Consider the following 72,089-nt stretch of genomic DNA (forward strand, 5'->3'; position numbering starts at 1 on the left):
CGTTTCTACAGTGCTGCTAGTCGGTAGAAGTTGGCTAGCTAGCAGTGATGACTAGCTAGCTAGCTAGCAGCTAGCAGTGTTGACTACGTTAGGAGGACTACGTTAGGAGGACGAAGATAGCTAGCCTCGATATTTACTCTAATTACTCTAAACTACACAATTACCTTTGATACAAAGACGGCTATGTAGCTAGCTAAGAAGAATTGCTCAGATCAAACAAATCAAGCCGTTGTAATGTAGTGAAGTGTAATATTACCTGTGGAGTGAAGCGTGAGTGCGACTGCCTTCAGTTTATGACACCTAAATGATATGCCCAGTTCATTATCATCTCAGTAACTCCATATATTAATGTTTTTATTTATGTCATGTTTTATGCACACTCACAGGACCCTACACACTCACACACACTTACACCAACACACACACACAAACACCCACTGCATCATTTGCTCACACACACATAATATGCACATACAGTGCCTTTGGAAAGTGTTCAGACCCCTTGACTTCTTCCACATTTTGTTTGGTTACAGCCTTATTCTAAAATTGATTAAATTGTTTTTTCCTCATCAGTCTACACACAATATCCCATAATGACAAAGCAAAAACATGTTTTTATAAATTGTTGCTAATTTATTCCCCAAAAAACCCGGAAATATCACATTTACATAAGTATTCAGACCCTTTACTCAGTACTGTTGAAGCACCTTTGCCTTCGATTTACAGCATCGAGTCTTCTTATGTATGTCACTACAGGCGTGGCACACCTGTATTTGAGGAATTTATCCCATTCTTCTCTGCAGATGCGTTCAAGCTCTGTCAGGTTGGATGGGGAGCATTGCTGCACAGCTATTTTCAGGTCTCTCCAGAGATGTTAGATCAGGTTCAAGTCCGGGCTCTGGCTGGGCCACTCAAGGACATTCAGAGACTTGTCCCGAGGCCACTCCTGCGTTGCCTTGGCTGTGTGCTTAGGGTTGTTGTCCCGTTGGAAGGTGAACCTTCACCCCAGTCTGAGGTCCTGAGCACTCTGGAGCAGGTCTTCATCAAGGATCTCTCTGTACTTTGCTCTTTCCCTCGATCCTGACTAGTCTCCCAGTCCCTGCCGCTGAAAATATTCTCACAGCATGATGCTGCCACCACCATACTTCACCGTAGGGATGGTGCCAGGTTTCCTCCAGACGTGACGCTTGGCATTCATGCCAAAGAGTTCAATCTTGGTTTCATCAGACTAGAGAATCTTGAGTCTTTAGGTTTCTTTTGGCAAACTCCAAGTGGGCTGTCATGGGACTTTTACTGAGGAGTGTCATCCGTCTGGCCACTCTACCATAAAGGCCTGATTGGTGGAGTGCTGTAGATAGAGTTGCCCCTCTGGAAGGTTCTCCCATCTCTAGAGCTCTGTCAGAGTGACCATCAGGTTCTTGGTCACCTCCCTGACCAAGGCCCTTCTCCCCCGATTGCTCAGTTTGGACGGTCGGCCAGCTCTAGGAAGAGTCTTGGTGGTTCCAAACATCTTCCATTTAAGAATGATGGAGGCAATTGTGTTCTTTGGGACTTTCAATTCAGCAGAAATGTTTTGGTACCCTTCCCCAGATCTGTGCCTCAACCCAATCCTGTCTTGGAGCTCTACGAACAATTCCTTCGACCTCATGGCTTGGTTTTTGCTCTGACATGCACTGTCAACTGTGGGAGCTCAGACAGGTGTGTGCCTTTCCAAATCATGTCCAATCAATTGAATTTACCACAGGTGGACTCCAATCAAATTGTAGAAACAAGTCAAGGATGATCAATGGTAACAGGATGCACCTGAGCTCAATTTCAAGTCTCAATGCAAAGGGTCTGAATACTTATGTAAATAAGGTATTTATGTTTTTTTGCAAACATTTCTAAAAACCTGTTTTTGCTTTGTCATTATGGGGTATTGTGTGTAGATTGCTGAGGAAAATGTTTTATCTAACCCATTTTAGAATAGGGCTGTAGTGTAACAAAATGTGGAAGAAGTCAAGGGGTCAGATTACTTTCAGAAGGCACAGTACATTTATACTCAACACACACACACACACACACACACACACACCACACACACAATCATTATATACGCTGCTGCAACTCTGTTTATCATATATCCTGATGCCTAGTCACCTTACTCCTACATATATATATCTACCTCTATCACTCCAGTATCCCTGCACATTGTATGTATGGTATTACATGAACCCAGCCTGCCACAAGGATTCTCTAGAGCACGGACAAGGACATCCTGGATGATGCTGGGCCAATTGTGCCCAGCGTTATGCGTCTCCCGGACGCGGCCAGGTGGGACACAGCCTGGGATCAAACCAGGGTCTGTAGTGACACCTCTAGCTCTGCGATGCAGTGCCTTAGACCACTGCGCCACTCGGGAGGCCCCCCTATATAGCATGCTTACTTACTTTCTTGTGTTCTTCTTATTTCTTATTTTTATTTATTGTGTGTTTTTGTTCTACCTTATGTTATTTTTAGTATTACATTGTTACTGATTACTGCATTGTTAGGTTTTGAGTTTGCAAGAAAGGCTTTTATTTCACGTGACATTAAAACTTGAAACTTGTTCAACTTCAAGCTGGTACGGCTGTAGGTGTGGTGATTTTGGAGCAGATGAGATGGGGTCAGTGGTATACACCTCTTGGGTTACAGGTACTTAATTCCCTATTTTACAATCAGAACACAATAGCTTTCACAGCAGACAATTTTCCCTCCCTATTCCTGTGGAAGACCTGCTAGACTCGAGTCAGTCTACGTTACCCCTCCTTCTACATCGCTCCCCCTCTCTCTCTTTCTCATTCCCATTCTCTCCCACTGCTCACACACTCTCTTTCTCTCGCTCTCCTATTCTCTCTCACCCATTCTCTCACCCCCTCACTCTCTTTTTCTCACCCTTTCTCTCTGCCTTTCTCTTTCCCATCGCCTCTGTGTTTCTGTTGAGGTTGTCTCTTCCCCCTCTTCTCACCATGTGCCCCCCAAACACACACACACACACACACACACACACACACACACACACACACACACACACACACACACACACACACACACACACACACACACACACACACACACACACACACACACACATACAGCACACAACACACACAGCGCCTCATTCTTGCAGAAGAAAAGGTTTGAATTGTTTCATTAACCTCCTGCTACTCTTTGCCGACCCAATCTGGGATTCTCGAAACAGTCCAGCGTGCTCTTGATCTGTGTGTGTGACAGCTTCCAATCACAACAAACAGCAGGACTCACACGGTCGACTCGGGGGGGGGAGCTAAGCAAACAGAATCAGCATTCTTTCATCTGGAGGCCTATATGATGAGGCCCATGTGAATTCACATTCATTATCCACATTAGATGGTTAACACTTTCAATTGACTTAGCATAGCTGCATATTTAAATGCCAACGCTCCGGGGAAACTTGTTAGCTTATTTAGACAATTAGTCATCTCCATTAACCAACTGTTTCTAATGCGTAATGTGTCCCAGAATATTCTTGACAAATTACACAGGGCAGCAGAATATGCGTAAAGCATAAGGGAAGTCGTTGGGGAAAATGGGGTGTAATTTAGATGCCATTTTCATTGAGTCAATGTTATCCATGTCTGTCTGTGTTTGTCTAGTCAATCATAACAAGCCATGGGCTTGAAACATAAAAGGACATGCCATACCTCTCCCTCATTATAATGCACAAGGTGTACACCATTATAGAAAACAGTTCTCTGATAACTACTGAAAACTGGGATTTCATAAAAGTCTGCCGATGGGTGAAGTCTGTGTATTACAGTGAAATAGCACAACAACAAGGAAGTGATTCATGATCACTTCTCACTGAAAGCCATGGTGATGTTCCATACATGTGTTTCAGTGAATGCACTAGGTGATGCCCTTCAGTCTACTTACCCTAACCCTGGGAGAGCTGATCTGATGGTATCTACCTCTCTCCTCTCCCCCTGGCTTGTACCATGTCTGAGTGGAGGGGGGTACCCAGGTCTTCCTCTGTCCTTCATCAGGGATTATACCCTGATGAAGACAGCTTGGCGGTCAAAACGTTGGATATAAAAAATGTTTTGGCATCTGAGCTCCTAGAGTGTGCGGCTCTCCTTTATTTTCAAGCTTCCTCTGTCCTTCACCACGGCTCCTCTCTCAGCTCAGTCTAGTGTTGTGAAGGCCTGACCCTTGTCACAAGCTGATGAATGGAAGCCTGCGCTGTCTGATTCTCCTCTGGGGGGCAGTTCCATTGTTACAGGGTCACCTCATTTCATTTTAAGCCAGGAAAAAAAAGGAGGTTGATGAAATGAAGATTGCGCTTTTCATCCGTTCGAGGCCAAAAGTGTCAAAGTTTGCTCTCTCGCTCTCCTCTCTCCGCAGTTCCCATTCGGAGAGTAAATGGGAGCAGAGACTAACCCAGCCCACCCCACAGTGTCCCTGTTGACATTTGGTAGAGGCTGGAATCTCCCTGGTTTGGACTGTATTCTCACTATGGGAGATTTTCTAGAGGTTTCCAGAAAATACCCTAGGCTAGACCTTTTACTGTAATGTGAACATGTGAACTGGTCACGTCTCTCACGACACCTCCTTGAAGATATCATCTTCAAACAAGTATTCCTTCCTATTGAGCTCTCATTCCAAACCTACCATCCTGATTCCCCACACAATTGTGTTACCATTTCATTTAGGTAGATACTGAAGTCTTTCTGGTTAACCTCTGCATAATGTTCGCTCCAAACCTCTGAATTAGAAATGTCAAGATGACTCTGGGCTTAGCCTCTGTAATAATTCATGGCAGAGATTGATATGACAGAGAAACCCTAACAATGTTGTATTAAAATAGTCACAATATGTCTTCATGGCATTTGAATGTGTCTTTAACAAATGTCTCAACATACTTGAAGTTTATGTTTCTGAGGACGTAGCTACAGGTCACTTATAATCATTCCAACTTGTTTTGCTCAAATCCATCACTTACCAGAAGGATTGTTTTATGTTGTTAGTTTGCCTCAAACTTGATATGGGCTTGTTTAGACTGTTGCTATGGAAATTACATGTTCACTTCTGTTGTGTTGACAGTGCAGCAAGTGTTTTCCCACTAAAGCCTGCACTCACAGTGCTACTCAGAAACAAACACTTAAAGACCAGATACATTAGAGATGACGAAAATGCAAAAACAGAATCTCACAGAATCAGTTTTAATGAACAACATTGTCAAGATCTAATTTATTACTTTTGTATCACAGCTTCAGCATATAGCCCTCACTATAGATACAATTCATACATCAAGATAATGACTGACACGGTTAAATTGTGGTTTTCACAATTGAACAAATAGTGCAATCAATGGCCATGGCTGCATAGAAACATGAGGTAATCAAGCAGCTATTAAAGCAGCTATAACATAGCTCAGTTAGTTCAGCCTCAGTTACTAAAATTAGCTCCAGGTAAAACATGCTTGCTATAGACTAACCATTTCGTCATAAAATATATCTAATTAAAAGTGCAACATTCACTATGTTTATTGAGCTCTGGTACGGTTGCCAGTACTTAGTTAGTTACTAAGGAGAAACGTTTCAGATGGCTCTACCCAAACATGACAACCGGATAGAGGCGGGCGACTGGGGCCGCAGTAGAACTCAAAGGGCACCTCTAAGCAGTGCTCTGCCATGCCAGGCAACGCTTGGGCATCATTCTGGCACCTGGCAACATTTGCAGATAGATTAGGCATGATAGTAGTCTGCTTTAAAGCTCATCATCAGTATCTGCTAATCAGGGGCTCGCTTAATGCGCTGCATTCATTACAGTCAGACAGACATAGTAAATTAATGATCTGTCTCTGTCTCACCCGCCCGCTAATTAATGTGACTCTCTCCGGCTGGCACTGTTAAAGTCGAGTGCTTTTCGCAACACAGACTTCACAGAACACACTGTGAAGTCTGAGCCCCCATCATGCCTGTGGTCTCTCTCCATGTCTCTAATAGACGCATAGTAAACAATGGCGTTAATTTTTCTAATCCTGATGTGCCTGAGAAATGATGATCTGCTGCATTTACTAGCTAAGCCTCTCTGAGACAATGGTGGGTGCACAAACCAACCTCAACATGACTGCCACCTCATTTAAGACAAGAGAAATCACGGAGATAAAGATTCCGCCCCTAACTGAACCACGCTGTTACCTTCTCTTTCTGGTGAATCCTGCTGCAAATTAGCATGTCTTGTCAGTAATGTTCAGCAACATTGTTTAGTTAAAGCAATGGATGGAGCTATGTTGTAGCAGCAGTGATCCTAATAAACCCTCCTCTCAGTCTCTCTCTAGATGGTTCTTGTGGAGGTGGTGTTCATGGGGATGTCCTTGCTGCTCTTCCCTTGGCGCTGTGTCAGCTTAACTACATCAACATTAACATTCTCTTGGTTCTTGCGGAAGCAGTAAACCCCGTAGAGGCGGAACTTCAAGTCGGGGAAGCCCAGGTGGCGGACCCCCGGTTGGGGCCCTCCGCAGCGGGTGCGTGGGTTGACGATGGGGTAGCGGATACTAGCGTCCTCCAGCCAGCCGGCCTCACAGCGATCCAGCAGCTGGATCTTCCAGGCAGCATAGAGCTGACCCACCTTGGCCACCATTGAGCTGTCACGCAGGCACGCTTTCACTGCCTCAGCATAGTTAACCTTCTTAAAACGCTTCAGGAAATACACCTTACCTGGAGGAGAGAGGAGAGGGGATGGGAGAGAGGAGAGAGAGAGAGAGAGAGACAGAGGAAAGTGTGTGTGTGAGAGAGTGAGTGAGAAAGAGACAAAGATAAAGAGAGAAACAGACAGAGGGAGCCAGAACAGACAAGGAGAGAAATTGCCAGGGGTGTGAGACAGAGAAAGAAAGACAGAGAACCACATGAGACAGCAGCAGATTCCCGAGGGGAGAGATCCTGAGTTCTTATGGTCGAGACCAGTCTGATACCTCGCCTGCAGAATGTGTTCCCAATCTCTAATCAACCAAACATCCGTCTGGGCAGCTGCTCAAAATCGAAAAGCAATACAGCATCGGTGGACAGTAAATACTTCAATTTCTACTTTCATCTTGCACTCGGAAGACTTCTCACCTACCAGAATTTACAGAATTGGAATCATGATTGCAGAAAGTATTTGAGCTAAAATGAAGCTGAGTTAAGTTTTTACAGAGAAATAAAAATGCAACCCTAGAAAACACAGGGTAGTTTTCTTCCACAGAATGTCTGCCAGCAGCCTTATGGCTGCCAGCAGCTGCCAGCAGCTATCGATTTTGCGTTTGTTTATGTGGCTGATGCCTGTTAGGGAGGAATATTGTCTCATATTTCCCCAAAGGCTACTGTGTTAATATCTTCCAGCTGGTCAGTGCAACAGTATCCCCTACCATTACTCCTGAAGATAGCCCACATCTCAGGCCAGACTGTCTGTTGACTGTAATTAACTCAATGCAATGAAGAGACTGCTAGGTCTCCACTATGAAGTACCAGGTTAATGTTCCACTATGGCTACTGTGTACTTTATCTTCTCTAGTTCAGATTTGTTTTAATTTGATTTATTTAACCTTTATTTAACTAGGCAGATGCTCAGATATTGTTGACATAATGACTTACTTTAATGTTCACAGGAAGAAAATCATTACTTTTATTCAGTCTCAGGAGAAGTAAAAAAATTGAAAATCTATTTTGTTTCGGAATGCATCCAATGCTGTTATTTCTTTGCCGACTGAGTCACAATCTTACCGTAGCACTCAACGGCTGTACCCATAAATCAAGATTCTCCAAATTGAATGTTTCAATTCCCTGGCAGCAGATGGATAATTCTGTCATGACGAGTTCTTGTACAGTAGAGCATCAGTGTAGCAGCAGTGCTCCCAAATTTGTTTTGAGCCCTAGAACCAGGCTTCTCCCCCTGCCACGGCTGTGTGGAAGTGTTGATGGAAATCAAAGGAGAGGAGATAAAAACACAGCTAGAAGACCCTGTGGCCCTTTTAAGAGGGCGGAATCAACACAAGGTTAGGGGATCACAGGCAGAGATCAGAGACAGGCTCCTATCGCTGCTGTGGACTCCGGCTGCATCTCAATACACCTTGCCTCATCTCCTTCCCTTCGTCTGCACAGATCTGAAAACACTGTATAGTCAGAGCAGAGGCAATACGGTGGAAAGATATCTGGGGAATCTACCCGTCACCAATCAATGTTCATATATCTCATCTGCTCAAGAAAGGTAAGCATGGAAAGGACCCCACACACACCACACACTCACCATTGAGGTTGGAGGTGAAACAGAAGGCATCGTAGCGCTCATCCTCTTTGTGTCTGTAGCCGTAGTTGCGTACCCCTGCAGGGGTGTCCTTGCGGCCACACTGGTCCCGGGGGTGGGAGATGGGGTACTGGACAGAGCCGTCCTCCAGCCAGCCTGCGTTGCACCAGTCCAGGCCCTCTAGCCAGGCCTTGTGGAGCTGGGCATGGGAGGCCAGGATGGCATCCTGCTCCTTACACACATCCTCAGCCTGGTGGTAGTTGAGCTTGTAGCGCCCCACCCGTGGGTAGTAGGGGAACACCACACCTGGAGGAAAGAGCGAGAGAGAGAGATACTGAACTATGAGGACACGTTACTAATGTTGTGAAAGCTGAGAAACACTAACTCCATTCTGCCTGTTACATTTTCAAATACTTCATTTCTGTCCTCATTTGACTGAGGTCTTACACCACACATAACCCATCTAACCGCTACAGAGGGCAGTGAGTACAGCCCAATACATCACTGGGGCCGAGCTCCCTGTCATCCAGGACATCTATACCAGGCAGTGTCAGAGGAAGGCCCTGCAAAATTGTGAAAGACTGTGGCTACCCAAGGCATAGACTGTTATCTCTGCTACCACATGGCAAGCGGTATCGATGCACCAAGTCTGGAACCAACAGGACCCTGAACAAATAAAATAAAATACATTTTTATTTGTCACATGCGCTGAATACAACAGGTACAACCTTACAGTGAAATGCTTACATACAAGCCCTTAACCAACAATGCTTTAAGAAGTTATGAAAAAAAAAATGTAAGTAAAAAATAGAAAATTTAATTAACAAATAATTAAAGAGCAGCAGTAAAATAACAAGCAAGGCTATATACAGGGGGTAACGGTACTGAGTCGATGTGTGGGGGCACCAGTTAGTTGAGGTAATTGAGGTAATATGTACATGTAGGTAGAGTTAAAGTGACTATGCATAGATTATAAACAGAGAGTAGCAGCAGCGTAAAAGGGGATCTGGGTAGCCCTTTGATTAGCTGTTCATGGGGTCTTATGGCTTGGGGGTAGAAGCTGTTTAGAAGCCTCTTGCACCTAGACCTGGCACACCGGTACCGCTTACCGTGCAGTAGTAGAGAGAACAGTCTATGACTAGGGTGGCTGGAGTCTTTGACAATTTGTAGGGCCTTCCTCTGACATCGCCTGATATAGAGGTCCTGGATGGCAGGAAGCTTGGCCCCAGTGATGTACTGGGCCGTAGGCACTACCCTCTGTAGTGCCTTGCGGTCAGAGGCCGAGCAGTTGCCATACCAGGCAGTGATGCAACCAGTCAGGATGCTCTCGATGGTGCAGCTGTAGAACCTTTTGAAGATCTGAGGACCCATGCCAAATCCTTTCAGTCTCCTGAGGGGGAATAGGCTTTGTCGTGCCCTCTTTACGACCCTCTTGGTGTGTTTGGACCATGATCATTTGTTGGTGATGTGGACACCAAGGAACTTGAAGCTCTCAACCTGTTCCACTACAGCCCTGTCGAAGAGAATGGGGGCGTGTTCTCCTGTAGTCCACAATCATCTCCTTTGTCTTGATCACGGTGAGGGAGAGGTTGTTGTCCTGGCACTACCCGGCCAGGTCTCTGACCTCCTCCCTATAGGCTGACTCATCGTTGTCATCGGCAAACTTGATGATGATGTTGGAGTCGTGCCTGGCCGTGCAGTCATGAGTGAACAGGGAGAACAGGAGGGGACTGAGCACTCACCACTGAGGGGCCCCCGTGTTGAGTATCAGCGTGGCGGCTGTGTTGTTCCCTACCATTACCACCTGGGGGTGGCCGGTCAGGAAGTCCAGGATCCAGTTGCAGAGGGAGGTGTTTAGTCCCAGGGTCCTTAGCTTAGTGATGAGCTTTGAGGGCACTATGGTGTTGAACGCTGAACTGGTCAATGAATGGCATTCTCACATAGGTGTTCCTTTTGTCCAGGTGGGAAAGGGCAGTGTTGAGTGCAATAGAGATTGCATCATCTGTGGATCTGTTTGGACATTATTCAAGGGTTTCCGGGATAATGGTGATGATGTGAGCCATGACCAGCCTTTCAAAGCATTTCATGGCTACAGACGTGAGTGCTACGGGTCGGTAGTCATTTAGGCAGGTTACCTTAGTGTTCTTGGGCACATGGACTATGGTGGTCTGCTTGAAACATGTTGGTATTACAGACTCAGTCAGGGACAGGTTGTCAGTGAAGAGACTTGCCAGTTGGTCAGCGCCTGCTCGGAGTACACGTCCTGGTTATCCGTCTGGCCCTGCGGCCTTGTGAATGTTAACCTGTTTAAAGGTCTTACTCACATCGGCTATGGAGAGCGTGATCACACAGTCGTCCGGAGCGGCTGGTGCTCTCATGCATGTTTCTGTTTTACTTGCCTCGAAGCGAGCATAGAAGTAATTTAGCTCATCTGGTAGGTTCGTGTCACTGGGCAGGCGTTGGCTGTGCTTCCCTTTGTAGTCTGTAATAGTTTGCAAGCCCTGCCACATCCGACGAGCGTCAGAGCCGGTGTAGTACGATTCAATCTTAGTCTTGTATTGATGCTTTGCCTGTTTGATGGTTCGTCGGAGGGCATAGCGGGATTTCCTATAGACTTCCGGGTTAGAGTCCCGCTCCTTGAAAGCGGCAACTCTACCCTTTAGCTCAGTGCGGATGTTGCCTGTCATCCATGGCTTCTGGTTTGGGTATGTACGTACGGTCACTGTGGGGACGGCGTCATCGATGCACTTATTGATGAAGTCAGTGACTGATGTGGTGTACTCCTCAATGTCATCAGAAGAATCCCAGAACATATTCCAGTCTGTGCTAGCAAAACAGTCCTGTAGCTTAGCATCTGCTTCATCTGACCACTTTCTTATTGACCGAGTCACTGGTGCTTCCTGCTTTAGTTTTTGCTTGTAATCAGGAATCAGGAGGATAGAATTATGGTCAGATTTGCCAAATAGAGGGCGAGGGAGAGCTTTGTATGCGTCTCTGTGTGTGGAGTAAAGGTGGTCAATCCCTCTGATTGCATATTTAACATGCTGATAGAAATGAGGTAAAACTGATTTGAGTTTCCCTGCATTAAAGTCCCCGGCCACTAGAAGCTCCACCTCTGGATGAGCATTTTCCTGTTTGCTTATGGCTGTATACAGCTTATTGAGTGCGGTCTTAGTGCCAGCCTCGGTCTGCAGGGGTAAACAGACAGCTGTGACGTTCGTCGTTAAAGGTAGACCAAGGCGCAGCATGAGTTGGGTTCATCAAATTTTATTTTAAAGGTGAACCAGCAAAAAACAATAAACAACACAACGAACGAAAAGCTTTGTAGTGCAAAAATACATGCAACCAAACAAAGACAAGATCCCACAACTGACTGTGGGAAAAAGGGCTGCCTAAGTATGATTCCCAATCAGAGACAACGATAGACAGCTGCCTCTGATTGGAAACCATACTAGGCCAATCAAAGGAAAAACCAACATAGAATTACAATACATAGAATGCCCACCCCATGTCACACCCTGAACTAACCAAACAGAGAAAAATGGCTCTCTCAGGTCAGGGCGTGACAACAGCTATGAAAAATATAGATGTAAACTCTCTTGGTAAATTGTGTGGTCTACAGCTTATCATTAGATACTCTACCTCAGGCGAGCAAAACCTCGAGACTTCCTTAGATTTCGTGCACCAGCTGTTGTTTACAAATATGCATAGGCCGCCTCCCATTGTCTTACCAGAGGCCGCTGTTCTATCCTGCCGAAAAAGCTTAAAACTCACACACGCTGCTGCTACCGTTTATTATTTATCCTGTTGCCTAGTCCCTTTATCCCTACCTATATGTACATGTCAACCTCAATTACCTCGTACCCCTGCACATCGCCTCGGTACTGGTACCCCGTGTATATAGCCAAATGATCATTACTCGTTGTGTATGTATTCCTTATGTTATAATTTTTTTCTCTGCATTGTTGGGAAGGGCCCATATGTAAGCATTTCACTGTTAGTCTACACCTGTTGTTTACGAAGCATATGACAAATAAAATGTGATTTGACATGAACCCTTCAACCTTAACCCCTGACCTTCAAGATCCAGGTTGACAAATCCCGTATCGTCCTCCATGTCGTTGGTGACCTCGCACTCGTAGCGTCCATAGTCCTCCAAAGTGACGTTGTGGATGATGACAGATGCGTCCCCCGGTCCGTTCTGCTCTAGGGACACACGACCCCGGTACAACCCGAACACCCTCTGCTGGAGGCCCAACGCCACAAACACGTCCTCAAACACCAGTGCATCCGTCACCTTGGTCCACTTGATGCGGATGCGGTTGGGGTCGGAGCTCTCGGGTTCGTGGTGGTAGCGGCAGGGCAGGGTGATGGAGCCTCCCCGATGGGTGATCACTTTACCAGGGGCGGTCTGAACGATCACTGCCCCAGTGTCATCCTCTGGACACAGAGAGGGACAGTAAAGGAAGAAGAATGGTCAGGAGAGGTAAGGTTGGGAGGACTTATGTTTATCAATGATCTGATCCCGCAAGGGGGTCCAGTCCGGCCTGCAGGTGGTTTGAGTAAAACATAATCATAATAATTATTAAATGTTTTGTATTTTTTGGCAGGGAAAAAAACTCAATATACTTTAAAATGACTAAAACCAAATTGAAACTCTGTAGAAATTATAATGGACCTACATTCACACAGTTTTTTGACTGTGTCCAGCTCGCTAATAATCACATAAATGAAAGCTAGGCAGTCAGGGAGCACTGACAATTCCCTAAAAGATGGATAGAGGACATTTTTTGCACATTTTAACGGCAAGGAAAAATAAAATTCAGTGCCTCATTGAAGACCGAATATGACACCCTTGAGCTGACCTGTACCTGTACTTTACCTACAGTGCATTCGGAAAGTATTCAGACCCCTTGACTTTTTCCACATTTTGTTATGTTACAGCCTTATTCTAAAATGGATTAAATACCTTTTCCCCCTCATCAATCTACACACAATACTCCATAATGACAAAACCAAAACAGATTTTTTCAAAATTGTGCAAATTTATAAAAAAAAAAATGAAATACCTTATTTACAAAAGTATTCCGACCCTTTGCTATGACTCGAAATTGAGCTCAGCTGCATCCTGTTTCCATTGATCATCCTTGAGATGTTCCTACAACTTGATTGGAGTCCATCTGTGAAAAATTCAATTGATTGGACATGATTTAGAAAGGCACACAACTGTCTATATAAGTGCATGTCAGAGCAAAAACCAAGCCATGAGGTCGAAGGAATTGTCCGTAGAGCTCCACGACAGGATTGTGCTGATGCACAGATCTGGGGTAGGGTGCCAAAAATGTCTGCAGTATTGAAGGTCCGCAAGAACAAAGTGGCCTCCATCATTCTTAAATGGAAGAAGTTTGGAACCACCAAGACTCTTCCTAGAGCTGGCCGCCCAGCCAAACTAAGCAATCGGGGAAGAAGGGCCTTGGTCAGGGAGGTGACCAAGAATCCGATGGTCACTCTATCAGAGCTCCAGAGTTCCTCTGCAGCACTCCACCAATCATGCCTATATGGTAGAGTGGCCAGACGGAAGCTACTCCTCAGTAAAAGACACATGATAGCCCACTTGGAGATTGCCAAAAGACACCTAAAGAACTCTCAGACCATGAGAAACAAGATTCTCTGGTCTGATGAAACAAAAATTGAACTCTTTGGCCTGAATGCCAAGTGTCACGTCTGGAGTAAACCTGGCACCATTCCTACAGTGAATGATGCTGTGGGGATGTTTTTCAGTGGCAGGGACTGGGAGACTAGTCAGGATCAAGGGAAATATGAACGGAGCAAAGTACAGAGAGATCCTTGATGAAGACCTGCTCCAGAGCGCTCAAGACTTCAGACTGGGGTGAAGGTTCACCTTCCAACAGGACAAAGATCCTAGGCACACAGCCAAGACAACACAGGAGTGGCTTCGGGACAAGTCTCTGAATGTCCTTAAGTGTCCCAGCCAGAGCCCAGACTTGAACCCGATCAAACATCTCTGGAGAGGCCTGAAAATAGCTGTGCAGCGACGTTCCCCGTCCAACCTGACAGAGCTTGAGAGGATCTGCAGAGAAGAATGGGAGAAGCTCCCCAAAAACACGTGTGCCAAGCTTGTAGCATCATACCAAAGAAGACTCGAGGCTGTAATCGTTGCCAAAGGTACTTCAACAAATTACTGAGTAAAGGGTCTGAATACTTCCATTTTTTTATTTGTAATACATTTGCAAACATTTCTAAAAACCTGTTTTTGCTTTGTCATTATGGGGTATTGTGTGTAGAGTGATAAAGGTGGATAAAATGATTTCATCCATTTTAGAATAAGGCTGTAACGTAACAAAATCTGGAAAAAGTAAAATGGTCGGAATACTTTCCAAATGCACTGTATATAGGGACTACTGCTACAGTTATGGGAACCACCCAAACTTTAGTTAAAATATCAGGATAGTGAAAGTGTATATAATTAGATAGTATGTGAGCAAGGAAGATCCACAAAGCCTATCTTCTTCTCTCTACAAAGCCTATTGTTTCCCCTGTGGGGGCCAATGGGCTGAGGAGATGTGTCACCTGAGAGACGTGTGTTTCATCATCAAGACCAGACCCCAGCAAGCCTTGTTCTGTGTCACTGGCACTGCCTACTACATCATCGAAGAAAGAACTTCTGAGCTGTGTTCGAATACCCGTACTAACATACTGTATACTACATAATTAATGAGTGTATACGACATACTATATACTATTAGTTCATTTTATTATACTGTAACCGAACTGTATCCTTTCAGTTGAATATACTAGCTCTTTGCCTGTCTACCAGAGGTTGATGCTGTTGCTATGCAACCTCTTGCTAACTAGTTAGCCTAAAACATTACTAGTTAGACATTTTACGACTTCGGTTGTGTTCTTAAATTCAATCTGGAGTGCGCTCATAAATTCAGAGCATTGTCAGATTGTCCGTTTATAAACTCCTCGGGCCGAGGAGTAGGGTTGATTTGAGCGTTCTGGCCTGGCAGTCAAGTACTCAAGCTGACGTTGGCTAGCTTGCTATCTACTTCCAGACACAAATGAAATCACTCGGACCATTTTACTCGCCCTAGCAGAGCTGGTTAGGCAGTTTTCATGTTATCCAGAGCATTGGTGACTGTAACTGTGCTGCTGGAAACAATTTAATTATGCTTTTTTGAAGACGTTTACTGACACCGGCCATATTCAACCGGTGTTGAGCGCTCGTAAATTCATTCTGCGCTCTGGTACACTCAGACGAGAGTGCTCTGAAATCGGAGTAGATAGCCAGAGCGAATTTACGAAAGCACCTGAATGTCCATTGAGAATGATGACTATACCATTTAGGTAAGCTAAGAATGACGGGAATAATAAAGTAAATAAAAGTTGGGTAGTTAGTTAGATATCCTATAGTTAATATACTGGCAAGTTTGATGTATAAATAGCCAACTAACGTTAGGTAGCTAGCTAACATACCAGTACATACTGCTGTAATGATATGCTATGTGATTCGTAAGGACAGCGTATCTAACAAATCGCCAGCCAACATAACGTGTAAGGTAACTTATTTGAAAAGTCATTATTTTATTACATTGCTCAACATTTGCCATAATTAGTTAAAGCAATGAATTTGTATCCGCCCTCGTTGGACTTCGGCTGCATATTTTCCTCCATTTTCATCAAATCTGAAAACGAGGTGAAGCCGCACCCATTTGCAGAAGAATTGCATTATGGGCCCTAAAGTACGGAAACAGGTGTCCTCTGTGTGTATACTTCATATTTTTGCGAATTTAATTCGACATCCGGGAACTTTTGGCATACTAACTATATCCATACGATGACCAATAAGCATACTACATACTCAATTCACATCACAAATAGTACGGTTAGTGTGGTTAGTATGAGTATTCGAACACAGCTCTTGTTTTGTTAGGCCAGTTGAATCCCCAAGGCCTGGGCTGTGTTTCATTACAGAGAGTTGTACCCACCCCACCCCTACACCCGTATTCACTCACTCCACTTCACAAATCTATTAGGACTGGAAATCAATATGACGTGTAGGTGGAGCTATAACTTACACCTACCCAGTTGTTTCAGATTTGTGAGGCAGTGAACAAGAGCAGAGAGTAGGAGATAACTTTTTGGAATTAAATGTAGCCCTGGTTTGCATCATTGACAGCCATGCTGTCTCCTAGGCTTTGTGTGAGTGCTCTTCTCTCAGTGTTACTGAGCAACACAGCAGACTGATTATTTTTCTAAGAGTCCGCTTATTGTGAGCACATCACAAGGCCTACAATTAGCCATGACCGCTGGTTATTATGACTGTGGGCTGGGAACTCTGCACTCTGAAATGTTTGTTACCGACCGCTGAACTTTGAGACCTGTTTACAGAATACATCCAAACATGTGAGGAGAGATGTATCAATAGCCTATTGTATGTAACATAATAATAACATTGTAATAGTATGAGTTTGCACGAGAGTTATCTTCACAGTTTAATCGCTGGTGTTCCACCTCTGCAGTTATGACTTTCCAAGGGCTGTGTGATCTGATTATGCTACAGCAATTTAAGGACACAATCCCTGATCATATAGCCACATACATTAACGAGCGAAAGGTAAAGACTGTTGCTGAAGCTGCGGTTTTGTTGGACGATATGTTTTGACTCACAAAAGTGCCTTTGCAGAGCCCCGTATTTGGAGTGAGTGGGGGCGTTCGGAGCGATTTGGGCCTCGCTCACCAAGATACTTTGGTTCACGGGCAGAGTTTCATTCAACAAGGGTTGAGCCTGACTCCCATGGTAAAGCTGACTTTGGTCAAGAGTATCACTACTGTCAAGGTTCGGGTCATTGGAAAAACTAATGTCCGGTTCTCATGGCTAGGGGTAAATTCAGTATGTGTGCTTATGTTAAATCTAACCCTACGGCGTTAGCTGTGCCTGTTCCACATCAGTTCACTCCTGACACATTGTCTCATGCCCAGGGGCATGTGAAAGTCCATATTGACCCAGACTATTTACTTTTCATTACGGAGGGTTTTGTGTCTATGTTAGGAAGTAAGGACCTAGTGCCAGTGAAGATCCTCAGAGACACAGGTGCCTCTGAATCGTTTGTGTTGGAGTCTGTGTTACCCTTCTCTGCTGAGACTGATTCGGGGAGTAGTGTTCTAACTAGGGGAATAGGTTTGAACACTGTCAGTTCCATTGCATAAACTGATGTTGGATTGTGGACTGGTGAAAGGTGAGGTTGTTGTGGGGGTGCGTCCTTCGTTGCCTATTGAGGGTATCGACGTTATCCTTGGGAATAACTTGGCTGGTGAGCGTGTATGGCCTGTCGTGTTTCCATCTCTAGTGGTTTCCACTAAGCCGTCATTTGTAGGGATTCCTGATGAGAGTCTGCAGAGTTTCCCAGAGGTGTTCTCTGCGTGTGCAGTGACGCGTTCTATGAGCCGTGGCGACCTGGTCACTGCGCCGGCTAACGAGAATGCCAGAAAGAAATCTGTCACTACTTTCCCTGTTATCCCGTTATCTGTACCCCGCTCCGATCTAATCAAGGCGCAACGGGCTGACCCCATATTAGAAGAGTTGCGTGACCAAATTGTACCTGTGAAGAGTTGGGAGATGTCATCCATGGCTATTTTCTCCAAGAGGATGTCCTGATGAGAAAGTGGGTGTCTCATGGTAGTTTTCTGGGGGAGGCGATTAGTCAGGTTGTGGTACCAGTTAAGCTTTGTGAGTTGGTTTTGACAACTTCCCACAATGACGTTGCTGGACATATGGGTGTGAGGAAAACCTACAATCGCATATTAAGACATTTCTTTTGGCCTAGGTTAAAGAGGGATGTTTCTGAATTCATCAAAACTTGTCACACCTGTCAATTAACTGGTAAACCTTATCAAGCTATTAAGCCGGTACCACTGTTTCCTATTCCTGTACTCAGCCAACCTTTTGAGTATTTGATTATTGACTGTGTTGGTCCTCTGCCTCATTCTAATAAGGGTAGTAATTACCTGTTCACTGTGATGCGTCAGACCACTAGGTTTCCTGCTGTCTATCCTCTCCGGTCTATCACGACTAAGTCTGTGCTAAAAGCTTTGACTCAGTTTTTCTCACTGTTTGGAATCCCTAAGGTCATTCAGAGTGATCAAGGATCTAATTTCACCTCTAATCTGTTTGGTCAGGTTCTCCAACAGCTCCATATTAAACACAGTTTGTCTAGCGCCTATCACACGCAAAGTCAAGGAGCACTGGAACATTTCCATCAAACACTTAAGTCTTGTTGAGAGCTCATTGTACTGAGATGGATAAGGATTGGCAGGAGGGGTTGCCTTGGTTACTGTTAGTCGCTAGGGAGGTTTCACAGGAGAGCACGGGTTTCAGTCCTATTGACCTTGTGTTTGGACATAGGGTGTGTTCTCCAGGATGACTGGAAGTCTCCCGGGCCCCCTCAGTCCCTGTTAACTTACGTGTGATTTCCGGCGACGCCTGTACGCCGCTGGTGAAATGCTAAAGAGAAGCTATCATCTTCACAGGAGAGGATGAAGGGCATATTTGATCGGCGAACTGAGCCTCGTCACTTTAATCCAGGTGACCATGTTCTTGCTCTGCTGCCAATTGTTGGTTCTCCTTTTCAAGCCAAGTTTCAAGGTCCATATACGGTTGTGCGCCAGTACACTGAGCAAAACTATCTAGTTGCCTCTCCAGAACAGAGAAAAGCACACCAACTGTGCCATGTAAATTTGTTAAAACCCTATTATGCACGTTCCTCTGAGGCTGAACAGTGGGAGTCTACCGTGTACGGTAAACCTGTTCTTTTGGCCGATAGCGTTATTCCCTGGGTTCTTGTCATACTAGGTCCGTGCATGAGGAGGAAGATGTTCCTGGTCCCGACGATTGCATACTGCAGGGTAGATTGAAAAATTCAGAGACACTGGATATTTTAGACAGCCTTCTCGCTCATCTACCTGTTGATGGGCGGAAAGAGATGGTTGGTCTGATTCGGAGATTTCCAGGTTTGTTTTCTGAGACACCTACACGTACAAACTCAATAGAACGATATTGACATTGGAGATGCTGACCCCATTCGTCAGCGGTTCTATATAGTTTCTTCAGAGAAAAGGAACTGCGTTGTCTGGATGCTGAGGTCAGGTACATGCTGGAGAGTAAGAGTCAATCACGACCTTCCGGAGACACCTGAAACCCCACCTCTTTAAGGAATACCTGGGATAGGATTAAGTAATCCTTCTAAACCCCCCCCACCCTCCCCCCCCAAAAAGATATAGATGTACTATTGTAAAGTGGTTGTTCCACTAGATATCATAAGGTGAATGCACCAATTTGTAAGTCGCTCTTGATAAGAGCGTCTGCTAAATGACGTAAATGTAAATGTAATAGCAGAGCCTTCTTTCTCCATTTGGGCTTCTCCCTGTATCTTGGTCAGTAAACCGGATGGGACAAACAGATGTTGTACGGACTACCGTAAGGTAAACAGTGTCACTAAGCCAGATTCATGTCCTCTTCCTCGGATGGAGGACTGCGTTGATCAAGAAGGAGCAGCTAAGTTTGTGAGCAAATTTGACCTGTTAAAGGGCTATTGGCAGGTGCCACTGATGAGTAGGGCATGTGAAATCTCTGCCTTTATTACACCCTCTGGTCTGTACTCGTATTCAGTTATGAGTTTCGGCCTGCGTAATGCACCTGCCACTTTTCAGCGACTTATGAACAGGGTTGTCTCCGGTCTGTCCGGGTGCGGCCAAGCATTCCATATGAATGTGCGGCACATCCAAGGGACTGATAATGTCATTGCTGACGTGCTCTCTCGTGCGCCCTGTTCCTGAATGTCCACGTGACTGACCACTGTTATTTTGTGTTTGGTATTGTCCTGTTCTGTCGCTCCTGTCTGTTCCCTTCCGGTCTCGTTTTCTTCTTTCCTCTTAAAGGTTGCTTCCTGTCCGCAAAGGTTGCTGAGGTCTGGGGAGGACGAGGTTGGCTGGGGCAAGTGGACGCAGAGGCTGGGTCAATTTGTTTGTGTGACTGGTATGGTGTTCCGGGGTCCTTGTTGGTCTGGTCCCCGGTTTTATGGGGCGGGTGGGGGGGTGTGACGACCCTCCCACTCTGTCTGCCGAATTCTTTCTCTTTGCTCTTGTTATCCTCAATAGGATGTCGGTGGGCGAAGCCTGGAGGATCGTCAGCGAAATGGGACACACCTGGGCTCGGGTGTGTCCCATTCATTGAGGAGACTCTCTCCATGCAGACACTGATAGATTTTGGGTTGTGGCTGTTTTTGTTTGTTTGTGTTGGCACCTTTCAACACCCCTCATTATCACATTTATGCACGCAACCACTCACTTATACTACTGATTACTGAATACACACACCATTGTTAATTGTATTTAGTTTATTTTAGTTAATAAATATATTTTGTTATTCCTTAGCTCCACGTTGTCTCCCTTTTTGTTATGAATTTTGAGCCGGTTTGTGACACTGTGTACAGGTACAGTGATCGGTAAGCTGCTCTGAGAGCTTATACTTAAAGTTAGAGAGGGAGATATAAGACTCCAGTTTCAGAGATTTTTGCAATTCGTTCCAGGGGAGAACTGGGGAGAACTGGAAGGAAAGGTGGCCAAAGTAAGCGTCGGCTTTGGGGATCACCAGTACAATATACCTGCTGGAGAGCGTGCTACGGGTGGGTGTTGCTATGGTGACCAGTGAGCTGAGATAAGGCAGGGCTTTACCTAGCAAAGACTTATAGATGATCTGGAGCCAGGGGGTTTGGTGGCGGATATGTAGTGAGGCCAAGCCAACAAGAGCATACAGGTGGCAGTGGTGGGTAGTATATGGGGCTTTGGTGACAAGACAGATGGCACTGTGATAGACTATATCCAGTTTGCTGAGTAGGGAGTTTGTTATTTTGCATTTGCTATTTTGTAAATGACATCGCCGAAGTCAAGGATTGGAAGGATAGTCAGTTTTACAAGGGTATGTTTGGCGGCAAGAGTGAAGGAGGCTTTGTTGCAAAATAGGAAGCCGATTCTAGATTTAATTTTGGAGTGGAGATGCTTAATGTGAATCTGGAAGGAGAGTTTACAGTCTAACCAGACACCTAGGTATTTGTAGTTATATTCTATGTCAGAACCGTCCGGAGTAGTGATGCTAGTCGGACGGGAGGGTGCGGGCAGCAATCGGTTGAAGAGCATGCACTTAGTTTTACTACCATTTAAAAGCAGTTGGAGGCCACGGAAGGAGTGTTGTATGGCGCTGAAGCTCGTTTGGAGGTTTGTTAGCACAGTGTCCAAAGAAGGGCCAGATGTATACAAAATGGTGTCGTCTGCGTAGAGGTGGATCAGAGAATCACCAGCAGCAAGAGCAACATCATTAAAATATACAGAGAAAAGAGTCGGCCCGAGAATTGAACCCTGTGGCACCCCCAGAGACTGCCAGAGGTCCGGACAACAGGCCCTCCGATTTGACACACTGAACTCTATCTGAGAAGTAGTTAGTGAACCAGGCGTGGCAGTCAGTTGAGAAGCCAAAGCTATTGAGTCTGCCAATAAGAATGCGGTGATCGACAGAGTCGAAAGCCTTGGCCACGTCGATGAAGACGGTTGCACAGTACTGTCTTTTATTGATGGCGGTTATGATATCGTTTAGGACCATGAGCGTGGCTGAGGTGCACCCATGACCAGCTCGGAAACCAGACTGCATAGTGGAGAAGGTACGGTGGGATTTGAAATGGTCGGTGATCTGTTTATTAACTTGGCTTTCGAAGATTTTAGAAAGGCAGGGCAGGATGGATATAGGTCTATAACAGTTTGGGTCTGGAGTGTCTCCCCTTTGAAGAGGGGGATGACCGCAGCAGCTTTCCAATCTTTGGGGTTCTCAGACGATACAAAAGAGGTTGAATAGGCAGGTAATGGGGTTGCAACAATTTCAGCGGATAATTTTAGAAAGAGAGGGTCCAGATTGTCTCGCCCAGCTGATTTGTAGGGATCCAGATTTTGCAGCTCTTTCAGAACATCAGCTGTCTGGATTTGAGTGAAGGAGAAGCGGGGGGGTTGGGCAAGTTGCTGGGGGTGCTGAGATGTTGGCCGGGATAGGGGTAGCCAGGTGGAAAGCATGGCCAGCCGTGGAAAAATGCTTATTGAACTTATCGATTATCGTAGATTTATCGGTGGTGACAGTATTTCCTATCCTCTGTGCAGTGGGCAACTGGGAGGAAGTGCTCTTATTCTCCATGGACTTTACAGTGTCCCAAAACTTTTTGGGAATTAGTGCTACAGGAAGAAAATTTCTGTTTGAAAAAGCTAGCCTTAGCTTTCCTAACTGACTTAGTATATTGGTTCCTGACTTCCCTGAAAAGTTGCATATCGCAGGGGCTATTCGATGCTAATGCAGAACGCCACAGGATGTTTTTGTGCTGGTCAAGGGCAGCCAAGTCTGGAGTGAACCAAGGGCTATATCTGTTCTTAGTTCTACATTTTTTGAATGGGGCATGCTTATTTAAGATGGAGAGGAAAGCACCTTTGAAGAGCAACCAGGCATCCTCTACTGACGGGATGAGGTCAATATCCTTCCAGGTTGCCCGGGCCAGGTCGATTAGAAAGGCCTGCTCGCTGAAGTGTTTTAGAGAGCGGTTGACAGTGATGAGGGGTGGTCGTTTGACCGCAGACCCATTACGCACGCAGGCAATGAGGCAGTGATCGCTGAGATCCTGGTTGAAGACAGCAGAGGTGTATTTAGAGGGCAAGTTGGTCAGGATGATATCTAAGAGGGTGCCCATGGTTACGGATTCAGGGTTGTACCTGGTAGGTTCCTTGATAATTTGTGTGAGATTGAGGGCATCTAGCTTAGATTGTAGGACAGCCGGGGTGTTAAGCATGTCCCAGTTTAGGTCACCTAACAGTACGAACTCTGAATATAAATGGGGGGCGATCAATTCACATATGGTGTCCAGGGCACAGCTGGGGGCTGAAGGGGGTCTATAACAAGCGGCAAAAGTGAGAGACTTGTTTCTGGAAAGATGGATTTTTATAGCCTACGTACCTCGGAATGTAGTGAAGCAATATGTGTGGGATGGGGATAGAGACAAAGTCAGAGATCTTACCGAGTACATGAACAACTTTCCTCCTCCCCTTCTCAGCATCGGCAGGGAGGGAGGTCACAGAGAGGACAAAGGTTAGGACCAAGCAGGTCACTGTCCCCAGGAACAGGGGCTGTGAGGAGAGCTGCAAGGGAGGCAGGGAGAGAGAGGGACACATTTGAGTTTGAGTTATGGTGGTGCCCAATGGTGCTGCTAGGCATTCCTAAGGCCTGAAATGGCTAGCCTATATAACATGGAGGATGGACCAACTCCTATCTTGTTAAGGACATGACTAATGAGCAATTCTGCAACTGAACATAATGTGCTATATTACGCAGTGGTAAGAGAGTGCATTGCACCATGTGAAATAGCAATTCTGGAATAGGGCTTATAACGTCACCGGACTTGGCACTAAGTTATAACCCCAGGAGAAAGAGCGAGGTGATGAAGCTGCTCAATTAAGTAATTCAGAAATGTTATTACACAATTAGTTCGACCAATTGGTTTGACCAAGGGGGCATTTAAGTCTGTGTATGTAGGTTAAGGTTGGAATATGGTGAAGTATTAGTTAAACTTCATTGTACTGTAGAACACATACAGTACCAGCCAAAAGTTTGGACACACCTACTCATTCAAGGGTTTTTCTTTATTTTTACTATGTTTTACATTGTAGAACAATAGTAAAGACACCAAAACTATGAAATATTGGAATTATGTAGAAACCAAAAAAGTGTTAAACAACTCAAAATATGTTTTATACTTAGATTCTTCAAAGTAACCCTTTGCCTTCATGACAGCTTTTCACACTCTTGGCATTCTATAAACCAGTTTCACCTGGAATGCTTTCCCAACTGGCTTGAGTTCCCACATATACTGAGCACTTGTTGGCTGCTTTTCCTTCACTCTGTGGTCCAACTCATCCCAAACCATCTCAATTGGGTTGAGGTCAGGTGATTGTGGAGGCCAGGTCATCTGATGCAGCACTCCATCACTCTCGTTCTTGGTCAAATAGCCCTTACACAGCCTGGAGGTGTGTTGGGTCATTGTTCTGTAAAAAAACAAATGATAGTCCCACTAAGTGCATACCAGATGGGATGGCGTATCGCTGCAGAATGCTGTGGTAGCCATGCTGGTTAAGTGTACCTTGAATTCTAAGTAAATCACTGACAGTGTCACCAGCATAGCACCCCCACACCATCACACCTCTTCCTCCATGCTTCACGGTGGGAACCACACATGCGGAGATCATCCATTCACCTACTCTGCGTCTCACAAATTTGGACTCATCAGACCAAAGGACAGGTTTCCACCAGTCTAATGTCCATTGCTTGTGTTTCTTGACCAAAGCAAGTCTCTTCTTCTTCTTGGTGTTCTTTAGTAGTGGTTTCTTTGCAGCAATTCAACTACGAAGGTCTGATTCACGCTGTCTCCTCTGAACAGCAGAAATACCTTCTGGAATGTGAACTTTCATGTGCCTTAATAACAGACTTGTATGTCATCTGTAAATACAAATAAAATTGTTAAATTACGAGCCTAGTTGGTTTAGCCACATAAAAAAAGAGCATCCTCCCCACTAGCCATGATTGGCTGCGACAATGAGTAGGCTGGACATGCCGAGAGATGAGTTCGGATTGGAATTCCATATAGCACGCTTCTGTCTATTTGAGCTGGTGTGTATGTGTAGCTAATCCTGTCTAACACTGCTTTTTTTAAAAGTGCATTGTGTAGTAGAACTGCATAAGTGTTGCTCTCCACTTTCTGGAGGACCACATTTTGAAATCAGAGGAATTAGAGTATGATAGCTAATGAGATGGAGAAAACACCTGTCTGCCAGATTACATCTTCAAACTAAGGGCAACAATGGCATCTGTGACAGGGAGAAGCGTCCATCTATGAGATATACAGGTAAGATAGTCTAGCTAGCTACATTTTCAGATATTACACATTTCTAATTTTGACAGGAAGTTGTCTTCCTTTCAAATTAAAGTGCACTGTTACCTAGCTAGCTAACATTTGCTGGCTGGCTCGCTAGCTAACGTTACATGTATGATCTTATTATTCGTATTTCAGAGCCATTTGCTTTGCTAGTTATAGCCTAATGTTAGCTAGCTAACATTGAACCTGGTTGGTTAGCTACCTTCAGTTTCATGCAGGGTAGTAATGTCATGAGTTGGGCTTATGGTTCATTGCTTAGCTAGCTAGCTAGCTACATGTCTTAACAAAAGACTCCACTATGCAAGTAACAATTTCAATAGAATGTCACTGCGACAACTGTTGATACACGTAGCTGGTAAATTTGCTCTGGCTATCGACTCCGATTTCAGAACACGGGTTAGATAGTCTAGCTAGCTACATTTTCAGATACTACACGTTTCTAATTTTGACAGAAAGTCATTTTCATTTCAAGTTAAAGTGTACTGTTAGCTAGCTAACATTAGCTGGCTGGCTCACTAGCTTACATTATGTGTATCATCTTATTATTCGTATCTCAGAGCCATTTGCTTTGGTAGTTATAGCCTAATGTTAGCTAGCCAACATTGAACCTGGTTGGTTAGCTACCTGCAGATTCATGCAGGGTAGTAACGTTATGAGTTTGGATTATGGTTCATTGTTTAGCGAGCTAGTTAGCTACATGTCTTAACAAAAGACTCCACTATGGAAGTGTCCATTTCAATAGAATGTCACTGCGACAACTGTTGATAGACGTAGCTGGTAAATTCGCTTTGGCTATCTACTCCGATTTCAGAGCACTCTTGTCTGAGTGTGCCAGAGCGCAGAATAACTGACGAATTTACGAACTGTAAACACCCATTGAATATGGCCGGTGTCAGAAAACGTTGGCAAAAAAAGCCTACATTTTTGCCAGCAGCACAGTTGCAGTCAACAACACTCTGGATAACATAAAAACAGCTGAACCAGCTATACTAGGGCGAGTAAAATGGTCAGTGAGCTGTTCTCTCATTTGCGTCTGGAAGTAGATAGCAAGCTAGCCAACGTTAACCAATTAGCATGAGTGCTTGACTGTTGTTGTTAGGACAGAACTCTCGGATAAACCCTTAAAGAGATGGGTGGGGCTAATGCTTAAGAGGGTGTGAACGATGCTGAAAGGGTGTAGACAAAGAAGACCTCTCCAGTAGGTACCAAAACATTCAAAGGCCATTTTCTCAAAAGTGAGGTAACAAGTTTATCAACTTTCAAAGAAGAATTACTTTCCCATTGTCCCTCAAATGCTGTGTATGCAATTTCATTTTGTAGCTCTGTGTCTGCTTTTATCCAATAAACACAAGTTGAAATTTTGCTACATAAGATGGTCGGTCACATTTGGGCAGCAATTTCTGAGGCTGGTAACTCTAATAAACTTATCCTCTGCAGCAGAAGTAACTCTGGGTTTTCCTTTCCTGTGGTGGTCCTCATGAGAGCCAGTTTCATCATAGCGTTTGATGGTTTTCTCGACTGCACTTGAAAAAATTTTCAAAGAAATGTTCATTATTGACTGACCTTCATGTCTTAATTAAAGTAATGATGGACTGTCATTTTTCTTAGCTTATTTGAGCTGTTCTTGCCATAATATGGACTTGGTCTTTTACCGAATAGGGCTATCTTCTGTATACCAACCCTACCTTGTCACAACACTACTGATTGGCTCAAACGCATTAAGAAGGAAAGAAATTCCACAAATTAACTTTTAACAACTTTTAACCTGTTCCTTCAAATTAATTCCAGGTGACTAACTCATGAAGCTGGTTGAGATAATGCCAAGAGTGTGCAAAGCTGTCATCAAGGCAAAGGGTGGCTACTTTGAAGAATTTCAAACATAAAATATATTTTGATTTGTTTAACACGTTTTTGGTTACTACATAATTCCATGTGTGTTTTACGGTGACTGAGTTCATCAGGAAGTGTATAGGAGATGTTGCACCCACTGTGACTATTAAAACCTCCCAAACCAGAAACCGTAGATGGATGGCAGCATTCGCGCAAAACTGAAAGTGTGAACCACCGCATTTAACCATGGCAAGGCGACTGGGAATATGGTCGCATACAAACAGTGTAGGTATTCCCTCCGTAAGGCAATCACACAGGCAAAACGTCAGTACAGAGACAAAGTAGAGTCGCAATTCAACAGCTCAGGCACAATACCTTTTTTGGCAGGGTCTACAGACAATCACGGACTACAAAGGGAAAACCAGCCACGTCGCGGACACCGACGTCTTGCTTCCAGTCAAGCTAAACACATTCTTTGCCTGCTTTGAGGATAACACAGTGCCACCGACGCAGCCCGCTACCAAAGACTGTGGGCTCTCCTTCTCCGTGGCTGACGCGAGTAAGACATTTAAGTGTGTTGACCCTCACAAGGCTGCCGGCCCAGGCGACATCCCTAGCCATGTCCTCTGAGCATGCGCAGACCAGCTGGCTGGAGTGTTTACGGACATATTCAATCTCTTCCTATCCCAGTCTGCTGTCCTCACTTGCTTCTAGATGTCCACCATTGTTCCTGTACCCAAGAAAACAAAGGTTACTGAACTAAATGACTATCGCCCCGTAGCACTCACTTCTGTCATCATGAAGTGCTTTGAGAGGCTAGTTAAGCATCATATCACCTCTACCTTACCTGACACCCTAGACCCACTTCAATTTGCTTACCGCCCCAATAGATCCACAGACGATGCAATCGCCATCGCACTGCATAGTGCCCTATCCCATCTGGATAAGAGGAATACAAATGTAAGAATGCTGTTCATTGACTTTAACTCAGCATTCAACACCATAGTACCCTCCAAGCTCATTATTAAGCTCGGGGCCCTGGGTATGAACCCCGCCCTGTGCAACTAGGTCCTGGACTTCCTGACAGCCACCCCCAGTTGGTGAAGATAGGAAACAACAATTCCACCTCAGGAGGCTGAAGAAATTTGGCTTGGCCCTTAAAACCCTCACAAACTTTTACAGATGCTCAATTGAGAGCATCCTGTCGGGCTGTATCACCGCCTGGTAAAGCAACTGCACCGCCCGCAACCGCAGAGCACCCGATGTCACAGGAAGGCCAAAAAAATCATCAAGGACATCAACCACCCGAACCACGGCCTGTTCTCCCCGCTAGGCGAGGTCAGTACAGGTGCATCGAATCTGGGACCGAGAGACTGAAAAATAGCTTCTCTCTCAAGGTCATCAGACTGTTAAATAGCCATCACTAGCCGGCTTCCACCCGGTTACGCAACCCTGCACCTTAGGCTGCTGCCCTATATACATAGACTTGGAATCACTAGCCACTTTAATAATGGAACACTACTCACTTGCGCTAGGAAGTATTTCACTGAACCCACAATAACATCTGCTAAACATGTGTATGTGACCAATAACATTTGATTTGATTTGAATACAAGCATTTCGCTACATCCACAATAACATCTGCTAAATATGTGTCTGTGACCAATAAAATGTCATTTTATTCATAGTTTTAATGTCTTCACTATTATTATACAATGTAGAAAATAGTCAAAATAAAGAAAAACCCTGGAATGAGTAGGTGTGTCCAAACTTTTGAATGGTACTGTATATGGATACAATGTCATACAGAGCCTCCATATGTTTAGATGTTAAAAAAGTCAACAATAATAGAATTCATGTAATAAAGGGTTGTTATTGCAGCAGAATACATTCCTTTTTAGGCACCTCTGCAATATTATACATTTTAATTCTCTATATAGACTATAACAGGAACATGCAAATATGCTGCTGACCACATTGTGAACAAATAACCCTACATGCGCCACTCCAGTCTCCTTCTCTCCCCCTTTCCTCATCATGCACTGTACTGCAATAGTAGGCTACAGTACTGTAGCAACTCTTCAAGGTTACTGCAGGCTACAGTAATATCCCATGCAGTTATAAAAAAGACCGCATGATGCGCAGACACAGAGCCAACCCATCCACCCACTTACCATTATTATCTCTTCAAGAATACTGTGTCTGTCTGAAGTTATATATGCCGTATGTCGTTTGCTCGAGCTGGGCTTTTAATGATATGGTGCAGTACTTGACTCATCCTCTCTCTCTCTCTGTCCTGCAGTTAGCTTGCCGTCTCCTGCCCTATAGCTGTTTCATTTTGTCAATGCAGGGGAACTGCTGACGCTGGGCAGGACTGGGCTAGTTAGACTGTCCCGCACTTCACTCATTTTAAGTATAATGATGATAATCACTATCAGAGAGCGGCAGAGCAATTCACTGTCCTATCTTACTACAATGTAGGCTGTCATTCAGGGTACAGTCAGGGAACAACAGTGCTACAATGTTGCATTTGCTGTCACATTGGCATGGTAAATTGTGCCAGCAGGTACACAATGTTTCAGAAATGCAGTGATAGTTCCACTCAGTAGCCTAAAACTCATTAAATGTAGCCTAGCAATGTTTTCCAAAAGCAAACATTGTAATTGTAGCTAATGTAATGTTATTAGCTAATTCAACCAGTGTGGATTTGTGTGCATGTAGTTATTATAGACTATAATTTAGTAGGATACCAAATACTGACCACTGGTGGGGACAAAATAACTACGTAGTATATGACCCTAATCTGAGCTAAAGTTGCGAACCGGGGAATTAGCTCAAATGGTAGAGCGCTTGCTTAGCATGCGAGAGGTAGCGGGATCGATGCCCGCATTCTCCAAATCATTTTTCTTCGCCCAAAGAGTCTTCTAGAAAGAAGGGCATAGGCTACTGTTACCATGGTGCTCTTTTCAACTATAAAAGCATTGCTGAGAATGACTACGGCGTTTCTGAAGTCAGGATCACGCCAATATACATTATAGTCTTCCCTGTGGCTCAGTTGGTAGAGCATGGTGTGGGCAACACCAGGGTTGTGGGTTCAATTCCCACGGGGGGCCAGTACAAAAAAAAATGCATGGTATGAAATGTATGTATTCAAGTAAGTCGCTCTGGGTAAGAGCATCTGCTAAATGACTAAAATGTATAGTAGGAATTGATTGTGCAACATTTTATGTCAGGTCTCAGTAGGAGGCCATAAAGAATCCAGTTTACCAGTCAGTGGTGTAGTGCTATTTTTTATGGTGTCTGAACGCAGAAAATGTAAATGATGTCATCACTCAAAGTTTGTACTGACAGATGTAGCCAATTGAATAGCCAGCCCACCATTATATAATATGCATAAAATGCATACTCCTGCAATGTCTGCCTATACCCACACATATTGTCTAAATCAAATATTTTTAATAGCGTCAAACACCATATTGGGCATAGGCTACCTCATTTCAAAGTAGGCCATCATCACTGTCTATAGTGAATGATAATTATTCAAGTTTTACCAGTGAAACGTCCAAACTGCATCTCCATGCCAATCATTTGATTGATATCAATCAGTTTCATGGTAATTTAGATTTTCTTGAATTACTGTTTCCTGAGTTAAGTTGTACTAGAGCAGATGGTGTTAACAAACTATTTGTCACGTCCTGACCAGTAAAAGGGGTTATTTGTCATTGTAGTTTGGTCAGGGCGTGGCAGGGGGTGTTTGTTTTGTGTGTTTCGGTGTTTTTGGGTTTAGGTTCTATGTTATCTATTTCTATGTTTATATCTAGTTTTCTATTTCTATGTAGGTTTTTGGCAATGACCTCCAATTAGAGTCAGCTGGTTGTCGTTGTCTCTAATTGGAGGCCATATTTAGTTGTGTTTGTTTCACTTGTGTTTTGTGGGTGGTTATTTTCTGTATAGCCCGGGAGCCTTATGGAACTGGTGTCGTTTGTTTATTTTGTTTAAGTGGTTTCTTTAAATAAATTAAGAAGATGAGCACTTTACCCGCTGCGCCTTGGTCCAATCCTTACGGCGCTTATGACAGTATTAGCCTTTCTTGTATTTTGTTTCGATCAAAGCATATCCTACCATTGGCACGCTCTGCTGAGTTTTGGTGCATTCCACTTTTTTTTTTTTTAACTATTCAGCTTCAGCTAACCATCCTAAAATATCATGAGAAATGAGATGTTTTTTGTGTAACAGTAACGTTATAGGCCTACTATGCTATGATATTATACTCCATTCGTTTGTATTTTATTTTGTATTCCTCTCGTGTTACTATTTTATTTGTATTATTTTTTTTAAACTCTATCGTTGGGAAGGGCTTGTAAGCAAGCATTTCACGGTAAAGTCTACACCAGTTGTATTCGGCGCGTGTGACAAAACCAGTTTTATTTAAAATGCAAATTAAACATGTGATCTTGTGAAACACTGATTCAGCTTTGATCTAACTTTACCAAACAAGCAACATTCTGAGAGGTGATAATATAGTATTTGTAATAAGTAATGAGTATGACTATTAGGTGTAGGCAACAGATCTTGATGAGATGTCATTTTGTGCCAGGATCGCTTAATGATGTTAAAGAAGTTGAACCAACATGTGGTGCTGAAGGATAGCTCTGCCATTCGGCCAGTTCAGGAACAAACAGTAATTTGCAGTAGCTATTTGTAGGCCATAGCCTAATGTAAATACAAATTCATATGACTTGCCTAGTTAAATAAAGGTTAAGTATAAAAAATCATTACACTGTTTGCGAGAGCCTTATTGTGAGTAGGCATTTCATTGTGTACCTAAGCTTACACACTGTATCATAAATACATTTTGATTTGATTAGCTTGAACATGTGGTTACAATATAGCATATTACAGAATAAAAGTAGTGAAAATAAATCATTACTACATAGAATTGCAGGAAATTAAATTAAAACAGCTAAAAAATCAAGCTTTTGATGTGGTGTATTCACACATATCAATAAACTATAACCTAAATGCATTATTACCTTTAACTTGACCCAATTCACATTTTCAATGGCCCACCCTGAAATACCAAGCTAGAGGGCCCTGTGTCTCAACCAATAGCCAATGTAGGATTAACATCTCAAGCATGGCTACAGCAACTTCCAGAGAGGGTCAGGCTCCTTGGGCTTTGCGGATGCCACTCTCTGGTTTGGGTTTCCTCGGCAGAACTGAGTCACTGTAACCAAGTGGTCACATATCCTTCTGGGTTCCACTGCGCTAAAGGGGTCCATGAAGTTTTATGAACATCCAGGCAGACAGTGAATTTAGATTTTTTTTCAGCATTCTGATTGACCAAAGTGATCAAGCCTTTGACGTGCTTCAACAGTACACACACATAGCCATTAGTTCTTCATCATTCTCACCACTGCCAGAGAATAGACAGGGAAGAAACCACCATTTAACTACCTCCAGACTGTTATTTGGATTTTCATTCTATTGTTTTTCATGGAATACATGTATTCTCAAATTTAAAATAATTGAGGGAGTGCTGCTCCTCCGCGCTCCAGCAGCATTACACCCCTGCAGCTTACATCATCTGACCATCATGCCCTCTGTCCTCTTCACACCCACTAATATTGATACCGCCTCAGTCTGCCAGCAAAGTGTGAATTGCTATAGGCTGTGTTGATACAGGCAGACAAATTCTGATCTTTTTCCACTAATTGGTCTTTTGACCAATCAGATCAGGTCTGAAAAATATGTAATGTAAGAAGATCTGATGTGATTGATCAAAAGACCAGTTAGTGGAAAAAAGATCAGAATTGGGCTGCTTGTGTCGTATGTAGCTGCAGTGTTCAGCAATCAAGCTAAAGGCAGACCACAACTCTCCTGGGGTCTCATGCTGCACAGCTGAGCAGACATCTGCACATATTCCCAGTGGCTCCTCCACTTCCATCATATGGATGGAGCTGTTGTGAAAGGGGCCGGATTTCATATAGAAGGTCTGTCACACAGACTGCATGTGCAAGCAGGGTGTTTCCTTCTTCATTACCATACATCAGCATGTAAAGCTGCTGAGGGAGAAGGAATTAGATTAGCCTGTGTGTATGTTTATGGCGTGTGTGCGTGTGTGTGAGTCTAAGGATGACACACTTGAGTGAGTTATTTAGGTGGTATTTCTTTGTACTGTACCAGGCTGCCACATTTGTTTCTAATGAAAAGGGGAGAAAATGGTTTGTTTGCCAACAGCTCTGTGCTTGTATGAACTAACGGCTGCGGGGAAAGTGGAGCCTGTTTCTGTCTCACCCACTGCCTCTGCAGTATAGTGCAATGGAGGGGTCTCCGGCCTTAGAGAACATGATGTCCTGTATGATACACTTACTCCTCTTCGTCAGTGTTGGGGAAGCTACTCTGTGCTACCAATTATGTCACGAACCGGCTCGAAGTCCGTAACAAAAAGGGAGACAACGTGGAGATTAGGAATAACAAAAATATATTTATTAACTGAAGTAACATAAATACAATTAACAATGGTGTGTGTGTAGTCAACAACCAAAATCTAACAGTGTGTCTGCATGGAGAGTCTCCTCAATGAATGGGGAAGAGGTGTATTTATCCCAGGACACACCCGGGCCCAGGTGTGTCCCATGTTGCTGACGACCCTCCCAGCTCCGCCCACCGACATCCTAATAAGGAAAACAAGAGCAAAGAGAAAGAACATGGCAGACAGAGTGGGAGGGTCATCACAATTACTTCTCACAAGAATAAGTTAAGCTATACTAAAGCCACCCTTAAGAAAAATATAGTTTACTTAACTAAAGTTACTTAGAAAAAATGGTTCACTACCTCAAAACTACTTAGTGAAAAATTATATCTAAATCTGAAATGTCATAAACTCCAAATTGCAGAACAGATCACTGGATTCAGATGTGAACAGAATGTGTCATTTAGCCTATTAAACACAAAAACTATGTTTCAAGTGAGAATTAAGCCGGTCTGATGTCCCGAAAAATGACATTTTTGCCTACTTCACCCATATTTAGGGGTTCACATCGAAGCTGTGAAACGTATTATTCTTATAAAAAAAATCCCTTAAATTAGTCAAAAAGAATTGCAATGATTGGCCTATAGGTAGCGCTGTGATAAGCAGTCTCACTTAAAGAGCCACTGAATATGCCGATTGGGCGATTCTGCTCATTAGAAAAACGAGATTTCAGTCTTGGACATATGCTGCCTAATCGATTCTGCGTTTGGTGAATGATGTCCCCAGAATCTCAGATAACTCAAGAAATCTGTAATTTATTTAGACATTTTTGTAGAGGATGTTAAAGTTGCACAATTTTACATATAACTAAGTTATTTGGTGCAGTATTTCTCAAGTAAAAAATATGGGACGTGTTGTCTTATGTAAACAAAGTCGGGCTGTTGGGCAGTTTTGTCTCACCGTCTATGCTATTGGATAGAGAGCAATCAATCCCATGTTAGTGGGCAAATGTACATTGTCAAATCAACCTCCATTTATTTACCCGTTGTGATGCACGGATGTTTCAAAGACTGATTTTATGAGCAACATTATCCTATTTACACTTTGTAGTACATCTTGACACCAGAATAACTGTTTTAAATGAATCAAATTTTTAGCAGATGTTAGCAGTGTAGCGAAATGCTTGAGTTCCTAGCTCCAACAGTGCAGTAGTATCTAACAATTCACAACAATACACACAAATCTAAAAGTAAAAGAATGTAATTAAGAAATATATAAATATTAGATCGAGCAATGTCGGAGTGGCATTGATTAAAATACAGTAGAATAGAATATAGTACATACATATGAGATGAGTAAAGCCGAATGTAAAAATTATTTAAACGTTATTAAAGTGACAAGTGTTCCATTATTAAAGTCACCAGTGATTCCAAGTCTAGGGCAGCAGCCGCTAAGGTGCAGGTTTGCGTAACCGGGTGGTAGTCGACAAGTGATGACTATTTAACAGTCTGATGGCCTTGAGATAGAAGCTGTTTTTCAGTCTCTCGGTCCCTGCTTTGATGTACCTGTACTGACCTCGCCTTCTGGATGATAGTGGGTTGAACAGGCTGTGGCTCGAGTGGATGATATCCTTGATGATCTTTTGGGCCTTCCTGTGACATCGGGTGCTGTATGTGTCCTGGAGGGCAGGTAGTTTGCCCCCGGTGATGTGTTGGGCAGACTGCACCACCCTCTGGAGAGCCCTGATCCTGTCAGGCGGTGATACCGCCTGACAGGATCCTCTCATTTATGCATCTGTAAAAGTTTCTGAATTTTAGGGGCCAAGCCAAATTTCTTAAGCCTCCTGAGGTTGAAGAGGTGCAATTGTGCCTTCTTCACAACACTGTCTGTGTGGGTGGACCATTTCAGATCGTCAGGAACTTGAAGCTTTCCACATTTCCCCTCTGCTGTTTCCTGAAGTCCACAATCCTTTGTTTTGCTGACATTGAGTGAGAGGTTATTTTCCTGACACCATACTCCGAGGGCCCTCACCTCCTCCCTGTAGCCTGTCTCGTTGTTGTTGGTAATCAAGCCTTCCACTGTAGTGTCGTCTGCAAACTTGATGATTGAGTTGGAGGCGTGCATAGCCACGCAGTCGTGGGTGAACAGGGAGTACAGGAGGGGGCTGAGAACGTACCCTTGAGGGGCCCCAGTGTTGAGGATCAGCGGAGTGGAGATGTTGTTTCCTACCTTCATCACCTGGGGGCGGCCCGTCAGGAAGTCCAGGACCCAGTTGCACAGGGCGGGGTCGAGACCCAGGGTCTCAAGCTTAATGATGAGTTTGGAGGGTACTATGGTGTTGAATGCTGAGCTAAAGTCAATGAACAGCATTATTACATAGGTATTCCTCTTGTCCTGATAGGATAGGGCAGTGTGCAGTATGATGGCGATTGCATCGTCTGTGGACCTATTGGGGTGGTAAGCAAATTGGAGTGGGTCTAGGGTGACAGGTAGGGTGGAGGTGATATGATCCTTGACTAGTCTCTCAAAGCACCTCATGATGACAGAAGTGAGTGCTACGGGGCGATAGTCATTTAGTTCAGTTACCTTAACTTTCTTGGGGACAGGAACAATGGTGGCTATCTTGAAGCAAGTGGGTACAGCAGACTGGGTTAGGGATTGATTGAATACGTCCGTAAACACACCAGCCAGCTGGTCTGCGCATGCTCTGTGCAGACCGCACCACCCACTGGAGAGCCCTGCGGTTGTGGGTGGTGCAGTTGTCGTACCAGGCGATGATACGATGCAATCGCCATCACACTGCACACTGCCCTATCCCATCTGGACAAGAGGAATACCTATGTAAGAATGCTGTTCATTGACTAAGCTCAGCAGTCAACACCATTGGGATGCCTCCTTTCGAGGGTTAACACGTTTAAATGTTTTACTCACGTCGGCCACGGAGAAGGAGAGCCGGCGTCGGTGGCACTGTATTGTCCTCAAAGCGTGCAAAGAAGTTTAATTTGTCTGGAAGCAGGACATCAACATCCGCGACGGGGCTGGTTTTCTTTTTGTAATCCGTGATTGTCTGTAGACCCTGCCACATACGTCTCGTGTTTGAGCCGTTGAATTACGACTCCCCTTTGTCTCTATACTGACGCTTTGCTTGTTTGATTGCCTTTCAGAGGGAATAACGACACTGTTTGTATTCGGCCATGTTTCCAGTCACCTTGCCATGATTAAATGCAGCGGTACGCGCTTTCAGTTTTGCGAGAATGCTGCCATCAATCCACGGTTTCTGGTTAGAGAAGGTTTTAATAGTCACAGTGGGTACAACATTTCCTATACACTTCCTTATAAACTCACTCACTGAGGCAGCGTATACGTCAATGTTATTGTCTGAGGCTACCTGGAACATATCCCAGTCCACGTTTGGTCAGACCAGTGTTGGATAGACCTAAGCACGGGCGCTTCCTGTTTTAGTTTCTGCCTATAGGTTGGGGAGCAACACGATGGAGTCATGGTCGGATTTGCCAAAAGGATGGCGGGGGAGGGCCTTGCATGCATCGTGGAAGTTAGAGAAGCAATTGTCGAGCGTCTTACTCGCTCGTGTACTGCAATCGATATGCTGATAGCCTTGTTGTCAAATTAGCTTTGTTAAAGTCCCCAGCTACAGTAAATGCAGCCTCAAGATATATGGTTTCCAGTTTGCATAAAGTCCAGTGAAGTTCCTTGATGGCCATCTTGGTATCTGCTTGCGGGGGGAATATACAGTGAGGGAAAAAAGTATTTGATCCCCTGCTGATTTTGTACATTTGCCCACTGACAAAGAAATGATCAGTCTATAATTTTAATGGTAGGTTTATTTGAACAGTGAGAGACAGAATAAAAAAATAAATAAAAAAAACGCATGTCAAAAATGTTATAAATTGATTTGCATTTTAATGAGGGAAATAAGTATTTGACCCCTGCAGCCCCTACTAGTCATTAAGGTTTCGAGGCTGACGTTTGGCAACTCGAACCTTCAGCTCCCTCCACAGATTTTCTATGGGATTAAGGTCTGGAGACTGGCTAGGCCACTCCAGGACCTTAATGTGCTTCTTCTTGAGCCACTCCTTTGTTGCCTTGGCCGTGTGTTTTGGGTCATTGTCATGCTGGAATACCCATCCACGACCCATTTTCAATGCCCTGGCTGAGGGAAGGAGGTTCTCACCCAAGATTTGACGGTACATGGCCCCGTCCATCGTCCCTTTGATGCGGTGAAGTTGTCCTGTCCCCTTAGCAGAAAAACACCCCCAAAGCATAATGTTTCCACCTCCATGTTTGACGGTGGGGATGGTGTTCTTGGGGTCATAGGCAGCATTCCTCCTCCTCCAAACACGGCGAGTTGAGTTGATGCCAAAGAAATCCATTTTGGTCTCATCTGACCACCACACTTTCACCCAGTTGTCCTCTGAATCATTCAGATGTTCATTGGCAAACTTCAGACGGGCATGTATATGTGCTTTCTTGAGCAGGGGGACCTTGCGAGCACTGCAGGATTTCAGTCCTTCACGAAGTAGTGTGTTACCAATTGTTTTCTTGGTGACTATGGTCCCAGCTGCCTTGAGATCATTGACAAGATCCTCCCGTGTAGTTCTGGGCTGATTCCTCACCGTTCTCATGATCATTGCAACTCCACGAGGTGAGATCTTGCATGGAGCCCCAGGCCGAGGGAGATTGACAGTTCTTTTGTGTTTCTTCCATTTGCGAATAATCGCACCAACTGTTATAACACCAACTCACCTTCTCACCAAACTGCTTGGCGATGGTCTTGTAGCGATGGTCTTGATTGATTGCTTCTGTGGACAGATGTCTTTTATACAGGTAACAAACTGAGATTAGGAGCACTCCCTTTAAGAGTGTGCTCCTAATCTCAGCTCGTTACCTGTATAAAAGACACCTGGGAGCCAGAAATCTTTCTGATTGACAGGGGGTCAAATACTTATTTCCCTCATTAAAATGCAAATCAATTTATAACATTTTTGACACGCGTTTTTCTGGATTTCTTTGTTGTTATTCTGTCTCTCACTGTTCAAATAAACCTACCATTAAAATTATAGACTGATCATTTCTTTGTCAGTGGGCAAATGTACAAAATCAGCAGGGGATCAAATACTTTTTTCCCTCACTGTACACGGCTGTGACGATAACCGAGGAGAGTTCTCTTGGGAGATAATACGGTCGGAATTTGATTGTGAGGAATTCTATGTTAAGTGAACAAAAGGACTTGAGTTCATGTATGTTGTTACAATTACACCATGAGTCGTTAATCATGAAACATACACCGTACAGCAGGTAGGCTGCCAGGACAGCCAGGAAGGCCTTGCCTGGGATCTGGAATGGGACCACAGTACGTGGGTGGAGGGATGCCCTGATGTGGGCCCACTGGCACTGTGGAGGAGAGAGGAAAGTTTGTGGTTATTCCAAACAAAGGTGTTGGGTTATTCAGTCATGTCACTCATTTTTAGGAAGATCCATTGTCAGACAAATACTACTACTCACTTCCCAATAGAACACATATTGGTGTTGAATCCCTAGCTGTAACTAACATACACTACATGGCCAAAAATATGTGGACACCTGCTCATCACACATCTCATTTCAAAACCCCCCTTTGATGCTATAACAGCCTCCACTCTTCTGGGAAGGCTTTCCACTAGATGTTGGAACATTGCTGCGGGGACTTGCTTCCATTTTAGCCACAAGAGCATTGGTGAGATCAGGCACTGATGTTGGGCGATTAGGAATGGCTCGCAGTTCGCATTCCAATTCATCTCAAAGGTGTTCGATGAGATTGAGGTCAGAGCTCTGTGCAGGCCAGTCAAGTTCTACCACAATGATCTCAACAAACCATTTCTGTATGGACCTCGCTTTGTGCACGGGGCAATGTCATGCTGAAATAGGAAAGGGCCTTCCCCAAACTGTTGCCACAACGTTGGAAGCAACAGAATTGTCTAGCATGTCATTGTATGCTGTTGCGTTAAGATTTCCCTTCACTGGAACAAAGGAGCCTGAACCTTGAAAAACAGACCCAGACCAATAATTCCTCCTCCACCAAACTTTACAGTTGGCACTATGCATTGGGGTAGGCAGCGTTCAGCTGCCATCCGCCAAACCCAGATTTGGCCGTCAGACTGCCAGATGGTGAAGCGTGATTCATCAATCCAGAGAACGCGTTCCCACTGCTCCAATGGTGGCGAGCTTTACACCACTCCAGCCGACGCTTGGCATTGCACATGGTGATCTTAGGCTGTGTGCGGCTGCTCGGCCATGGAAACCCATTTCATGAAGCTCCCGATGAACAGTTATTGTGCTGACGTTGCTTCCAGAGACAGTTTGGAACTCGGTAGTGAGTGCTACAACCGAGGATAGACAATTATTATTTATCGGTTTTTTTTAGCTTGTGTGTCCTACCACTTTGCGGCTGAGCCGTTGTTGCTCCTTTCCACTTCACAACAACAGCACTTACAGCTGACCAGGGCAGAAATGTGAGGAACTGTCTTGTTGTAAAGGTGGCATCCTATGATGGTGCCATGTTGAAAGTCACTGAGCTCTTCAGTACGTGCCATTCTACTGCCAATGTTTGTCTATGGAAATTGCATGGCTGTGTGCTTGATTTTACACACCTGTCAGCAACGGGTGTGGCTGAAATAGCCGAATCCACTAATTTGAAGGGGTGTCCACATACTAGTGTAATTCTTGTTCATAACTAGCCAATACATTTATTTACAGCTGACTGCTAATTTTCAAGGGTTGATTTTCAAGTGTTCTCACACAAAAGGTTTGATTTAATAGCTTTAAATCTCATACTTTACTCTACTTTGAGCCAGACCAACAGCCATTAGTATCTGCAGCTAGCGATGTATAGTACAGCACGACCTCAGAGAGAAGACTCTGGTGCCCTGCTCTGTTCACAGGAGTCTTTTGATTAGAAATGCTGAATCCCCAAGGCAGGCCTTCCCCCGGGTTGAGAGGGATAGTAGGGGCTGCAGACGAGTCTATACAGTACTGGCCTTTGATCACTGCTTCTTGTTTGATGACTGCCTCTATTAGTCCAGCATGGAGAGGAAATTCAACCTCCTGATGACAGGAAATAGGTCTCTGTAGGATGGGGCTGACTGATTATTATTATGAACACGAACGCCATGAAGAGGCCTTATTAAAGCTGGATATAATAAAATATTTATATGAGAACTTGCGACAGTGGTAGCACTGGAAGCTATACTTTCATTATTCTAATCTACTGAGCCATTTACTTTATGTTCATATTCTTATCTTTTATTATTTCTTATTGTTGTTGCATTGTCAAGAAGGAACCTGCAAGTAAGCATTTCATTTAACGGTGTGTACCATCTGTATCCCTTACATACGACTACACAGTACACAGTACACAGTTTGAACTTTCAGGGGCTCTAGTCACTCTGAAGTGATTCAGGTCCGGTACTGCTTGCCGTGCGGTAGCAGAGAGAACATACTATGACTTGGGTGGCTGGAGTGTTTGACAATTTTTTGGGCCTTCCTCTGACACCGCGTAGTATAGAGGTCCTGGATGTAGAAGAAGTAATGTAGGTAGAGCACATTACATTCTGGGAACTGTAGTTTATGTTATTAACCCATAATAACACATATGTCCCCCATATCTTACCTGGGCAATGCCTCGAACACAGTCCAATCAGGCATCCAGGTGCAGCCAGGCACTATGAGTCCATAGACAAAGGCCCCCAGCATTGGCAGAATGTAGAACAGGAAGTGCAGAATCTACAACAGGGATTACATCACAGGATTACATCACAGAACAAGTGTCTCAGAGACCTCTGTGTGATTCCAGCCGGCCCGCTCCAACGTGCAGCTCTGACACTCCAATGGAGAATTAATATAGACACACCAATGGACAATTAATGCAGTACATCTTCATCCTTGCTAGGGCACTAACAGCGTTACAGCAGTTCAAGCACTCACACAGAATACAGATAACACTGCTGCCGGCTGCATAGACCACACACACACACACACACACACACACACACACACACACACACACACACACACACACACACACACACACACACACACACACACACACACACACACACACAAAGTGCTTTCACAATGCACACTGAGGACCAAATTGTAGTGTTCAAATAGAGGTCATTACATTGACTCTCACTTGCACTTCAACAGAAAATATTTGGAGCTTGAAAGTCAGGTAGCTGCTGAAGTAATGGTATCAAATTATACCTTTGAACAGTGGCTTTTGTTCTAGGGCTGTGGTCCTGATGAATCCTAATGAATTGAGCACTGACGCTGAGAGCCAATCACACGTTGCCCTTCAGTCCTTGGAGCAGTGTCTGTGTGCTGCGCACGGTCATCTGTCTGCCGTGGTTGATCACCATCAATGATTAAAAAGGTTGCTCAATGCAAAGGCAGGGTAACACTATGCACACCGCCCCTCCACACACACACACACACACACACACACACACACACACACACACACACACACACACACACATGCTTTGACACACACATGCTAGCTAGCTAGAGCATACACACATGCATGCATACACACACCTCCCACCCGGTGTGTTGCTGATGGTGGGTTCAGGGGAAGGAGGATTAGCTTATCAAGTTCTCAGCATGCAGTTCCCTGCCTGATCGATGCTTGGCCATTGTTCCTGGACTGGAGCCACAACAAGGTCTTTAGATAACCTATTGACTCCGTTAAGAACCCTAATAAAACAAAAACACCCAGCGTTTGAAGTAAACCCAGGTGGCCGTTGAGACCGGCCCAGTCACAACCACATTCTCTTGCCTAACAAATGAGAGACGATGAACCAACCTGGCCTCTCAGCCCTCTCATTGTGGCGTAATGATGAGATACACAGAGAGGAGAGAGAGTGCAGGCTTCAAGGCAACTCCAAGTGATCTCTGGATGGAGTGGCTATTACATTGTTATTTAAAACACACACACACACACACACACACACACACACACACACACACACACACACACACACACACACACACACACACACACACACACACACACACACACACACACACACACACACACACACACACACACACGAGGAAGGTTACAACATGATCCTCTAGGCAGTACTTTATAAACTACTCATCTGTAGGATCAGTTATTGTAATACAAACCATGTCTGATCACAGGAGAATGTGATAGAGAACAAGTATTGAATGAAAATCACATTTAAACATATAATAAGTAGGTACATTTTTCCACAAATCAGACAAATCATCTTCAAGTGGCTTTTTGCGAGGGGAGTATCATATGAGACCAGCCATATGACATGATTGAATCAGCACAGAAGATGTTGCACATAATCTATGCATCATAAACAAATCATTATCTACTACAAAGACAGGTGGCACATGAGGGAATCACTTATATATGCATCAACTCTTTAGGCTGTACTAAAATTGGTGCGCTGGACCAATCCTCATATAACACTTTATTTTTGATGTTTTATTTTTGAGTGTTTATTTCTAAGTGTGTTCAGGCCCTGCTGGCTCACCAAGCCCCTGAAGAAAGTGAAGGACATGGTCCCCAGTATCAGCAGCACCAGGAAAAGGTCTGTTGGGCGCCAGATGAGACTAAAACTTTGATCATAGTGGGCCTAGAATACACAAACACCAGGGGAGAAGAAGCTTCTTTAGACAGATGATATGCACTCAAACATAGCCATAAATACACACTTCTGAGAAGATATTGTAGAAACATAGCATTACTAGGACCTGATCAAGTCTAACTCTGAGCCATAGAAATAGAATGATGAAAACCGTCTTGGAACCTTTAACCCTCGCATTTGACTGGTAAACTCATGGGCAATTTCACAATGGCTGCCTGGTACTGTGACGCAATACTTTTTATGGTAACATAGAATGTTCATTCAAGTGATGTTAACGTATGTGGCTCATGCAATGGAATGTATTTTTTGTAATGTTAGTTGAGTTGAATCAACAAATCACAGCACATATTGAAGGGTACACTTCCTGCTTTTACTTCCTGCTTTGTGCCCATTGGTACACTCGCAATGGCCCCCAGTACACCCATTATGCACCCATTATGCCATCCTTGACTTTAATAGATGCCGCGTTCTAAACAACTGGGAACTCTGAAAAATACGAGGTCAAATCATGATCTCAGTGATCTTCAAGTCGGAGCTCTAGAAAGAGGCCCGAGTTCACAAGTTGCATAACCGTTCAAATCTATTTTTCCCGGTAGCAGCAAAAAAAATTCTCTGTTGTTTTTAACACACTGAAGTCAGAATTTTTTGAGTTCACAGTTGTTTTGAACTAGGTAAGAGTGCCACAGTATGAGTCATAACTGTGTAAATCTCTCTGGGACAAGGTGACTTTTAACAACATATTCGCCTGTATTTACACCCAACAAATGAAACGCTAATTAGCTGATAATGTGGCTATTATAAAGAACTACAAATGCAATGATGATGATATGGACGAGACTGCCACATTGAGGCAAAGGTAAGACTGTCTGGATTAACTATCTAATGTTAGCTAAATGTAGTTACAGTGAGGGAAAAAAGTATTTGATCCCCTGCTGATTTTGTACGTTAGCCCACTGACAAAGAAATTATCAGTCCATCATTTTAATGGTAGGTTTATTTGAACAGTGAGAGACAGAATAACAACAAAGAAATCCAGAAAAACGCGTGTCAAAAAATGTTATAAATTGATTTGCATTTTAATGAGGGAAATAAGTATTTGTCCCTCTCTCAATCAGAAAGATTTCTGGCTCCCAGGTGTCTTTTATACAGGTAACGAGCTGAGATTAGGAGCACACTCTTAAAGGGAGTGCTCCTAATCTCAGTTTGTTACCTGTATAAAAGACATCTGTCCAAAGAAGCAATCAATCAGATTTCAAACTCTCCACCATGGCCAAGACCAAAGAGCTCTCCAAGGATGTCAGGGACAAGAATGTAGACCTACACAAGGCTGGAATGGGCTACAAGACCATCGCCAAGCAGTTTGGTGAGAAGGTGACAACAGTTGGTGCGATTATTCGCAAATGGAAGAAACACAAAAGAACTGTCAATCTCCCTCGGCCTGGGGCTCCATGCAAGATCTCACCTCGTGGAGTTGCAATGATCATGAGAATGGTGAGGAATCAGCCCAGAACTACACGGGAGGATCTTGTCAATGATCTCAAGGCAGCTGGGACCATAGTCACCAAGAAAACAATTGGTAACACACTACTTCGTGAAGGACTGAAATCATGCAGCGCTCGCAAGGTCCCCCTGCTCAAGAAAGCACATATACATGCCCGTCTGAAGTTTGCCAATGATCATCTGAATGATTCAGAGGACAACTGGGTGAAAGTGTTGTGGTCAGATGAGACCAAAATGAAGTCTTTGGCATCAACTCAACTCGCCGTGTTTGGAGGAGGAGGAATGCTGCCTATGACCCCAAGAACACCATCCCCACCGTCAAACATAGAGGTGGAAACATTATACTTTGGGGGTGTTTTTCTGCTAAGGGGACAGGACAACTTCACCGCATCAAAGGGACGATGGACGGGGCCATGTACCGTCAAATCTTGGGTGAGAACCTCCTTCCCTCAGCCAGGCCATTGAAAATGGGTCGTGGATGGGTATTCCAGCATTACAATGACCCAAAACACACAGCCAAGGCAACAAAGGAGTGGCTCAAGAAGAAGCACATTAAGGTCCTGGAGTGGCCTAGCCAGTCTCCAGACCTTAATCCCATAGAAAATCTGTGGAGGTAGCTGAAGGTTTGAGTTGCCAAACGTCAACCTCGAAACCTTAATGACTTGGAGAAGATCTGCAAAGAGGAGTGGGACAAAATCCCTCCTGAGATGTGTGCAAACCTGGTGGCCAACTACAAGAAACGTCTGACCTCTGTGATTGCCAACAAGGGTTTTGCCACCAAGTACTAAGTCATGTTTTGCAGAGGGGTCAAATACTTATTTCCCTCATTAAAATGCAAATCAATTTATAACATTTTTGACATGCGTTTTTCTGGATTTTTTGTTGTTATTCTGTCTCTCACTGTTCAAATAAACCTACCATCAAAATTATAGACTGATCATTTCTTTGTCAGTGGGCAAATGTACAAAATCAGCAGGGGATCAAATACTTTTTCCCCTCACTGTATGAATAAATTGGCAAAATGTCTTTAAATATACCTGTTAGCAAAGGTGCCAGCTAGAGATGACGTGCAGGAGCTTGCAGGGCTTTGTAGTCTTGCATGATGTTTACTTTGATGCTAATTAGCATTTTCAAATCTGAGTATATACACTACCGCTGGCCTTCTAGGCAGAGTTGCAACGAAAAAGTCATATCTCAGACAGGCCAATAAAAAGAAAAGATTAAGATGGGCAAAAGAACACAGCCACTGGAAAGAGGAACTGTGCCTAGAAGGCCAGCATCCCGGAGTCGCCTCTTCACTGTTGACTTTGAGACTGGTGTTTTGCGGGTATTATTTATTGAAGCTGCCAGTTGAGGACTTGTGAGGCATCTGTTTCTCAAACTAGACACTCTAATGTACTTGTCCTCTTGCTCAGTTGTGCACCGGGGCCTCCCACTCCTCTTTCTATTCTGGTTAGAGCCAGTTTGCGCTGTTCTGTGAAGGGAGTAGTACACAGCGTTGCACGAGATCTTCTGTTTCTTGACAATTTCTCACATTGAATAGCATTAATTTCTCAGAACAAGAATAGACTGACGAGTTTCAGAAGAAAGTTCTTTGTTTCTGGCCATTTTGAGCCTGTAATCGTACACACATATGTTAATGCACCAGATACTCAACTAGTCTAAAGAAGGCCAGTTGTATTTCTTCTTTAATCAGAACAACAGTTTTCAGCTGTGCTAACATAATTGCAAAAGGGTTTTCTAATGATCAATTAGCCTTTTAAAATGATAAACTTGGATTAGCTAACACAACGTGCCATTGGAACACAGGACTGACAATTGCTGATATTGGGCCTCTGTACTCCTATGTAGATATTCCATTAAAAATCATCCGTTTCCAGCTGCAATAGTAATTTACAACATTAACCATGTCTATACTATTTCTGGTCAATTTGATCTTATTTTAATGGACAAAAAAAAGTGCTTTTCTTTTAAAAACAAGGACATTTCTAAGTGACCCCAAACTTTTGAATGGTAGTTAATTTTTATTGATAAATGTCACCTTGTCCACAAGAGATTTACATGGTTATCAAAATGTCACGTAAGGGTAAGACTACACGAAACACAGCCCTTATTTTAAGTGTTTCTAAAATCCCCTATAGGAAAAATGTATGGTGGAAAAACGATTGGAACCATTTCCCTGTTTGACCGCTAGGTTTTATGGGTATTATGACACCTCCACTACGGGGCTCTATGGGGACGCCCATTCTATTTCTATGATCTGAGCCCTAGTTTCCTGGTGAGGTCACATGGTTAGGTAAAACTCCTGGCCCTAAGCAATCCACCAGGTTAATCAGCTGCGCCCTTCATCTCACCCTGTATCTGCCTAGGGTGGGCCCAGGCGATCAAGCTGTTGAACAGCTTGATCGCTCCCCATATAGGAAGCAATAGGTAGGGCATGTTGAGCCAGAAAGCGGGACGGATATCTGACCCAAATTTACCTGCCAGGGAGGGAAACATAGAGAGCATTTCCTCCCCTAAAAGTATGAAGAGGAACTGGGTACATCTGAAGTAGAGTAGAGCAGTCTAATTTTAACCGTGTTATAGTTGACACATTTCCATGACGTTTACATGAGAAACAGAGTAGACCTTGCCAAAAGAGGAGACCACATTATCATAACTTGGAGGCTCTATTATACACAGCTTGTAATTAACTTAAATGATGTTTCTAAATAAGTCCGCAGTAGGGCATCATTGAATAAATATACAACTTAAATACAAAATGATGGTAACACATTGTTGTGGGTTAGTTTGATCCTCCGATACTTCTCCATTTGAAACCCAGAGAACAGATGCTTCGAGACTAGTTTTGCTTTGTTCTGTCAATTCTAAAGGCAAGTGCATTGTTGTACTGGCAGCCTACACTGTGACACTGATGCTACAACACTGTACAGATGTACAGTTGATTAACTTGGTCATTGTGGGATACAGGAGGGGCAAAGGAGAGACTCACCTACAACAATTCCTGTCACAAAGACACTCATGTTGGCCAACAACGATCCAGCCCAGAAGAGACTGCGGGTATGGTAAGACATACTGAGAGAGGGAAAGAAATGGCCCAAAGTGGTTACTCCCATCACTGTAAACTAGTGGCAAATTAATGGCCCAGCAGTGAGATGATGTGTGGTCGTAAATGTGGTCACACAAAGATGTCAGATTCTGAGGTACAAAGCCTTAGCCCTCTTGGCAAAGGGGACTATAAGGTACAATTCAATATAATACAATACTTGCTTAATTGGTCCAGGCATGAATGGAGTGTGTTAGAATCGTAGTGCATGTGTGATTTGTAGATCACCATTACAAGAAGACCAAGGTGACAGTGTTCCATAAGCGTTGTATCGTCATGAGGTACATGATAAAGTGCACTATTCCGTCCCAGTAGCAGATCATGATGGCTCTCCCTGCCACACACAATGTAACCATGAACCTCATGGAGGGAGGTTGCTCTTTAAAAAGTACAGTGCGGGGAAGTATAGAGTTGTACTATGAATTTGAATAGTATAATTTGTATGTGTATTTATTAGGGATCCCCATTAGCTGTTGCCAAGGCAACAGACAGAACACTGTCACCTTGGTCTTCTTGTAATGGTGATCTACAAATCACACATGCACTACGATTCTAACACACTCCATTCATGCCTGGACAACAGACAGATTCAACATTTGTATTTATATTAGCAAGATGGAGAATCGAGAGACGAACCATTTTCTGGTAGAATTCCATCATTCCGGAGAGAAAACAGTCATGTTCCAAAGAACTCACAAGGTCAATGACACAAGTGAAGGACAACTCTGCTAACACTGTAAAGACAATGCGAACATTCACTCCTGTGGAAGATTGATATTGTGAAAGTGGGCAATAATGAGCATGAAGCAATACAGCATTATAGAAAGTTTATGTTGAAAGCCTCAATTACACAACAGAAAATAACTTGGATTAATGCGTGGCTGTTGGTCTGTTCAACTTTCTTTGTGACGATTAGCATACACGGATTGCATTTGTGAGCATATTCAGCTCTAAGAAAGGCCCTCATTCAATTTGTTGCAAAATTCAGCAGACTAACAGAATTCTGTAGCAGCTAGATGTTAAGTTGTAGGAACAGTTATGATTATCCTCATTGTAGTTATGGTGAAGAGAAAGCTCCTTCCTCCATGTAATTATTACCCAATCTGCTTGGTCTGCCTCTTAAAACGTTTAATAAAACTGTCAGAACAATATTACTGCTTATAAAGACGCTTTGAACAGTGGATTTGAAGAGTGGATTTGTGAGAAGCTCAACCTCTTTTTCTCTCATGAACAGTTAGCTAACCACCACAACTCCTTTTCTTTCACACTCACCATCCTTGTGTTTAAAATATTTCCCTCCAACCAACCAGCTATTGATTTTCTGGGCTGTGGAGAGAGATAATGATGTCTGCTGGCTGTAGGCTGGGTGAAGGGAGATTTATATTGGGAGATGTGGGTTGAGTTTTCCTCGAGTTAAGAGCACAGCGGTGCTGAGAGGGCAACTATCTCAGAGTCATAGCCTGAAACCCCATGTGTGTCTGGGAGACACATAATGAGTGGCGGGGGATAAAGAGGACTGGAGATAGCCAAGGAAAAGAGCTCAGTTAAAGTGGCTGGTAATGTGCTGCCAACAGACGTAGTGGTTCTCCACATTATTCTCCAGACTCTTTAACCTCTAAAAGAGGGGGGGGGGGGGTCATATAGATATTTAATTTAGAATTTTAGGACCCCTGTAGCTAGGTATCAAACATTTTATAAAATATTTTATTTGGCCTTTGCTACTATAGCCCATATAAACGCATTTAAAAACACATTCATAAATGACAAAACCAACAGTCCAAAATTAAATCATAAGGAATAAGGTTTTGAAGTGGCTTTCCTGTATCTAGGAAACATAAGAAAGCTAAGGAAAATATTTAATTTTTTGGACACATATTTAACCCCTTTTTTTTTGTTGGCACAAAATTACCTCAATACTACCATTAATGTTTTTTAACCAGTTCCGGTTACCTTCAGACCCGTGATAATTGTGGGAATGTCTCATCTTTCCATAGAGTGGTCATATTAGTTTGTGGGCCAAATCGTTTGGATGCTACAGACATTTTCGTGAGAAGACCTATTGTCGGAATGTCTCATGGTCTGACCAACATCACTGTAGCTTGGCCACCTTCCACCGCAGATGCGGAAGGCTGACATAGGCGGATGCAGTGGATGTTACTGATACTGAACAAAATATGAAACGCAACATGCCACAATTTCAACGATTTTACTGAGTTACAGTTTATATAAGGAAATCAGTCATATGAAATGAATTCATTAGGTCCTAATCTATGGATTTCACTTGACTGGGCAAAGGCGCAGCCATGGGTGGGCCTGGGAGGGCACAGGCCCACCCACTTGGGAGCCAGGCCCACCCATGGGGAGCCAGGGCCAGCCAATCAGTTTTTCCCCACAAAAGGGCTTCGTTACAGACAGAAATACTCCTCAGTTTCATCAGCTGTCCGGGTGGCTGGTCTCAGACGACCCTGCAGATGAAGAAGCCGGATGTGGAGGTCCTGGGCTGGCGTGGTTACACGTGGTCTGTGGTTGTGAGGCCGGTTGGACGTACTGCCAAATTCTCTAAAACGACGTTGGAGGTGGCTTATGGTAGAGAAATTAACATTCAATTATCTGGCAATAGCTCTGGTGGTTATTCTTGCAGTCAGCATGCCAATTGCACGCTCCCTCAAACTTGAGACATCTGTGGCATTGTGTTGTGTGACAAAACTGCACATTTTAGAGTGGCCTTTTATTGTCCCCAAAACAAGGCGCACCTGTGTAATGATTATGCGGTTTAATCAGCTTATTGATATGCCACACCTGTCAGGTGATAGATTATATTGGCAAAGGAGAAATGCTCACTAACAGGGATGTAAACACATTTCTGCACAAAAGTTGAGAGAAATAAGCTTTTTGTGTGTAAGGAACATTTCTGGGATCTTTTATTTCAGCTCATGAATCATGGGACCAACACTTTACATGTTGCGTTTATATTTTTGTTCAGTATAGATTGACGCACGGGTTATATTAAGGATTAAAGGAAATGCCTGCACGGTCAGTCAGTAGCCATTACTACCATTGATTTACAGTACCAGTCAAAATTTTGGACACACTCATTCAAGGGATTGTCTTTATTTTTACTATTTTCTACATTGTAGAATAATAGTGAAAGACATCGAAACTACGAAATAACACATATGGAATCATGTAGTACCCAAAAAAGTGTTAAACAAATCAAAATATATTTTATATTTGAGATTCCTCAAAGTAGCCACCCTTTTCCTTAATGACAGCTTTGCACACTCTTGGCATTCTCTCAACCAGCTTCATGGAGGTAGTCACCTGGAATGCATTTCAATTAACAGGTGTGCCTTGTTAAAAGTGAATTTGCGTTTGAGCCAATCAGTTGTGTTGTGACAAGGTAGGGGTGATATACAGAAGATGGCCCTATTTGGTAAAAGACCAAGTCCATATTATGGCAAAAACAGCTCAAATAAGCAAAGAGAAACGACAGTCCATCACTACTGTAAGACACGAAGGTCAGTAAATCTGGAAAACCTCAAGAGCTTTGAAAGTTTCTTCAAGTGCAGTCGCAAAAACCATCATGTGCTATGATGAAACTGGCTCTCATGAGGACCGTCACAGGAAAGGAAGACCCAGAGTTACCTCTGCTGCAGAGGATAGGTTCATTAGAGTTACCAGCCTTAGAAATTGCAGCCCAAATAAATGCTTCACAGAGTTGAAGTAACAGACACATCTCAACATCAGCTGTTCAGAGGAGACTGTGTGAATCAGGCCTTCATGGTTGAATTGCTGCAAAGAAACCACTAATAAAGGACATCTGGTTTGTGCTTTGTGTGACTATCATTTGTTTTTCAACAGGACAATGACTCAACACACCTCCAGGCTGTGTAAGGGCTATTTGACCAAGAAGTAGAATGATGGAGTGCTGCATCAGATGCCCTGGCCTCCACAATCAAATCAAATCATATTTTATTTGTCACATACACATGGTTAGCAGATGTTAATGCGAGTGTAGCGAAATGCTTGTGCTTCTAGTTCCGACAGTCACCTACTGTATATCCTGCCATCAGCTCTTCCATAAACACCTGTGTGCAAGCCTATTTGCTAGATGCCCCGTGGCTAAGCCATGCCAGTGCTCCTCAGTAGATGATTCTGAAGAAGGGGGATCAGCCCAGAGCTGTGATGGACAAGGATAATCCCTCCTGTTTTACCTGTTAGATGGCTCAGATAAACCAGACCCTCTAGAGGATTAGAATGCCACAGGTACTTTGAGAGAGACAGAGTGTGTGTGTCTCTATCTGTGTGTTTATCAGGGGACAGCAGCATCGTCAGGGAGATGGGGAGGGATGCAGGACGGCTGTCTGAGCCGTTACACACAGGTGCCATTACAAGGACTTTTGACCTTATAAGGGACAGCCAATCCTTGTAATACAACTAATATATGGATTGTGCACCCTATTCCATTTCATGAAAACATGAGTTCAAAAAAGTCTTTATAAGCCTGTAAAATGTCCTGTAAAGGTACATTGCCTGGCTGTAAACTGATCAGAATGAGTTAAAACTCATAAGATATCCACAGGCCCAGTATACAGTAAATGTACAAATACACTTTGTCTGGCTCTATAAGTCTATATATACAGTACCAGTCAAACGTTTGGACACACTGGGTCAGAAGTTTACATACACTCAATTAGTATTTGGTAGCATTGCCTTTAAATTGTTTAACTTGGGTCAAACATTTCGGGTAGCCTTCCACAAGCTTCCTGTCACGTCCTGACCAGCAGAGGGAGCAATTGTATTAGTTTTGGTCAGGACGTGGCAGGGTTTTTGTGTGTTAAGTGTTGTGTTGGTGATTGGACTCCCAATTGAAGGCAGGTGTGTTGAGTTGCCTTTGATTGGGAGTCCTATATAGTAGTGTGTGTTTTTCTTTGGGGTTGTGGGTAGTTGTTTTTGCACTGCGTTTGTTAGCCTGCAAAACTGGTCCTGTTGTCGTGAGTACTGTTTATTGTTTTCCCTGTGGATGCTTTGTGTGTTTTCATTAAAAGAATATGAGTATCCACATACCCGCTGCGATTTGGTCTATTCAACACGGCTACACCTGTGACACTTCCCACAATAAGTTGGGAGAATTTTGGCCCATTTCTCCTGACAGAGCTGGTGTAACTGAGTCAGCTTTGTAGGCCTTCTTGTTCGCACACACTTATTCAGTTCTGCCCACAAATTTTCTATGGGATTGAGGTCAGGGCTTTGTGATGGCCACTCCAATACATTTACTTTGTTGTCCTTAAGCCATTTTGCCACAACTTTGGAAGTATGCTTGGGGTCATTGTCCATTTGGAAGACCCATTTGCGACCAAGCTTTAACTTCCTAACTGATGTCTTGAGATGTTGCTTCAATATATCCACATAACATTCCTTCCTCATGATGCCATCTATTTTGTGAAGTGCACCAGTCCCTTCTGCAGCAAAGCACCCCCACAACATGATGCTGCCAGCCCCGTGCTTCACGGTTGGGATGGTGTTCTTCAGCTTGCAAGCTTCCCCCTTTTCTTCCAAACATAACAATGGTCATTATGACCAAACAGTTCTATTTTAGTTTCATCAGACCAGAGGACATTTCTCCAAAAAGTACGATCTTTGTCCCCATGTGCAGTTGCAAACCGTAGTCTGGCTTTTTTATGGCGGTTTTGGAGCAGTGGCTTCTTCCTTGCTGGGCGGCCTTTCAGGTTATGTCGATATAGGACTCGTTTTACTGTGGATATAGATACTTTTGTACCTGTTTCCTCCAGCATCTTCACAAGGTCCTTTGCTGTTGTTCTGAGATTGATTTGCACTTTTCGCACAAGTACATTCATCTCTAGGAGACAGAACGCGTCTCCTTCCTGAGCGGTATGACGGCTGCGTGGTCCTATGGTGTTTATACTTGTGTACTATTGTTTGTACAGATGAACGTGGTACCTTCAGGCGTTTGGATGAACCAGACAAGGATGAACCAGACTTGTGGAGGTCTACAATTTGTTTTCTGAGTTCTTGGCTGATTTCTCTTGATTTTCCCATGAGGTCAAGCAAAGGGGCAATGAGTTTGAAGGTAGGCCTTGAAATACATCCACAGGTACACCTCCAATTGACTCAAATTATGTCAATTAGCCTATCAGAAGCTTCTAAAGCCATGACATCCTTTTCTGGAATTTTCCAATCTGTTTAAAGGCACAGTCAACTTAGTTTATGTAAACTTCTGACCAACTGGAATTGTGATACAGTGAATTATAAGTGAAATAATCTGTCTGTAAACAATTGTTGGAAAAATTACTTGTGTCATTCACAAAGTAGATGTTCTAACCGACTTGCCAAAACTATAGTTTGTTAACAAGAAATTTGTGGAGTGGTTGAAAAACGAGTTTTAATGACTCCAACCTAAGTGTATGTATGTAAACTTCCGACTTCAACTGTACATATTCATTCCTTTACACTTGTGTGTATAAGGTAGTTGTTGTGAAATTGTTAGATTACTTGTTAGATATTACTGCACGGTCGAAACTAGAAGCACACGCATTTCGCTACACTCGCATTAACATCTGTGTATGTGACCAATAAAATTTGATTTGATAAGCATACACATGCTTGCACCGGCACTCTACACACACGCACATTGTAATATTGCTGTATGGTGGTATTGCACATGTTGTATTGTAGATATGTAGTGGTGTAATAATCTTATATGATGTACAGTTTCATCTTTGGTTTTGTGTGATGTAAGTGCCTTAATGTGTTTGGACCCAAGGAAAATGGAAAATGTAGCTGCTGCCTTGGCAACAGCTAATGGGGATCCCTAATAAATACACATACAAATTATACTATTCAAATTCATAGTACAACTCTATACTTCCCCGCACTGTACTTTTTAAAGAGCAACCTCCCTCCAATTTTCTGCCTCATTCTCTTTTCTAATTAGTTTCCATCAAAGTTTGTAAGTCTCCTCTGCAGTGCTAAATTAGTGAGCAGTGATGAATGGGGAGACCAAGGAAGCGATAATTATGCCAACACCCAGAGCACCAGGATAAATGATGCAGAGATGGAACACCACGTGACAGAAAGCACATACTGACAGATACTGACGCATGGGGCCCAGAGATGGAAGGTGTGCAGACAGACGACCTGCTGCTGCTGTAGCGAGGGCCTGGAGACTCTGGGGAGGGGGATTGCTGCAGGGTCTGTTTGGGTTCTTATGATGCTAAAGCCTTGGAGATTGGCGGCTAGCATCCTGCTGTTCTCTGAGAGTTAGAGGATCCGTGCTGATGTCAATGCAATGGCTACATGGGGTACAAGATGGTCAAGTGACTGCTCTAACAATGGAAATACATATCCTCAAAGATAGAAGGCAGGCGAGAGGAGGCGAGATCAGGTGGGACCATTCTAGCCAATGAGAGGACAGATACCCATGTGAACAACAGGCCACAGAGATAGACAATTAATCTTTGTATCTATGCCATTGTAACGTCTGTGACAGAATGGACAGCGCTACTGAGGGTCTCTCCATTTTAAAGTAGTACATTTCCTTCTTCTTCATTGGCTGATTGCTCCCAACTCATAAGAATCCCCACTAAGTTAACTACTTTAAAATGGTGGCAGCCCTCAATGGCAAAGTCCATGATAAAACAGGTTATATCCATGATGAGTCCTCTATCTATAACAACATGCACAACTCTGATATAGCTGCTTTTTTCAAAGTTGCCGAAATGCCACGGGCATCCACTTATATCAGTGCATTCGTAACAACCTAACCATTACAAAACGTATATTTGATCAAATAAGCCTCATGTATAACTTTTTTTTTAGGACAGATTTTGGGAGGAGTAAAACCTCTTGCTTCGCCTCTTCCTCTCTGATTGGACCAAGGGTCACAGTATTCAGTGAGGACAAACGGCTGGCTTGATCTGCAGCCTTTAGTAGCCACATGACCAGGTCTAGTTCATACTATTTCAACTGTTGTGTTGACCCAAGCTGTGAGGTCAACTACTAAAGTCTGCTTTGATGCTAAGGGGCCTCTGGTCTTCTTGTTTCAACAGAGCTACTTTGACTTGCTGATCATCCCTAACGCCATGGGATGTCAGATCACCAGTATAGGATGTAGGATTCATAGAGTTCTCCCATTGTTCCCCAGAAACATCAGAGATCATCACCACAACGACTCAATCAATCATGGTCTTAGGTGTAGGAGGCAACTGGCTGGGGCATGTAAGTTCACCACTCACCACCATGTTTGGCACTCAGAGTTAACAATTACTGTGTTCCGAAAAGATTAATGTACTTTGGGCCATCGCCATCTAAACAAAATTACTTCTCTCCCAAATGTACAATGTGTTCACGGAAGCCAAACAAATGCTGTGAGGCCAAAGGGAAGCTCCCTGGCTGCATGTCAATGCACCAGCGCTGGAAGATTTATGCACACAATACTGTTGGTTTGCAAAGTGGCAGAACACATGGCATGGCAGAACACATGGCATATTGTATGCCAGCAGCAATTTATCAAACTCCTCTCACGGCCTGTATTGATTGTCCACACTTAAAAAGAGTTCCAGAGATATCCGCTATGGAGGAGTTCGGCAGTTTGCTTGAAATTAGAAATGTCCGCTGAGGAATGGAAGAATTACTAGGGAGGAGTGGTGCAGACAGTCACCATTATCCTTTTAAAACTTTAATGGACTCAGGCCTACTGTGGCAGCTTGCTTATCTAAACAGAGATAAACAGTAACTGTCATCACTGGAGACAGCATAGTTTAACCCAAGTGTCTACTGACAACACAGGTAGGCTGTGGATTGACTAAATATGGAAATAGGAAAATAAAAAAATATATACAGTACCAGTCAAAAGTTTGGAAAAACCTACTCATTCAAGGGTTTTTCTTTATTTTTACTATTTTATACATTGTAGATTAACAGTGAAAACATCAAAACTATGAAATAAAACATATGGAATCATGTAGCAACGAAAAAAGTATTAAACAACTTCTTCAAAGTAGCCACCCTTTGCCTTGATGACAGCGTTGCACACTCTTGGCATTCTCTCAACCAGCTTCATGAGGAATGCTTTTCCAACAGTCTTGAAGCACTTGTTGGCTGCTTTTCCTGAGCACTTCTTGGTTGCTTTTCCTTCACTCTGCGGTCCAACTCATCCCAAACCAACTCAATTGGGTTGAGGTCAGGTGATTGTGGAAGCCAGGTCATCTGATGCAGCACTCCATCACTCTCCTTGGTCTAATAGCCCTTATACAGCCTGAAGGTGTGTTGGGTCATTGTCCTGTTAAAAAACAAATGATAGTCCCACTAAGCGCAAACCACATGGGATGGCGTATTGCTGCAGAATGCTGTGGTAGCAATGCTGGTTAAGTGTTCCTTGAATTCTAAATAAATCACCAACAGTGTCACCAGAAAAGCACCCCCACACCATCAAATCAAATGTTATTTGTCACATGCGCCGAATACCTTACAGTGAAATGCTTACTTACAAGCCCTTAACCAACAATGCAGTTTTAAGAAAAATAAGTGTTAAGTAAAAAATAGATAAGTAAAAAATAAAAGTAACAAATAATTAAAGAGCAGCAGTAAAATAACAAAGCGAGGCTATATACAGGAGGTACCGGTGCAGAGTCAATGTGCAGGGGGCACCGGTTAGTCGAGGTAATTGAGGTAATATGTACATGTAGGTAGAGTTACAGTGACTATGCATAGATAATAACAACAGAGAGTAGCTGCAGCAGCGTAATCAATATTCTGGATAGCCCTTTGATTCAGCTGTTCAGGAGTTTTATAGATTGGGGGTAAAAGCTGTTTAGAAGTCTTTTGGACCTAGACTTGGCGCTCCGGTACCGCTCGCCGTGTGGTAGCAGAGAAAACAGTCTATGATTAGGGTGGCTGGAGTATTTGACCATTTTTAGGGCCTTCCTCTGACACCGCCTGGTATAGAGGTCCTGGATGGCAGGAAGCTTGGCCCCAGTGATGTACTGAATCGTAAGCGTTACCCTCTGTAGTGCCTTGCGGTCGGAGGCTGAGCAGTTGCCATACCAGGCAGTGATGCAACCAGTCAGGATGCTCTCAATGGTGCAGTTGTAGAACTTTTTGAGGATCTTAGGACCCATGACAAATCTTTTCAGTCTCCCGAGGGGGAATAGGTTTTGTCATGCCCTCTTCATGACTGTCTTGGTGTGTTTAGACCATGATAGGTTTGTTGGTGATGTGTATACACCAAGGAACTTGAAGCTCTCAACCTGCTCCACTACAGCCCCGACGATGAGAATGGGGGCGTGCTCGGTCGTACTTTTCCTGTAGTCCACAATCATCTCCTTTGTCTTGATCACATTGAGAGAGCGGTTGTTCTCCTGGCACCACACGGCCAGGTCTCTGACCTCCTCCCTATAGGCTGTCTCATCGTTGTCGGTGATCAGGTCTACCACTGTTGTGTCATCAGCAAACTTAATGATGGTGTTGGAGTCATGCCTGGCCATGCAGTCATGAGTGAACAGGGAGTACTCCTCTGAACAGTTGATGTTGAGATGTGTCTGTTACTTGAACTCTGTGAAGCATTTATTTGGGCTCCAATCTGAGGGGCAGTTCACTCTAATGTATGTATTCTCTGCAGCAGCGGTAACTCTGGGTCTTCCTTTCCTGTGGTGGTCCTCATGAGAGCCATTTTCATCATAGCGTTTGATGGTTTTTGTGACTGCACTTGAAGAAACTTTCCGGATTGACACACCTTCATGTCTTACAGTAATGATGGACTGTTGTTTCTCTTTGCTTATTTGAGCTGTTCTTGCCATAATATGGACTTGGTCTTTTAACAAATAGGGCTATCTTCTGTATACCACTCCTACCTTGTCACAACACAACTGATTGGCTCAAACACATTAAGGAAAGAAATTCCAGAAATTAACTTTTAACAAAGCACACCTGTTAATTGAAATGCATTCCAGGTTACTACCTCATGAAGCTGGTTGAGAAAACGCCAAGAGTGTGCAAAGCTGTCATCAAGGCAAAGGGTGGATGATTTGAAGAATCTGAAATGTAAAATATATTTTGATTTGTTTAACAATTTTTTGGTTAGTACATGATTCCATACGTGTTATTTCATAGTTTTGATTTCTTCACTACTATTCTACAATGTAGAAAATTGTAAAAATAAAGAAAAACCCTTGAATGAGTAGGTGTGCCCAAACTTTTGACTGGTACTATATATATTCCAGAGAGGTGAGAGAAAGTCTGCAAATGCGTTTGGTGTCAAAGACATGTTCTTATATGGTCTGTCTGAATTCACAAGCCTCTTTTGATCTCCCGTTTATTAACAAAGTATTTTTTACCTACCACCATATAATCTGAATTTCATAATTTACATGCGTGGGTTTCAGGCGTGGAAAGTCAGAGTTGGCCAATCTTCAGACAATTGGAATTCACACAAGCCAGGGTATTACTTGTTTCCACAAGATGTCAAGGATTTATGTGTCAGAAATCCATGTGTATGGAGTCATAGGTCTTAGTCACATGAGCTGATAGTGCCCTCAAGCTGTAGCAAAGAGTATTAACACCGTTCAACTGGATCGTTGAGTATGGAGCCTACATTAGAATGAATGACTGCCATAAATCAATCTAGAGGGCTTAGTCTACAAAATATTTGCTGATAGTTCCACATAGACTACAACTTGTGAATATTACTATTTATTAACAAAAAAATTATGAAGTTCCAAAACACATGTAAAAAGAGCACATTTGGGAAGAATGACCTTTGATTCAAATCTCATTGGGGATTTTATTATGGTGCATAAGGAACAAAAACAATGCTTTAAAGCTATTGATTGATTGATTGAAGTCTACTAGCCTAAATGTTTTTATAATTGTATAACTTTATGACATTTAAATGTCCCGATAGGTAGACAATAAGACATGAAATCATTGACTTACTCTTGGAACTTTGGAGTGGTGTTCATGCAGTGAAGGACAGCAAGGACAGTCAGAGAAAACAAGAAAACCTCTCCATCTCTTCAACTGCAGATGAAACATACAAAGGGTCCCTGGAGAATCAATAGCACTGACCACTGTAAAGAAAAACAAAAGTGGAATAAACTGCCATTTCAATCAATTATCTACTATATGATCTAATAACTACCTGTCTTAATAAAAAAACATTCAGAATTTAACTATTTGCGAAAAACATATCCAGGCAATACCTTTAAACGTCCTAACAAAATAGACAATCTCAATACAAAATTTGAAAGAATATGACCACTGAAAAAGACAGCAAATCTTACTGTCTGGCCACTCGTTTGGGCCATGGATTAATGAAATGATGGCTACCTCGGGCAAACACAGTATATTTACAAGGAAATAATGAACTAGAGACAAATGAGACTTTGGGGTAAATTACGCAATTCAGGTTCATCAGGGATTTACATAGGCTGCATAAGATGGGGTCATTTATGAAGTGCTTCTCAAGTCAAATTCATGTGTTAAGCAATGTGTGGGCCAATATGGTTAATAGAATGTAGGCTACATTATTGCACATACAGGATAGGCCTACTCTCTATTTAGTTTGACCTAATAAAAGATTGAACATATTATATACCTAGGCTATAAATTATGTGTGCTTTTTTTTGTAAGAAGAAGCTGCATGTCTTAAAGAAATGATTAACTGTGCCAATCATCAAACAGGCCTAATGGGCATTACATGTGCTTGCACATTTCTTCCAGCAGAGAGTGCCAAATTCAAATTTACAGTATGCAAACACCAAACTATAATTTTCAGTGTAGTTTATAGGCTGTGCTACAATAATGCAAGATAGGTCATATGTGGGGACAACATATGATCTATTTGATTACAAACTATTCAAATATGGCAGGAAAAGTAGTTACCTTGCTTATATTTGGTTTGTATCATTGCACGTCATAGCTGGCTTTAATATTTAATTAATGGGAAGTTCACTCAATGCGCACAGAGAAAGGGTATTGGTGTAATAAGGAAATCACAGCAGAAATTGAACTTTGGCAGCTGTGAACAAGAACAGGCAAATAAACGCATACCGTAATATTATAAACCATTGGGATTGAGGTCTCTGTATACATACAGTTGAAGTCGGAGGTTTACATACACTTAGGTTGGAGTCATTCAAACTCGTTTTTCAACCACTCCACAAATTTCTTGTTAACAAACTATAGTTTTGGCAAGTCGGTTAGGACATCTACTGTGTGCATGACACAAGTAATTTATCCAACAATTGTTTACAGACAGATTATTTAATTTATCTTTCACTGTATCACAATTCCAGTGGGTCAGAAGTTTACATACACTAAGTTGACTGTGCCTTTAAACAGCTTGGAAAATTCCAGAAAATTATGTCATGGCTTTAGAAGCTTCATAGGCTAATTGACATCATTTGAGTCAATTGGAGGTGTACCTGTGGATGTATTTCAAGGCCTACCTTCAAACTCAGTGCCTCTTTGCTTGACATCATGGGAAAATCAAAAGAAATCAGCCAAGACCTCCATAAGTCTGGTTCATCCTTGGGAGCAATTTCCAAACGCCTGAAGGTACCACGTTAATCTGTACAAACAATAGTACGCAAGTATAAACACCATAGGACCACGCAGCCGTCATACCGCTCAGGAAGGAGACGTGTTCTGTCTCCTAGAGATTAAAGTACTTTGGTGCGAAAAGTGCAAATCAATCCCAGAACAACAGCAAAGGACCTTGTGAAGATGCTGGAGGAAACAGGTACAAAAGTATCTATATCCACAGTGAAACGAGTCCTATATCGACATAACCTGAAAGGAAGGAAGAAGCCACTGCTCCAAAACCGCCATAAAAAAGCCAGACTACGGTTTGCAACTGCACATGGGGACAAAGATCGTACTTTTTGGAGAAATGTCCACTGGTCTGATGAAACAAAAATATAACTGTTTGGCCATAATGACCATCGTTATGTTTGGAGGATAAAGTGGGGGGCTTACAAGCCAAAGAACACCATCCCAACCGTGAAGCACGGGGGTGGCAGCATCATGTTGTGGGGGTGCTTTGCTGCAGGAGGGACTGGTGCACTTTACAACATAGATGGCATCATGAGGAAGGAAAATTATGTGGATGTATTGAAGCAACATCTCAAGACATCAGTCAGGAAGTTAAAGCCTGGTCGCAAATGGGTCTTCCAAATGAACAATGACCCCAAGCATACTTCCATAGTTGTGGCAAAATGGCTTAAGGACAACAAGGTCAAGGTATTGGAGTGGCCATCACAAAGCCCTGACCTTAATCCTATAGAAAATGTGTGAGCAGAACTGAAAAAGTGTGTGCGAGTAAGGAGACCTACAAACCTGACTCAGTTACACCAGCTCTGTCAGGAGAAATGGGCAAAAAACACCCAACTTATTGTGGGAAGCTTGTGGAAGGCTACCCGAAACGTTTGATTCAAGTTAAACAATTTAAAGGCAATGCTACCAAATACTAAATGTGTATGTAAACTTCTGACCCACTGGGAATGTGATGAAAGAAATAAAAGATTAAATAAATAATTCTCTCTACTATTATTCTGACATTTCACATTCATAAAATAAAGTGGTGATCCTAACAGACCTAGGAAAGGGAATTTTTACTAGGATTAAATGTCAGGAATTGTGAAAAACTGAGTTTAAATGTATTTGGCTAAGGTGTATGTAAACTTCTGACTTCAAGTGTACATGAGGGAAATGAGGAGAGATCATAACCATCAAATTTGGATTATGATCTTTAGGAAATGTCTTTGGACCTGGAAAATGGAGATATGCATTGTTGATCTCTAAAAACACTATTACACAACACAATACCCAGAAGTGAGCCAGAAATAATTTGAGCTACAAAATGTCCCTGTTCCATCCTGTTTGTTATCAGTGTTGGATCATCTTTCATTTGGTTTGTAAAGGACTTACTGGCATCTGTTTTTATGTGCAACCAAAACTTTATACCCCAATCCAGGCCCACATTATTATAATTGCTGAAGCAGAAGCAACTATAACAGTAAGAGGTGATACAACTCTGTCCAGACAAAGCAATGTGCCACCCTGTCTGTCCCTTGTCAATTTGTCTCAATTAACCTCACCCTGTAATTCATTCTACCCCTTTTGTTGGGAAATGGGTACTTTTGTACAAGGAAGGCTGTGTTTACTGGAAACAATTGGACCTCTTCCAGTTGCATCATTCAATAACTCAGCAGACAAAATGACAGAAACCAGGAAATGATACACACACTGTTCGTGTTCATCGAAATATGCTTCTTAGTTTACCTTAATGGGAATATAAATGTATTAATATTATGGGCTAATTGTGGTTTCCATGTCTGTATCGAAGCTGAATTAACATTTAATTTTGTTCAATGTACAGTATAGGCCTATGAGGCTACTTTGTACAATATTATTGTTATTTGGTACAGAGATTACTTTTTTGTGTGGCTCTCTGTTATTGCTTTAAGGAAGTTGAATCAGTTGTAGTGGTGTAACACTTTTTTTTTGTTTATAGTAAATATTTTCTTAATTCTATTTTCTTAAAACTGCATTGTTGGTTAAGGGCTTGTAAGTAAACATTTCACGGTAAGGCGTATGCGACACATAACATTTGATTTGATGTGTCTGTAGCCTATTTTGAAACCAAAGGAGAGGATGTGAGAGCCATGTCTGACAACACCCAAGCCTTGGTCCCAGCCTAGGCAAACAAGTGACCACTGGCCATGTACCAAAGGACAAGCTGATCATGCCATACTGGGGTCCAGCCATTATGAAAACTTCTGAGACTAATACTTTCCCATTTACTATACATCATTTGATCCAATGATGTAGGCCAAGCTATAGCAAAAGTGAAATTAGAAAAACATTATTGAAGTTTAAAAACAGCCGGCATTGAAAGTACTATTGTTGATGATGGTATTTGTTTTACTCATGTAGCTATAGGCCTATTCAAAATAGCTGAGAATGTTACGAAGGTGGGCGATAGACTGTGGTTTCAGTTGGCTAAATTGTATTAAATGCAATTGGTGGCAATGTTTATTGCTGTACATTCTGTACTCACTTATCTATTTGTTTTGCTTTCAGTCGTCAGTTACTTCCGCTGGTAAGGAATGCTGTATGCGATCCACGAGCTTCAAGCCACTTTTGCCGCGTTCATAACAACTGGGAACTCGGAACTCAGAAATCTCCAACTTCCGAGTTCAGTGCGTTCAAGACGACTAAAATGCTCCAACTGGAGAACGTTCAGTTCAATTCAATTCAATTCAATTCAATGGGCTTTATTGGCATGGGAAACATATGTTAACATTGCCAAAGCAAGTGAAGTAGATAATATACAAAAGTGAAATAAACAAAAATGAACAGCAAACATTACACTCACAGAAGTTCCAAAAGAATAAAGACATTACAAATGTCATATTATGTATATATACAGTGTTGTAACGATGTGTAAATGGTTAAAGTACAAAATGGAAAATAAATAAACATAAATATGGGTTGTATTTACAGTGGTGTTTGTTCTTCGCTGATTGCCCTTTTCTTGTGGCAACAGGTCACAAATCTTGCTGCTGTGATGGCACACTGTGGTATTTCACCCAGTAGATATGGGAGTTTATCAAAATCAGGGTTGTTTTCAAATTCTTTGTGGATCTGTGTAATCTGAGGGAAATATGTGTCTCTAATATGGTCATACATTTGGCAGGAGGTTAGGAAGACCACCTAATTTTGTGGGCAGTGTGCACATAGCCTGTCTTCTCTTGAGTAAATCGCTCTGGATAAGAGCATCTGCTAAATGACGTAAATGTAAATGAGAGCCAGGTCTGCCTACTGCAGCCTTGCTCAATAGTCAAAGCTTTCCTTAAGTTTGGGTCAGTCACAGTGGTCAGGTACTCTGCCAATGTGTAGTCTCTATTTAGGGCCAAATATAATTCTAGTTTGCTCAGTTGTTTTGTTAATTCTTTCCAATGTGTCAAGTAATTATATTTTTGTTTTCTCGTGATTTGGTTGGGTCTAATTGTGTTCATCCAACTCGGGAGCTCGGACCTCTTTCTTAGAGCTCCAACTTTCCGATCTGAAGATGTCATTATTTGACCTCGTATATTCCGAGTTCCCAGTTGTCTTGAATGCCTCATGAATGAGCGACGTAAGTGATGCTGCGTTCATATACTAGTCGGAACTAGGAAACTCGGAAATATACGACTTGATAACTGGTTTTAGTTATACACGTGCCGCATTCAACAAACTAGCAAGTCGGAAAGTTTCCGAGTTTCCTAGTTCCGACTAGCAATTGAACGCGGCAGGAGTATCCCACAGTGTGACATACCGAGTGACGACAGCAGAGGAAATATCTGCTTGCAAGATGGCGGCGTCTATCAGGAAGTGAAGAAAACAACTGAAAATAATAAGTTGGACCAAATTCCTTGTTTTGGTCCGTTTTAAAGCAATAATTCGATTGAAAACATAACTGCGAACGGATCTTGAATTCAGAATAAGAAACACATTCGTGGTAAGTTTAATTTAAGCTTTTCATAAAGCTAAAACACGGCGCGAACGACACATCGTCAGCTATCAATCCCCTGCTAAATCGACTCAAGACTTCTCAAGCAGTTTGAGCAACATAGTTAGCTTGGTAGCCAGGCAAGCTAATAGTCGTCGCACTTCGATAGTACCTATTTGTTTAGCTAGCTGACGTTGGTGAATGTGTAGCTAAGTGGTATTTAACGTGAAGTTAATGCTACTGAAAGATTGTTGTCAAATGTCTGTTTTTGTTTTGTAGTTTTCAATCTTCGTTTAGCTATCGTTATGTCTAGCCAGCAGCTAATGCTAGTTAGCTACGCTTTTGGTACTAACTAGTTAGCTCAGAGAGCACCTTGGCTTGGCTAGTGGTGACTAGCTAGCTATCTCTGCCTTTGTACCAAAGATTTCCCCTAAATATTTTTGTATTGCTTAGTTAGCTAGCCTAGGTAGTTCCCGGCATTGTAGGGACATGATTTGTCATCAAAGTAACTTTATTTTATTTATCGGACTTGCATTTAAAGATAACCTTAACTATGTTTGCTAGATATCTGGAAAGTATTTGAAATAACTATAGTAGCTAGATAGCGAACGTTAAGGCTTGTGTTTACACGAAGTCTATGGTATTGTTGGCTATTACGCTAACCATAAATGTAAAGCCTTTACTAAAGAACCGCGTTAGTTTTTTTATGAACAGTGGCTAGCTAGGTATTACGTGTATGAGTGATCATCGGTTGAACCTTTAGTTATGTAGTTAACAGAATACACAACAGGTTTTCCACATTGAAAGTATATATTTTTTTCATTGTGATATTGATAGCCCTCACATCCGCGCTTTCTTTCCTAATCCTCTCTGAATCAGTGGACAGTGTGACCAGCTTTTCTTTTCATGTGAACTTTGGAACTCTAATTCACATTACATTTAACATGTCTCTTTTCATAGCTAGTACGTTTGATAGGATGGATACAAAGTAGACAACCATATCCCAATGGAATATAGATGGATAAGGCTCAGATGGAAAACAGACATTTTAGAATTTAATTCAATTTGTTACACGCAAACCCACACAGAATTATAGAGTTGCGAGGTGCATGATAAGTCACTGACAGTCAAAGGCAAGGCAGCACATCTCTTGTTTGGCTGAAATACCTTTCTATGTGAATGTCACATGTTTAGAGCCATAGGCACTTACAGGCATACTGACTCTAGTCACAATGCAGTTCCAGACCTGTCTGCAGGGGTTTTTCTGGCTCAAAAGGGGGCTTAGGTAATGGGTGTGGTCGGAGCAGCTGAATTTTAGAGGCCCCCATCTTGGCAACATATCGAACATTTGTGGAGCTGAGAGAAAATGTTGCTGTTTTAAGCTCATTCCTGCCATTCTACATATTCTGCCATGGAGCTGAAAGAAAATGTTGCTGTTTTAAAGCAAATTTCCTGCAATTCTATGCATTTTGCTTTGGCTAATGCTGTGTTCTTTTGCTCTAACATAGTAACAAAATCTGCTAAATTAATTGTTTTGGGGATTTTAAATTCTCCCTGACTAGCTTTTATTTGTGATTGTTAGTTCTCAAAGATCATATTATAAAAAAATATAAAGATCTCATTATCTACATACTCTCTATCTGGTTTTAGTCGTTTAAGTTTATACTGAAAGCATTTTTCTATCCCTAATTTTGATCATATTTTTACACTGTTTGGATTTATGCTTACTGAGGAAAAATCCCTGGTCTGTACTTGTGATGAAGGGAAATGTTGACGCACGCATTGTGCAGAAGCTTTATGTGTGTTATGAGTGGGGAAGAGCAGGAGGCAATGCATGTGTCATTGTAGCTTGCCTGGATTGTAGATCACTGACAGCTGTGAGGAGGCATTGACCCCTTAACCCCTTAAGCTTTAGTCCTGCTTGTCTGAGTATGTGTGCAACTGCAGTGTAACTTTATAGGCCTAGCTGTGGAAAGGTTAGCTCTTGTGTCTGCCTGGCATGATACCACAAGTGTTTTTTTTTATGGCTGGCAGTTGAGATTCTCTTGATTCCTTGTGCCTAAGGATAATTGCTCATGAAGAAATCAAATGACCGTTCTCTTACAAATCTGTAGCCACTTCACAATTTATCCCAGCAGAGTACAATTGCCAGAGTCCCTTCGATGCCTGCAGGCTAGTCAGGGAAAATGCTAACCGTGGCACAGGTTTCCATGGTAGTTTTTCCATGGTCATTTCCCCTAGTGAGGGATGCTATTTGCTGATTGCGTGTTGAATATGCTGTGTTACTGAGCTTCCTGTTTATCCACCATGGCCGAGGGGAGCGAGATAGAGAAGGGTTAGAAATTCATGACATCAAGGCCAATGGCCACCTCTCTAGCTCCCCACGGCTACTGGAGCTTAATGGCAACACACAGGCTCTTTAACTATCATGCAGGAATATGCCCACTGAATGAAAACCACAAGCTTCCCCCCTCTCCTTGCTGGCGGCAGTGCACCCCAGAGCTCGAGCAATAGACACCTGTTCACTTCGTGACATGAGTTGACATAGTCAGGAGTGTAAAAAACTCTACTCCACTGTTCTTATTTTGTCACATCCTGTGAAAAATAGGTTTTGACAAAAACAAATGGATCTTACATAAATAATAAATGCTAAATGTTGACCTCTTTGTATTGAACATACAAACTAACATTTAGGCTAAGTCTTCCATAGGATGTAGTCCTAGATAATCTTATGTTTATAAATGTATTACAACCAAAATACCAATGTTCATTAATGTCTTGCTGCTAGGCTGAGTGAGTTGATCCACAGCCTTGCTTCCGGTCACTGTGCCTCAGTGTGGGGGTGCTACTCTACTGCTCCCCCTCCCCTGCGTCAGCAAGTGCACTCCAGCGCTACCCTTTCTGCCAGAGCTCTGAAGGGCACAAGGCTCTGTTGTTGAGCGCAGCAGGGACAGGGAGCAGGGCGTGTGATTTAATGCACCCAAACAGCGCTCTCTTTTTCGCAGTCAGCTCACTGCTTCCCCTGACATGGACTTTTTGTGCTGTGCTACCAATCCCCTCAATCCAGAGCTAGTGATAAATCTAATTTATGGCTTCTGGGCTGATTGGAGCAAGAGTGAAAAATGTAGAGTGGTGGGGGAGTCAGGGATGGGTAATGGGTTTGACTGTTCCCGTCTTTCATGGAATCTGGCCTTCATTAGGTAGGCTAATGGTTCATGTATTAAACATGAGCCTGTAGAGCCATGGTTCTTGCAGGAAAAAAGGGCATACTGTTCCTACTACACAGTCAGAGGCGACACATATAGCCTTTTATGGTTGGCTATGTCCTATGCTATGTCCTAAGAGCCATTCTGAAGATGATTAAAATGCAGGAGAGGGTGCTCAATGCTGTGCCTTTCAGTAGGCTGAGGAGTGTCAACATCCTTCTCTGGAAAGGCAAACATTGTCATTTCAACATGGGACTAATCCAGCAAGGAAATATTAGGGCAACATTAACAACCACATGAATGGATGAAGATGATTCTGTCATTGTCCAAGCTAGCCTAGATTGTGGGTAGTGAAATGTAAGATTTCTATTTTAACACACACCCAGCCGCACATCTGGTACTTATGAAGTAGGCTACCTGGAAATGTATTCAGAACATAAGTAATATTTGTATTCATAAATAACAAAAAGTTCGTTTTGCATGTACTCAGAGCATTCCCATGAGTAACTACAGAAATAGATGATTAGCTGCCATTTCTGATTTTCTTATCAATTATGTGTGTAAAAACTGCAGTGCTGGGCTGTTTCATTAGTAGTTCATTAATGGAGAAAGATTAGACACTGAGGTATTGAGTGAGGTGTTGCTGGTTGAGAGGATGGTATTTATTGTGTGGATGGTTTCAGTCAACTCGTTTGGAAGTATAACCTGGTCCCAGATCTCTATGTGCTTTATCTTAATCCTCTGCGTGACAGCGGCAGACACTCGGAGTTGTCTTAACGGAGTTGTCTTAAGGAGAACTCACCAGACCGATTTGTTTAAATGCTTTTGTTTTGCTTGCCTTGCATGGGTAGATTTTTCAATCAACACCGCAGTCTATTCCTCACATCCTCCTCCCAAATCCGAACACACACCTATCACAAAGTTAAGCTCAGCACGTCCGGTGCCAGCCTCCGTTGTTGACAAAACGTGTTTTACTAGCCTGAGTTACAAAACTCTACACCACCATTCATTTTTTTTAACTTATTGAATTTGACAAACATTCAAATGATTTGTGTGTTTGGTGTAGACTTACCTTGGCCTGACGGTTTTTGATAGCCGTTTTAATTATTTCTCGCACAAGTTGAGAATTCCCTGTCAAGTAGAGAGACACTGAAGCCCAGCTAGCCTGGGCCCCACCTGCCTTCGGTCCTCAAGGGGTTTGCGAAACCACTCGAGGCGAAAGAACGGCCGGACCTCTTCGGCCATTGCACCAGCTGTCGTCATTGGCAGCTCTATGGTAAAAGACACCTCTGTTCCCGGGGCAAAAACCCTGTGCTAACTTGGAGCACAAGTACAGGACATAACAAGGCTGCTTCTGACCGTTTTGCGACAGCTGCCGGGAGCTGATGCTGTCGTAGTCCATGTGAGGTCAAACGTCATTAAGAGGGCTAGCTTGGAACTGCTGAACAATGATTTTAAATAATGGGTTTTTGCTTTCAAAGATTCCAAAAAGCGGCCAATTATTTCATGTCCGGTACCATTGTTGGGCGGTGGGTGTGAAAGATGCAGTAGGCTTCTGGCATTACACACCTGGCTAAAATATTACTGTAGCTCAGTTGGAACTTTTATAGGCAACTTTGACACCTTCTGGAAACAGAATATGCTCTACAGAAATGATCCATCCAAATCATCTTGTCTCCTGGACTCTGGCCACACATTTTGAAGGCTGCGTTGAGACAATGACTTTTCAATGACCCAAGCCCAGATCAGTAATCCCTACCATTGTGTCGCTGAGTTGTAGTAATCCTGCATCAAATGTAAATTATCCTAGGGGCGTTCAGTCACAATGTAAGTAACCTAATTTGCATTGTTACTTCTGCTAAGCTTCCCAGTAAAGCGATTAAAAACAATCAAGCATCCCAGAAAAGTGCTAAATATAGCCCACATTAACGTATGAAGCCTAAGAAAAAAGGTTCATGAAATCAATAAATTACTAGTAACAGATGATATTCATATTCAGACATATTCCTATTCTGATCTCTGAAACTTACTAAGATAATACTTTTTGATTCAGTGGTAGCAATGCATGGCTATAACATCTACAGAAAAGACAGAAATGCTATTGGGGGCGGTGTTGCGGTCTTTATACAGAGCCACATTCCTGTAAAGCTTCATGCTAAGATCTCATGCTAAATACTGCTGAAGTAAAATGGCTACAGGTTCACCTGCCGCACATACAGTGGGGGGAAAAAAGTATTTGATCCCCTGCTGATTTTGTACGTTTGCCCACTTACAAAGAAATGATCAGTCTATAATTTTAATAGTAGGTTTATTTGAACAGTGAGAGACAGAATAACAACATTTTTTTTTTTAAACGCACGTCAAAAATGTTATGAAATGATTTGCATTTTGATGAGGGAAATAAGTATTTGACCCCTCTGCAAACCATAACTTAGTACTTGGTGGCAAAACCCGTGTTGGCAATCAGAGGTCAGACGTTCCTTGTAGTTGGCCAACAGGTTTGCACACATCTCAGGAGGGATTTTGTCCCACTCCTCTTTGCAGATCTTCTCCAAGTCATTAAGGTTTCGAGGCTGACATTTGGCAACTCGAACCTTCAGCTCCCTCCACAGATTTTCTATGGGATTAAGGTCTGGAGACTGGCTTGGCCACTCCAGGACCTTAATGTGCTTCTTCTTGAGCCACTCCTTTGTTGCCTTGGCCGTGTGTTTTGGGTCATTGTCATGCTGGAATACCCATCCACGACCCATTTTCAATGCCCTGGCTGAGGGAAGGAGGTTCTCACCCAAGATTTGACGGTACATGGCCCCGTCCATCGTCCCTTTGATGCGGTGAAGTTGTCCTGTCCCCTCAGCAGAAAAACACCCCCAAAGCATAATGTTTCCACCTCCATGTTTGACGGTGGAGATGGTGTTCTTGGGGTCATAGGCAGCATTCCTCCTCCTCCAAACACGGCGAGTTGAGTTGTCAAAGAGCTCCATTTTGGTCTCATCTGACCACAACACTTTCACCAGTTGTCCTCCTGAGTCATTCAGATGTTCATTGGCAAACTTCAGATGGGCATGTATATGTATTCTTGAGCAGGGGAACCTTGCGGGCGCTGCAGGATTTCAGTCCTTCACGGCATAGTGTGTTACCAATTGTTTTCTTGGTGACTATGGTCCCAGCTGCCTTGAGATCATTGACAAGATCCTCCCGTGTAGTTCTGGGCTGATTCCTCACTGTAAACATGATCATTGCAACTCCACGAGGTGAGATCTTGCATGGAGCCCCAGGCCGAGGGATATTGAGTTCTTTTGTGTTTCTTCCATTTGCGAATAATCACACCAAATGTTGTCACCTTCTCACCAAGCTACTTGGCGATGGTCTTGTAGCCCATTCCAGCCTTGTGTAAGTCTACAATCTTGTCCCTGACATCCCTGGAGAGCTCTTTGGTCTTGGCCATGGTGGAGAGTTTGAAATCT

General features: G+C 43.1%; 2 protein-coding genes across 3 annotated transcripts in view; one reads left to right on the top strand and one right to left on the bottom strand.

Moving 5' to 3' along the window:
- Nucleotides 1-5,203: 5,203 nt before the first annotated feature.
- hpln4 (Hyaluronan and proteoglycan link protein 4) lies at nucleotides 5,204-29,338 on the bottom strand. Its single transcript, NM_001140445.1, has 5 exons — nucleotides 29,321-29,338; nucleotides 23,406-23,526; nucleotides 12,358-12,720; nucleotides 8,284-8,586; nucleotides 5,204-6,719 (listed from the first exon to the last, which is right to left on the bottom strand). Exons 1-5 carry the CDS (start codon nucleotides 29,321-29,323, stop codon nucleotides 6,337-6,339), a joined length of 1,173 nt encoding a protein of 390 aa, NP_001133917.1. The 5' UTR covers nucleotides 29,324-29,338; the 3' UTR covers nucleotides 5,204-6,336.
- Nucleotides 29,339-65,233: 35,895 nt separating this feature from the next.
- Nucleotides 65,234-72,089, top strand: part of LOC106573581 (protein strawberry notch homolog 2) — a 113,186-nt gene continuing 106,330 nt past the window's right edge. For both annotated transcript variants that reach the window (XM_014148740.2, XM_014148741.2), the window contains exon 1: nucleotides 65,234-65,428. The gene's annotated coding sequence lies outside the window, so the exon portion shown is untranslated. The remainder of the gene's footprint in view (nucleotides 65,429-72,089) is intronic.

This window comes from Salmo salar, chromosome ssa16, assembly GCF_905237065.1.
Source record: "Salmo salar chromosome ssa16, Ssal_v3.1, whole genome shotgun sequence".
Classification (NCBI taxonomy): Eukaryota; Metazoa; Chordata; class Actinopteri; order Salmoniformes; family Salmonidae; genus Salmo; species Salmo salar.

Coding starts and splice junctions, on each gene's coding strand:
- hpln4 (NM_001140445.1), bottom strand. Junction 12,721..23,405: donor GAAAGTTGTTCATGTACTCG/GTAAGATCTCTG, acceptor CTCTGTGTCCAG/AGGATGACACTGGGGCAGTG. Junction 6,720..8,283: donor TTTCACCTCCAACCTCAATG/GTGAGTGTGTGG, acceptor TCTCTCCTCCAG/GTAAGGTGTATTTCCTGAAG.